General features: G+C 42.0%; 2 protein-coding genes across 2 annotated transcripts; both read right to left on the bottom strand.

The window, feature by feature from the left end:
• Positions 1 to 4,160: 4,160 nt before the first annotated feature.
• LOC137284902 (uncharacterized) lies at positions 4,161 to 10,148 on the bottom strand. The gene is made up of 5 exons (XM_067816944.1): positions 10,067 to 10,148; positions 8,520 to 8,633; positions 6,187 to 6,295; positions 5,801 to 5,918; positions 4,161 to 5,279 (listed from the first exon to the last, which is right to left on the bottom strand). The coding sequence occupies exons 1-5, from the start codon at positions 10,142 to 10,144 to the stop codon at positions 4,865 to 4,867; spliced, it is 834 nt and encodes a 277-aa protein (XP_067673045.1). The 5' UTR covers positions 10,145 to 10,148; the 3' UTR covers positions 4,161 to 4,864.
• A 2,415-nt stretch (positions 10,149 to 12,563) lies between these two features.
• Positions 12,564 to 38,946, bottom strand: LOC137284896 (NACHT and WD repeat domain-containing protein 2-like). The gene is made up of 23 exons (XM_067816930.1): positions 38,824 to 38,946; positions 37,996 to 38,207; positions 37,549 to 37,688; positions 34,927 to 35,032; positions 34,150 to 34,362; positions 31,825 to 32,155; positions 31,241 to 31,393; positions 30,597 to 30,746; positions 26,595 to 26,811; positions 26,021 to 26,177; positions 25,752 to 25,920; positions 24,764 to 25,123; positions 23,994 to 24,254; positions 23,494 to 23,628; positions 22,722 to 22,848; positions 21,945 to 22,065; positions 18,425 to 18,593; positions 17,435 to 17,547; positions 16,341 to 16,578; positions 15,870 to 16,034; positions 15,602 to 15,765; positions 14,653 to 14,812; positions 12,564 to 13,725 (listed from the first exon to the last, which is right to left on the bottom strand). Exons 1-23 carry the CDS (start codon positions 38,927 to 38,929, stop codon positions 13,589 to 13,591), a joined length of 4,104 nt encoding a protein of 1,367 aa, XP_067673031.1. The 5' UTR covers positions 38,930 to 38,946; the 3' UTR covers positions 12,564 to 13,588.
• Positions 38,947 to 54,647: the final 15,701 nt, after the last annotated feature.

Below are 54,647 nucleotides of genomic sequence, written 5' to 3'. Positions count from 1 at the left end.
TCTAAAGGTGCTTACACTAACGACATAAGCTCATTTCAACATACATGATCAAATGTGCTTCATTCGACACATTATGGATGCCCAAGTCGACATACTAAAAATTCTTCAACCAATCCGCCAAAGGTGCTTCCATAACAAACTGAAGTTGCTACAATCAACCGTTTGAGTCCAAAGGTTAGAGTGCAATTCCTTGCGTGATGACCATGTCTTGTTTCTTTGCATGCTGAACCTTGCCTGACGTGTTACCAATTCATTCAGCACTGCTGCAAGCTCCCCGTACACGACCTTAAGTTAAGTGATTACATTGTGCGTGGGTTAATTGTATGTAATGATAATTAGGCAGATTGATAATCAATGTCACAAATTATTCAAATTGTGACAACCATGCATGCAGGTCTGCAAGTTGAGCAAACACCGTTCGCTGCTGACAGATGGTAATGGCGATAGTCAGTTTGTGAATGGTCTTTGCCAATAGCTCTTCAGGCTATCAACCACTGGAAATAGTTTTATATTGTGAAGCAATATTCAGTGATCCGCCCCTTCCTGGGTAAGAATTGGTCTGAGCTCCCCATGTTTGCCGCGAGAGGCGACTAACGACATCGGGTGGTCAGACTCGCTGACTTGACTGACACTTGTCATCGTATCGCAGTTGCGTAGACCAAACCTCATCACGTTGATCACTGGATTTTCTGGTCCGGACCCTGCTGTTTACAGACAGTCGCGATAGAGCTGGAATATTGCCGTTGCCGCGTTAAATGACAAATAACAAATAAATATCAAATAAAAACATTCCCTTCTCATAACCTATTCTACATGTCCGTTGATTGGACAATCAGGTAGAAGGAGAAACTATAACCTATGCATTCCTTACCATAATCGTCTGGGCTCGTGGATAGAGCGTATGTTCATTTCGCTATAGGCAGGTGTTCGATTCCCCAGAGCTAAACACTAATGTTAAGCCCTTTAAAGTAGACACGTTTGCCCTGAGGGTGTACATTCAATTTAATGGAACCGGTCGAAATGATAAAATGATCAGCTAGAGAAACGCTGGCTTGAAACAGATTTAAATATCAAACAATATATCTATTTCGTACTTAAGAGACTTCACTCCTGTAGTACGAATACAGTGGACAATTGATCAGTTAGCAGAATTTTTTAGAATGTATTTTTTCTGTATGTAGTAGCGTAATCGGTATACATATATAAATTTTCTAAATGCACTTTGCTGGAATTGGTTAAAAGGGATCTGCAATTGTAGATGTCAGGGTGTACATAGTAATAGCTCTTAATATACGCATTTCTCAGCATATAATAGGCTGGAGGTATACAAAGAAAGTGATACTCCTCATCAAGTATATTCCGATTGCACATTTTACATATCCTATATTCTTTTATTAAGCCTAAATACCTACCAGATTCTATTATCAAATCATGAGATGAACAGCGGATTTGCGCAAGGCTTATTCTGAATTTTCTTACTTTTAGCACAGACAGGTACTGTTCTTTGTGGATAGATTGTTTAATCATTTTATAGTAAAACGTTTGCAAGATAGAGATAAGCTATCATTCCAGTATTTGCGTACATATCTTTAATTAAGTCTTTGTTTAACAGACAGCAGGAATAACGAGTGAGACGTCGTTGATTCCAAGTTATTCTTCTCAAAAGTGCAGTTAATGGCTCATATGAACCTGTTCTAATCAAATCAGAGCTACAGGTTCAATTCTAAGATGTTCTTTTCTGGAATCAAATGCTGTCATGTCTGAGCTCAAGCAGATCTATTCCAGTGTGGAATCAAATCTGAGATAGTGGTTCTGCCGGACTGATTAAAGCCTGAGATACTTATTCAAGTCAGAGCTAACCTATTCTACTTTGGAATTAATGTTTGAGATATAAGCTCAAGACGACCTACTCTTCCCTGGAATCTAGTCTGAAGTAATGGTTCTGATGTAAGTTCAAGACGACTTTGGAATCCAGTGTATTGATTCAGGTCTGGGATACTACAGACCTATTTTACTGTCTAAGCTTCTGGATCAAGTAGGACCTACAGCATGCCTGTTCTTCTCTACAATCAAGTCTGAGCTACTGATTTAAGTCCAAGCTACTCCGTCCAAGACATTTCAGAAATCAACATCTGAATCTCCCTGGTATCTGCTCTGTGGTATCAGACAAATGTTCCGGAAGTCGCAGTACACCAGATTGTAGTACACCAGTAAGAGCGAATATCAGTGATGCAGCGGCAATAATGTTAAGGTAAGTTTACTATTTTCACCGATCCATTGAAATAATAGTCACCGCTATGTTGTCTTTTACGCCCAGTGGAATGTGTTTGAAATATAACTGAGACTCCATAATCTTAGGGGTGAAGTTAACACGTGCATGGTAGTACATATCAACAGAATATCACAAATAATTACACCTAAAACATTTCTCTCCTGTGCGGATAAATATAATTGAGGACTTTCGTACAGCAACAGTGGCGACAGACTCACTCAGCTATTCCATTTTTTTGCAGCTCACACTTTCCAGTTGCATATTTTGCTCCCAAATGATTGGAGAGGGAGTATATTGGAGAGGGAGACCACCCTCTGACAGAGTCAACGGGCAGGGAGATATATTAATGTCCAATCGGACGAGATTTCTTGTCTACATAGTCACTTAATAACTCATACAGTGATGAATAAACAGTCACTCGCCCATTTGGACAACCCTGATGCAGGAATTGTCCAAATAAATATCCGGACAGAGATGAAAGATTACTTACACGTGCATTGCAGCCATAATTCACATGAAAAGTAGGAATATCCACGATTAACTGTGACTGAGAATGATGATGATGATTCGTCAGATCTGCATCACTTCTCTACTCAAATAAAATCAGAGGGGCTAATCTTGTAACGTAAAAGTAGATTTATTCGAAAGTGAAATGAAAAAATTGAATAAGCCAGGAGTTTTTTTTAAAAAAGTGTTAAAATTAAACGAAAAATGATACTTACTTTCTGAAGGCGGAGAAGGATATGCCCAACAGGTTAAAGCGTATATTACAGTGCTAAGTATATTTCAGTAATTTCAGTCGCAGCTGTTTTGAAAGCAGCCATTCTCGCCGTCATCAACAAGTGGTTACTACCGCTGTGACTGATTACAGGGTAATAATTAATAATAGTCCTTACTACTAATTACCACATCTTGCTGCTTATGTGTCAAGCTTAAAGAGGCATGCCGAACATACCAGCCTAATTCTGTATATTACAATACTGCGTTTTCACTGCGGGAGGTGAAATAATCAGCCTCGTTACGACTGTGTATAATACGTGCAATAACGCCTTGAATATACATACGTATAGTCTATGATATAGATTACAGTCGGGGTTTCGTGGTCATGTTAGGTGCAAGGTGTAAAGGTGAAAGGTGCACGGTTGACCCAAGGAGAGTTGTCACCATTGGGCACCCCAGGAACCTGTCATCATGACTTCGAATCACTGTTTGCACGGATTATGGTTTTAGGTCTGTCAGCACTATATTAGCTAATCTATCACTAAAGTGATGCCAGTGATGAGAACAGCATCCCATTTCCCCCTCAGACTGAAGCCGATACACCGGAATAATACTATTCATAGCAGCGTTAAACTCGCTCACTCACTCACTCAATCACACAGTCTCATTTAATTGAAAGATAAAATGGCTGTTTTAGCAAAAAAAATCGAATAGGAATTTACATGAAAGAAGAGACCAACACAAAGATGAAATAACGAAAATTAAGGCTAGATTTCAGAGGTGGGTATTGACGGTACGAACATTCAGGCACTGACACTACATATGTATTAGAGTGACATGACCGCTGCCTGTTTTTTTATGCTAAGATCCATTAAATCGCCATATTATTCTGGACATAGTACTTTCCCGAAGAGCCATCTCTTATCATGCAGAACTCACACAAATGTGTGAATATTGTTAGTATACGTATTTCAAGTATGTCGTGCACACTAGACATGATGGCATGGATTCCTTGATATCGTGCTGTAAGTTTGTCATACATAGATCTCTTTCAGTGTTGTACTTTGCGATATTTGACGAGAGAGAGGGGGAGAGAGAGGGAGAGGGAGAGAGAGAGTGTTAATATAGACAATCAAGGTTATGTTTTCCTGCAGTTAAAAGGGAACCGTTTCTTGTAAAATAAGCTTTATTTTCTGTCAATAGAATCAAATTAATCAAATTATCAAACCACAATTAATAAAGGCAACAGCATACACATAAAAGCAACAATATGTGAAAAAGTACAAATATATCCATCATTTTCATGACTGTTTGCTTGTTTGACACAGCACTCCTCAATATTCCAGCTATACGGCTGCTGTCTGTTATAATCACATCTGGAACAGACAGTCCAGTGATACAATTAGTCTTCAGCAGCTCATACGTATTACAAGAGGTCACTAAAGGGTCAGGCCCGCTGACTTGGTCGACACATGTCATCGTATCCCAACTACGTGGATTGATGTTCACGCTGTTGATTGTCTGGCCCAGACTCGATAGTTCACTCACCAAGCAATTTTTTTTTTCGTGTAAGCCCGACAGCTTGCAAAATTTTATATTCAGATAGTGTTGTGGACTTGTCCAACCATTAAAGCATCAATCATGTGTACGCCCGGGCTTTTTTCCAAATAATGTTCGTGTCGCCCCTGATTTGCTGAGTTAGGTGTTGAACAACAAACATACAAATGTCTCAGCGAAACGATATTCACCTCTTATTACGACAAGTGTAGGTCCTGCAAACATAGATGAATGTTTATGATATTGGGGAACTTCAGAGCAGTTGAATAGTTTCTACACAGTTTTAACTATTTATTGTTGTTACGTTAAGCTGTCTCAGGAATGTTCATTTGGAGTGAATGAAACAATCAAATATTTACAATGAGATGCAAAACCCAGACTTTTCATCAGTGCTTGCGACGCGAAATTTGGGTCTTCTACTTTCGCAGCGGCTATCGGTGAAGTCATCAGCATCTTTTTGGCCAAATGACTGACAACAAATCGACCTAAACCGCGTCGCCGGAAGTTGACATCAACATACAACATGCCGATCATGTGATGAGGCTGGACAAGTGCGTGCGCTACTTTCTGTTGGCTGTCTGATGTGCGCACGCATACACTCGGCAGACTGGTTTCCACTAGTCTCTGTACGAAGGCGGATACCCCAGGATCTTTGTACTCCCAAGTGGCACATACGGATGCGACGTCAGTACGTGTCACTTGACCCACGGCCATGTTGTCTGGGACAGACCTGCAAACGCACAGACATGATTTGATTTTGTAAAGAACAGGCATGGTCCATTGAAGGTTTTTTCTTTTTTGCTTTTATTTTCATTTTTTATTATATTTTTGATTTTTTATTATTCCGTTCACCCACCCTTCTCATACAGTATCATCTTTGTGATAGTTTTAGTAAGCGTCTTTTTACCGTTCAGCCTTTCATAGAATCTGTGAAATCTTAATTTCGGAGATTAACGCTGAATTCACTTTAATTTTGTTTGATTTCGGGTGATTTTTTAGTCGCTCATAGAAATATTCCAGCAACGTCACGGATGGAACGCAGAAATGAGCTTCAAATGTTGACAGAATGTACACATTTGGAAAATCGAACCCCACTTTTCGGTGTCGCGAGCTATCCCACCGCCCTCAGAAAGGGAAAGCGAAACGGACGGAGGAAAGACAAAAACACAAGTTGAGGAACAGCATATCTTTCTGGTGAATCCGTGCCTTGCGTACGTCCATAGTACCGTTCTCCGCTATACGAGCACATACACATTAATCAGGCTTCCCTCGTCGACAGTGTTCACGTTACCGGCTTCGTCGGTAGTGATGACACCTCTCTCCCCAGCGGCCAAATGGTGAAGGGAGGGCAAAAGATGCGGAGGTAAGTCTACAAGAGGATTATGGAGAGGAGTCAGTAGCCTGTAACACCTCTGTCAGCAATATTTCACCAGTTTCACGGTATGAGAACACATGTTAGCTTCACATTTTAAATAGTGAAAGACATTTTGTAAACAACAACACACGTTTCAGAAACATCCAAACATATCACTTTTACGACATGACTGATTTTTTTCTATTAAAACATATACTAAGCATACACTTTAAAAAATCAAAACGCGTGACCTTCACCCTCAGACCCCGCCGAGGTCACTAACCGAAGGTCATCGCCTGCTTCCTATCCAGAACGCCCGGATGTTGGAGAAGCCTGGAAACAACTTCCGCTTCCTGTCCGTAGATAACGTGAAATCTCCCGCTGAAAGAATCCTGGAAGCAATTTAACAGTTTGAGCGTAACACACTGATCTCGTCATAAATGTTCATGGTGCAGAGGGTAATTACTTTCGTTTTGTTTTGTTTTGACGTACAAATATTTTGCACGTGGGGTTGTATCAGGCAAAGCTTCAGTAGGACAGACGGGAGTCACTTGAAACACGTTTTACTTAACTTTTTTTGTAAATCGATAGTAGTCGACTGCTCACAAAGTTAATCAGTGCTAACTAGTACATTGGCATCTTGGCATTAAACTGTCATTTAAAGTTTACTATCACGGTTGCCAGTGTCGCAAATGACACCTAGAATGGGGCAATTGTATTTTTACACAGGTGGATGGGGCAATTGCAACAAAGAAGGTTCAGATGTAGACTTTCTGTTTATGTTCGAAACTGAATAGAAATAAAATGTGGAAAGATGTTATCTTGATCAATTGAGGTGGAAATGAATTAACATCAAACCTTTATCACCATCGACATTGAAAATGTTTTATATATTTTGTTTGTTTGTTTGTTTGTTTGTTTGTTTTTTAATCCTTGTATTGGTATGACCAAAATGAAATACAAGGACTGACACCAAAACCTTTCAACCCAGGGCCAATACCATAACATAACTGTTCTACTATGATAACACTAGTAAGGAACTAACACAAAAAATCCATGATAACTTGCTTCATTATCACAACACGAAAGGGAAATCACATGGAGGTAATTGATAAAACACCGTTACACCACCTCAAGTATACACTTGAAAAGTTTATTTCATAATAAGCAACATTTACTGCATTGGGAACTTTTTATTACTTTTTGTTAAAAAAAATTATTTACCTATGTGACAAACGATGTTTTCGTTAACTGTATCTTGCCATGAGCGAACAAATGAGGATGGCCTGGATGTGTACCGCAAAAAAGCGAAGGGAAATAAGTTTACTCATCTACTCAAGGCTTTTAGAGTAATCGCCATAGTTACCATTACCCGGTACTACAACTGACCCGGTCACCCCTACAAGTCATACCCTACACATCGGCCCTTCAACAGTGCTCAAGCTTAGATCTTGGACTACTACATCGGGTTTAAGAAAGTACACACCCATGTTTCATTGGGGATAAACAGAGTATACACCAATGTTTCATCGGGGCAAAAGAAAGTATATATCCATGTTTGAAAAAAATGAAAAAGATATGAAACAAAAATGAAACGAATATTCGATGGAAGCGTTTCAGTCATAGTCAATGGCATACTTTCTTTTGCCTGATTATTATTTTTATTATTAACGTAACAATGTTTTTTCCATAGCATTTCATTGAATATGTATTGTAAATTTGATAATAGGATATTGTATCGTTTTCAGATTACAGCATCCTCGTCCATTTGTTTATTAATGACAAGCACCCTCGTCTATTTGTTTATTGATGACAAGCACCCTCGTCTATTTGTTTATTGATGACAAGCACCCTCGTCTATTTGTTTATTGATGACAAGCACCCTCGTCTATTTGTTTATAGATGACAAGCACCCTCGTCTATTTGTTTATAGATGACAAGCACCCTCGTCTATTTGTTTATAGATGACAAGCACCCTCGTCTATTTGTTTATTGATGACAAGCATCTTCGTCTATTTGTTAATTGGTGACAAGCACCCTCGTCTATTTGTTTATTGATGACAAGCACCCTCGTCTATTTGTTTATTGATGACAAGCATCTTCGTCCATTTGTTTACCGATGACAACTATCTTCGTCTATGTGTTTATTGATGACAAGCATCCTCGTCCATTTGTTCATTGATGACAAGAATCCGCGTCTATTTGTTTATTGATGACAACTATCTTCGTCTATGTGTTTATTGATGACAAGTATTCTCGTCTATTTGTTTATTGATGACAGGTATCCTCGTCCATTTGTTTATTAATGAAAAGTATTCTCGTCTGTGTGTTTATTGATGACAAGCATCCTCGTCTATTTGTTGCGTAACGCCGCACTCGACAATATCCCAGCTATATGACCGTAAATAATCGAGTCTGTACCAGATAATCCAGTGGTCAACAGCATGGGCATCAGCCTGTGCAACTGGGATGCGGTGACGTCAACGAGCCTGACCACCAGATTCCGTTAGTCGCCTCTTACGACAAACATGGGTTGCTGAAGATAAATGTTATACCTTTACATGTACAATACTTGGTTATAGTCATCAGAAAGAACCTCGTAGATACAAAACCAACCATTAGGTCGGGCATGGGCGTGGCTACCACCGCTGTAACCCCCGGCCATTGGTCAACCCAGAAGGAGTAGCATGGCCAATCACCGCTCGCAGAAGTCTTCAGCTGACCATATATCTATAAACAAAATAGTAAATGGGAATATTCCAATACAGATACAAGGCAACAGTGTACCAATAAGGACGCTGGGGTCTTACTGATAACCGTAATTTGTTTCCGAAAATAGTTTCGCTTCTGTGCACGGCTTCCTATAGGATATGTGATACAGTGAGATGCAAAAGAAAGTACCCACCCGTGTTTGATTGAAGCGTACACACGAAGAAACTAGAAATGGTAGGGTATTTGAAAGGGATCACACCGGAGACCTAAGCACAGTACCCTACATGATATTTATCTTACATCACACATAAATGTCGTTTTCTGATTGGCTAAGCGCTCTTCCATTATTCTCAAAGTACAAGCCCAATTACAAGCGAGGTGCACTGCAATGTACTCCGCTGCCAATGGCAACTCATTCAGTACTTCTTGGTAGTACTACTTCATCTTGAATAACATTGAATCACCCATGATGCACGGAAATTATCGGGGTTTTTTTTGCGAATGCAAATCAATGGGAGAGAGACACCTCTAAATCTGATTTTCTTACGTCGTTTGCAAAATCTAGCGATGGCTACGAAAACATTTGCCTTGCGTGCCAAGAAATATATGTTGACAAAATGTTCAAATGCAGGCCCTGGGAATATTAAGAAGATGAATAACATCGCCGCGACTTTACTCAGACAACACCTGCGTCGAAAACAACAAGATGCAAGATTCCAGTCGTTTGATTCATGCAGCTGGGTTGAAGTGTACGACCTCATAACCCATGCACCAAACAGATCAATATGAACATTGAGGTGTTCGGTAAAATATATACGTTGTTCTCTGACCAGTCAGGGCCTATGGGTAAATCCCATCAACCCAGGCCCCCTTCGTGACCAGTGAACAGCTTAAGAAGTCGCCCGTGACATTGCTGAAATACATGTATTCCTGAACGCGACGAAGTCTATAACCATACTCAGTCATTCACATTCCCTTGTTTTAAAGCCTGGGTCTCAAAACGTAATTAACTGAGGGTGCCCAAAAACTCATGATCACGTGGATCGAGGAAATGATTGCTTTGACAGAGACTGCTCCTTGTTCGGCTTTCTGAGAAAGCACATCGTATGCTTGGAGGCCGTAAATGCCTAGAAAATAACGCCCAAGCAATGAATGGTTATGAGCCGGGTTTAACTCTAATCGGTAGCTAGAATGTTCTACTCCGTCTGTTGGTATCTCTGATTTGTAGGTCACGAGTACCTTCAGTGATATCTGTCAGCGATAGGTGCATACCTGAGCACACCTTGTATCACCTGGTGACCCACTTCAAGTTATGGAGATCGACTGTGTGGGTGTTTACAGCTAACGGGACCTGCACTCCACTGTATGCACTTGGCATTGTGGTTGACAACATCGTCTCCTTACACTGACATCCACACATTATACGTCACTATGTAGGTCTGTATACTCACAGTCACACTGTCTGGGAGCTTGGACTCCAGGATTAACAGCAATTCCTGCCATTTGTCACCCGTCACAAGGACAGCCATCTTGAAAGGGAATTATGGGATGTTAAAATTCCATGGGTGGGGTGTCTTAAAATATAGTCAGTAGAGTCTCCGCTTGTTCGAAAAGAACATGTCTTGAAACGGATACGGCACCAAACATTACAGGCAGATGTAAACCGTAGAGCTAGCTATAGGTTCGTATTGGACATTGATCTTTGACCCAGCTCGTGCGAACCTGTGAAGATTCGGACTATCATTGTCGTAAGAAACGACTAACGGGGTCGGGTAGTCGGACTACTGACTTGGTTAACACATGCCATCGTATCTCAGATGCTTAGATAGACGCTCATGCTACTGGTCGCTGAGGTGTCTGGTCCAGAGTCGCTAATTTGCAGCTGGAATATTGCTCGGGGAAATGTTAAACACACAAAAACACGCATAAGAAGCTTATGTGAACATGTCAACTACAGCTTTTTAAGGACATATTGCGGCTGAAACACTATTTCGCACATGTGCCAGATTAGAACCTTAACACTGTTACGCCTTTCGCATGGTACTGTAAATGTTCAGATATTATCATGGCTTGATATTATCATGGTTTGTACATTATCATTTATTGTCATGGCATGTTACAGGTATTGTACATTATCATATATTGTCATGGCATGGTACAGGTATTGTACATTATCATATATTGTCATGGCATGTTACATGTGTTGTACATTATCATATATTGTCATGGCATGGTACAGGTGTTGTACATTATCAGGTATTGTACATTATCATATATTGTCATGGCATGTTACATGTATTGTACATTATCATATATGTTCATGACATGGTACAGGTATTGTACATCATAATATATTGTCATGACATGGTACAGGTATTGTACATTATCATATATTGTCATGGCATGTTACATGTGTTGTACATTATCATATATTGTCATGGCGTGGTACAGGTATTGTACATTATCATATATTGTCATGGCATGGTACAGGTATTGTATATTATAATATATTGTCATGGCATGTTACATGTATTGTACATTATCATATATTGTCATGGCATGGTACAGGTATTGTACATTATCATATATTGTCATGGCATGGTACAGGTATTGTACATTGTCATATATTGTCATGGCATGGTGCAGGTATTGTACATTATAATATATTGTCATGGCATGGTACAGGTATTGTACATTATCATATATTGTCATGGCATGTTACAGGTATTGTACATTATCATATATTGTCATGGCATGGTACAGGTGTTGTACATTATCAGGTATTGTACATTATCATATATTGTTATGGCATGGTACAGGTATTGTACATTATCATATATTTTCATAGCATGGTACAGGTATTGTACATCATTATATACTGTCATGGTGTAAGACAGGTATTGTACATTATCCCATACTGTCATGACGTAAGTCAGGTACTGTATGTTTACATATATTGTTATGTCATGTTACAGGTGAGTGAGTGAGTTTTGTTTCACGCCGCACTCAGCAATATTCCTGCTATATGGCAGCGCTCTGTAAATAATCGAGTCTGGCCCAGACAATCCAGTGATCGACAGCATGATCATCGATCTGTGTAACTGAGATTCGATGACATGTGTCAACCAAGTCAGCATGCCTGACCACCCGATCCCGTTAGTCGTCTCTTACGACAAGCAAAGTCGCCTTTTATGGCAAGCATGGTTTGATGAAGGCCTATTCTACCCGGACCTTCAAGAGTCGTCATGTTACAGGTACTGTTCATTATCACATATTGTCGTGTTACATGTATTGTACATTATCACATATTGTCGTGTTACATGTATTGTACATTATCACATATTGTCGTGTTACATGTATTGTACATTATCACATATTGTCGTGTTACATGTATTGTACATTATCACATATTGTCATGCTACAGCTACTGGCATGGCTCGTTACATCAACCCATGCTGTTACGTAAGGAATACCAGCTGTGCATATATCACACATATGGACAAGTACGGAATACCTATTATGTGTATATCATAGATATTGCCAAGTATGAATAACATTTTTGTAAAACTGCGAACACCAGCCCATCAAAATATCACACACATTGTCAATTAACGAATGCCAGATACACATATATCAAAACACTCATTACCAAACATGTCATCAAGTAAGGAATATCACATTATCAAGAAAGGAATACCATCTAAACACATGTATCATACATGTTGCCAAATGCATGTGTGTGAGTGAGTTTGCAATATTCCAGCAAAGTCGAGGGGGGTGGATACCAGAAATGGGCTGCACACATTGTACCATATGGGGAACTGAACCCGTGTCCTCAGCATGAGGAGGAAACGATTAAATCACTTGGCTACCCCACTGACCCGCCAAGAGCGTGTATCACACACATGATCTGGTAATAAATAACATACTGTCAACAAACAAATATCATAAAAGTATATATCAAATATATTGTCATGTAAAGAACATCAACTATTGTGTATCATACTGTCAGCAGATAGTAAAATAATGTATAGATCACAGATATCCCCAAGAAGGCATGTCAACTAGGTATCTTCACACAAGTGACAAGTATCAACTATACCTACCGATTAAAGATATATCACACATATTTACTTCACAAATACCAACTAAACATGTAACACATTTACAAGCGACAAATATCAACTGTACACAAATTTACAAATACCAACTAAACATGTCACACATTTACAAGCGACAAATATCAACTGTACACAAATTTACAAATACCAACTAAACATGTCACACATTTACAAGCGACAAATATCAACTGTACACAAATTTACAAATACCAACTAAACATGTCACACATTTACAAGCGACAAATATCAACTGTACACAAATTTACAAATACCAACTACACACATTACAAGCATGCACGTATCATGCGTATTTCAAACAGACATATTCCAACTAGGCTACACGCATTATCACAGTACATGTTATCACGTTGCTTTAATAGTTCTTCAATAAATGCATGAAAACTTAAATATTGCAGCCATGAAAATAACATGTCCTAGTCCAGAAGTATTATGCATTATCACATGTCATACATGCATTTAAATATCACAGATGGTACACCATATCAAACAGTATTCGTGTCCATATCTCTATATTATGCAGCATAAACTATGTTATATGCACCAACTTACAGCACCATGGGTTAAAGATCGTCAGCACGAGTCAGTAATATGTGATGCACTGCTGAGGAAAGAGTGTAGACAAAGGCAAGACGCGGATACTGCATGATGATGTGTTCGATATGTATTTGCGTTTACCGTGTTTCGGGGAATTGTAACGTTTTGTACGGTTTTGCTGAAATCAAATTTTGGAGAGCATTTTTTTCTTTCAGTTGTCAGTTTACATTCGACCAATATTAAACCTTGGTGCTAAAGCATTGCTGTGAACAAAGATGGCGTCCAGAATGTCCAACATCAGAACCAGTCTTCATCAAAATCTGCGTCGTCTTCGTCTATCACGTCATCTTCTGTTTCGTCCACGTCGGTGTCGGGGTCGCCTGGGTCGTCCCTGCTGTCCTGAGCCGTTTCCAGGTGTGCCACAACGACAGGCACTGAAACATAGATACAGACACGACATCAGCATTGTCATAATCAGTGCTGTGTCCACAAAATAATACATTAACACTGCCACCTGTGACGATCCGGTGTTAGAACTGGAACTCAACAACCAACGCTTGTCGTAAGAGGCGGATCCGGGAGGTTGACATGGCTAACACATGTCATTGTATCCCATCGATACTCATGCTGTTGATCGCAGGATTGTCTAGTCAAAAATCGATTGTTTACACGTCAGACAGCAGCTGTAGTGTTACACAACAGACAAAAACAATAAATATATGCTGCACAAATGTATTACGTAGAGAAACGATGGGAACTTAGTGACTCCGGAATCAAGGAATCCAGAATGGACGGATATGTCTGATTCCGGAGTAAACAGATAGACACGGTCGTCAAACGTGTTGCAGTGTGCACAGAGAGGCATTCTTTAGACGTGAAAACCTTAGGATCAGAGTTGGAATCTTGGACTCTCTCTGGTTATATTATGTCATCGTACTAGGTGACAGACCATGTAGAAATGACCAGGACTGACTTGCACGAAGCGATCTTAACGCTACAATGATTGTAACTCCCATTCTTCAACATAGGCGTAAGATAGTCTTAGCCCAGGAGTCGAGATAATCATTATTTAAGACCAAAATGTCCCATCACAGATACTGCTGAATAAGAAGGGACGCCTTGTATCCTATCCTTTTTCGTTATGGAACACTGGGACCACCTACTGAAAGAAGAACCATATTTCCCATGACAGATAAGCACAGACACTCTAAAGCTTACCTTTGTTGCTATAGATACTTATGATCGAAAAGATGAAGGTGTCCTCATCGTTGTCGTAGCTCCATTGGACGACAAAAGACAGATCAAATACTTGTAAATATGAATGAACGAATGGTAAGAGACAATGCTGAATATACCCTTACCTTTGTCTCCATAAATGCTTGTGAAGGCAGAGAGTGGCTTGTATCCCTTTTGTCGCCTCTGGGCGTTCGAGTCCCTCAGCGTCCATACCACGGGCTCTGGGTAGTTGGGGAAGTAGCCGACGCAATGATGGCCGTCACTGGTGAGGAAAAGCTCAGCCAACTGTGGAATATCATATGGTAAGGTTATCAATGGTGGTTGTTACTGACTGAGTTACGGGAATCGACTGGGCGACATGCACCGCAACTTGCAAGCACACCTGCAGAAAACCTAAGATTGTGGGTAGAGTAACTACCTACGTAGCCACGACAAGAGAACTGATTAGGGTTTGGGCCAAATAAAGTGCCGTGGATGGAGAACCGTTGCGACCAAGAACACATTTGTCAATAATGAGGAAATGGGATGTTTAACGTCGCACCCACTATTATTCCAGCTGTATGGCGACAGTCTGTTACAATACGTAGCCTGGACTAGACAATACAGTGATCAACAGCATGAGCATCGATCTACGAAATTGGGATGCAATGTGGTGAGCGAGTCTGACCACCCGATCCCGCTAGTCGCCTCATACGATAAACATGGAACTTTGAAAACCAATTCTTCACGGGTTCATTTTGCACAGCTTTCAGCAACATGTCTGCAACACGCCTGTAAAGGGAGGATAAAACTGGGCTCTTACACAGGACCCGATGTTCAGTTTGGGACATGGGACTTCGACGTTTAGAGCGGACGGTCTTGCTACTGGATCAGCTGGGTGCACCAAGGGCTGATCATGTGATCACCCAGCAGGAACACTGTGGAAACTGATGGCGTACACATCTGATCGCAACGGAAGTAGATGATAAAGGTGCTCAAAACCTGGGTGTTTACAGATTTGCAGAAACACATACTGTAAATTAACCAAGGATCCAGAATCAGGAATCCTGCAACTAAACTAATACAAAAACTCACATTAAAGTCCGGTGTGAAAGTGGCTACGCTCTGGAATGTCTTCCGGTCGAGCAGTCTGAACGTCCGGTCTTCCACCCACGTGCCGCGTGTCAAAACGTACGGGCCAGCTTCCGGTATACACATCCGGGCACTTGCATGGCCTGGCAAGGTCATGGTCATATTACCTGAAGTGACAATAAGTTAAAAAAAATAGTATCTTGGCGAAAAGTAACAAACACGTGATTCATTAAATGCATCACGATTACCTACAATATATACTTGTATATACCTGAAACGGTGTCATACACCCTCATGCGACCGTCGTTGAGGTTGGCGAGTAATGACGTAGGCGGCAGGAAAACGAAACTGTCCACGCTGGTGTCGTAGTAAATGTCGCCGGTGTCCACGAACATCTCATACGTATCTTTATCAGTAAGTTCATGCTCCATCACACCTGGAGATGGATGAATGGATATTGTTTTATGCCTCATCAGCAAATTTTAAAGGCTGGTTAAAAAGGTCACTTAATGTCAGTGAGTGAGTTGGAGAATGTTTCTTGTTCTAACACCGCATACAGCAATAATGAAATATAAAACGTGAATATCAGAGGCGGAAATAGGGTATATTTCAGTGTTAATCATTGTGTTAGTCACAAATAATATACAAGCAATTTTACTGGAATTGTGTAATTAATACAAACTTTCTTGTATCAATTTCCCGAACAGAATAATATCCCAAGCTCCCGTCACCCATTCCTTACGTTTGCTGATGTTCCAGACGTAGATGCTGCTGTGTGCCAAGTCATCTTCTGTCATCATCTCTCCGTTAAAGATGAAGAACCGACCATCCTCTGTAACGCACGCACCATCCGTGTATGTCTCACTGAAGTTCAAGGTCACGGGGTCGAACTTGTACCGGAACCTTTGTGTGTTGAGGTCGAAGACTAGGTAGGTCCCTTCCTCTGTTTCAGCGACGAGAGTTGTGCCGGATTTGTTCGCCTTAACAGGGGAAACAGGTACTTAGAAAAACGACGTCAGATGTAAGATATCTACAATACATGTAATATTTGGGACTACACCTTATCAGAAAAGTACATATTTTTGTCCTTTTGTTGGGCTGAGTCTCATCCCGGAGTCAGGTATGAAATCGCTACCACACAAAATCAGCGATCTAACCCACCCAAGAACCGCGACTTCAACTCGTCTCAGTCGTGGATGCCGAGTGGGTCAGATGGCTGACCATATCTCGTTTTTGGGATCGGTACACTCGCCTCATATGAGCTCATGATCACCCAAGAGGACTTACGTCGACATGAACCGGAATGCGTCCGTCTGGTCGACGGATTCGGTGACGGCAAATATATGGGAAGCCATATCATGAACACGGAGATCTAACTAGCTGGTGCTCCAGGAGATTTTTTTACTTCAAATCGACACATCGACCCAAACCTTCAACGTCAAATTCGAACAATTATCAGCTGGGATGGCTAATGATTAAACATGACAACTCCACACATATACGGCCACAGTTACCTAACGTCATGATTCACACGACAGTATATTTTAAGGCCTTGCAGAGGTCGGGATCTGAACCTGGCACGTGTATGTCAGTGGTAACATGCCAGACACTTGAACAACTGTCCAAAGAGTTGCAGGAAGAATGGAGCACTGCAGAGGGCAGAATTCATGAAGATTTTCAGTGTACATGCAAGTTGTAAAGCACACACGGTGGCGCAACTGGATTGTCCTGTTTTGCATTTGGATTGTATTTGAGCGTAGACCTATAAATATCTGTATACAATACACGGTACATATTTTATCTACTTTTACAGTAGATACAGGTAGTCTCACGCACCAGAACACATATAAGCCGCTGTTCTTCCTCGGACTTGATCACGTGACAAACTTTCCCCGTGGCTGTCTTATACACTTTGATATTGCGGCGCCCCCTGGTGACAGACACGACCTCTGGAAGAAAAGCATTTATGTAGAGAAGTAATGAGAAGAGAGGAGCTATCATTCAACTTCTATAACATTACACAGTTGGTATCTCACATGTAAAGGAATCATACTACAGTGGAATCTGTATTTTACGGACTGGACTAGAACTGGACCGCCCCATATGTCCGGATTGTAAAGCAGCCCGGATAGGACAACTTGGTCCGTTCCGTAGAAACTGCCACAATCAGTTACCTAGCTTTGTTGAGGACAACATGAAAACTCCTCGTTTATAATCAATATATTGTATACACTTTTCATTGGATATCTGATTCTCAAAGTCTATACCTTGACTACAGGATGTTTCATTGGTGACCTTCGTAATCGAAAACAAATGCAATTTGCAGAGTCTAAGCTTCTCCCGTGGGAGACACAGTAGAAACAACAGAACAGCCAACAGTCCGGCTGGTCTATTTGTGTTCTTGGTTTTTTAACACCGCACTGAGCAATGTTCCAGGTATATGACAGCGGTTTGTAAATAATCGATCTGCATAACTTGTATACGATGACGTGTCGAGCAAGCCTAAACTTCAGGTAGGCTTGCTAATGATCAATTCTAACCTGGTTCTTCACTGGTTTGCCTGGCCTTGTTCATGGTCCATTATAGGCAGCCGAACTTGGATTATATGAACACCCTCGGAGGTGATTCTTACAACTGTTATTCACTCACCCATTTCGTGTCCCTACCATACCAACATTTTGCACTCACAATCATCCAATTATAATGTTTCTAAACCCGTTCACACTCGGAATATATTTTCTTCATCTGTTAACACCCATACTATGTCCGTTCCCATCCTCTCTGCACCTACACTCTCCCACTGATTCCCCTCACTGTGGAACATACCCTTCCTTTGCTTCACCACACAGAAGTCTCTGTACGACCCGAGCGGAAGTTGCCCTTGAAATGTTACAGTGACAGCCATCTTGGAAAAGTCGACGATTTTCAGCTTTCGGCCGACTCTCACCATCACTCGGTGGTTGTCAATGACAACTAAGTCTTTAATATCCGCATTCTGAAGATGACACCAATGTACATGAAACACATGGCAACTTGCACCATACAGACTAAAGTAAATACTAATATATTATGCTTAAATTCTGTAATACTGAAGTCCTTGTTAGATGTGACACGATAACGCATGCACCATTGGGCTACCCTACTTGTATACACAAGATAGAGACGGTTTTTCGGAATGTGTTTAATAATAATCTAATAATGTAATAATGTCTAAATCCCTGTATATGTGTGTGACATCTTTGGGCGTGACCTTGCCAGACACACTTGGCATTATGGGACATCAGGCTAGCGCCAATTATCTATCTATCTATTTAGTTAACTAGCTATCAATTTCTCACAAACAATACAGACACAGTCGATTGTAACAAAAAAGGGATCCAAACAGAGAAGTCAGCCAGTTATATCTAAATACACATGCAGTTAACATGAAATTCACGTGCTGACTCAAGTGCTTTTGATGCTAAAGTTCTGTCATGGTACAAGCGACAGAGGATATAAAAAAGTGAAATGAAGTACTCTCATTGCTTTCTTATCAACGCATCAATAAGTGCACAGTGCTGAAATTGAACTTTTTTGGACATGCCGACATGCGTAGGCGTTCTGAAAATACCAGATGGCAGATTACTGGTATGCATGAAACTGGTTCGTCCTGTCGCAGCACTGGGTCCAGATTGAGTATCAGTCACACTGTCATAAGTCGCCTTGTAAGGAAACACGCGGCCATTGGTTACGTCAAGCATCGTCCATGATCAGGAAGGCCGAGAAGGCCCCATCCCGTGATGACCGTGCCCTAGTTCGCCTAGTGAGACGCAGGCCCATGACCATTGCCAAAGATATCAGAGAACAATGGACAGTGCTTGTTCGTCTCTCAACCAGCACAATCCGAAGGAGGCTCAGGTCTCGCTGGACTCCGTGCACGTCGTCCAATCAGACGTCCCTTACTCACTGACAGACACAAAGCTCAACGTTTGGCGTGGTGTAATCAACGGCAAAACCACAATCTGAGGACATGGCGCAGGATCCATTGGTCTGATGAAAGCCGGTTTCTTCTTCGTGTTACTGAATGCCGTTGGCGAGTTTGGAGAAGGAGTGATGAGGCTTATCAACAGCGGATGATCCATGCCGCTGAACCCTTTGGCGGTGCCTCTGAAATGGTGTTGGGGTGTATCTCCTGTGACTGTAAGCTGAATCATATCACCATTCAAGGGGCACTCAATGGTCAGAGACATCAACAGCAAGTACTGGAAGCTGCTGGTGTCAGGCATTTTGATAACCACCCGTCGCCAGTCGGTCAGTATTTATGGACGATACTGCTAGGCCACATCGTTCCAGAGCATACTTGCAGAACAACGCAGTTGACAGATTACCTTGGCCTACGAGAAGCCGTGATCTCAAGCAAATTGAGCATTTATGGGACCATCTGGGGCGTCAAGTTCAAGTAAGGGATCCACCTGTTCAAAATCTACAGGAATTACCCCAGGTTCTTCATGACGAATGGCAGAGGATTCCAATGGCGCGCATTCAGCGTTTGGTTTCCAGCATGAGGAGGGTTGCAGCAGTCATCCGTGCGAGGGGAGGAAACGCGAGGGGAGGATACACCAAATACTAATTTCACCGTTACTGCTGGCTTAGGATTGAACAGTGAACGTTTTTTTTTGAGAATTTTATGTACGTTGGACCAGAGGCATTGTCTGTGTGACCATAGTTTTGGACATGATTATTGATAACGTTTTCAGTGCTACAATATGACCGTCAATAAATTACAGCTGAAAGTAGCAGCAGTGTTGGTAGTTGATGGATTGACACTTTAGATGTTTCAGTTAACGAAATTATAACCATGTGTTTGGTTTCCATATCATGCATGACCAGTGTGTTGTGTTAAACACAACCTTATAGCATGAAATAGGGTGGTGCTTAATTAATGCTCATGCGTATATATACTGTAACAAAAATTCAAGTCTGACCTTGGTACAGAGATAATCAAGCTCTCGGCCATCACAGTGATTCCAGCCAAATACCAGCCTTATACTGCATTTCATTCAGGTGAAATACCTTTGTGCAGTCTGCTTCCAAGCTACAGTATCAAGTATAACAGTAATTTCCAACGCAAGTAACGTCAGTCATGTTTACAGTCGCCATGTTGGATATTCTGACGTCACGTTTGTGTATCTTGTGACTCTAGGTCACCTATGAATAGACCTGTCAAGTTTGGCATCAGTGCGGCAAATTTCAGTTTCACAAGCAAGGCACGGTCCAGGGCAACGTCACAGCTAAGTTCTCATTTTATTGTATAACGTTTAATCAGCAAGGATATTATTAACAATGTCTGCTTTAATTTCCCAATAAAATCGTGTATCGCAGGTAAAAGAATAACCTATTTGATTTGAGAGGGTGTAGAAAGAAAGCGGAATATTTAGCGATTACGGAAAGGTTAATATGCTTTTGTTTGAATTGAACAGGTAGTATTTCTTCTCCGAGAGGCGATGATTTTCGTAAGCAGGTTTTGGGCGTACAAATGCAAATGTTGTCTTTTCCCGAGTTCCAAGCAATGCTACCCGATACATAGTGCACCAATTTGATGGCTTTGATTTATTCGAAAGGGAATTTATCAGGCTTTATTTCAGTAAGAATCGCGGCTGTATATTCCAAAATTTCCCACCCAGAATTCGCCCATAATCGAGAGTTGGGTGTTTGACAACCTTGTGCGCGTTACATCCCTTTCCTTCTTAATATGAATATGGATATCAGTGTGCGCTCGTTGGACCCAGGACGTATTATTTTCAACAATACAAGCCCCTGTGGTCCAGATGACAGTTGACAGATGACAGTCGAGACCGTGTATTTTCAGTTTGGTGCTTTATAAATAAACTCGCTATTGGAACTTTATCTACTTGTTGTGTGGTCCTTCTGCATTTTGCCAGTTTCGACATTCACTGTCTGTTAGGTCCTTGTGATATATTTTCACTAAACTATCTGTTAGGTCCTTGTGATATATTTTCACTAAACTCCGTTTCCGAACGCTTGTTATTATTTTGTCGCATTTTGTGACTGGTGGCAGCATCCATTTTTTTTTGTAGTTTGCCTACTAGTATTTTTTCGACTAGTCTTTGGTCGTTCCTTTACAATACTCACACTCACGCACGCGCTTACACATACATGTGAATACAGATCTTCCTCTAAGTGGAATAACATTGAACGTAACAGTACATGTCTTTTCACTCCACCTTGTTGACCAATCACATTCATCTCAGTCGTCTTCTTACTCCAATTTGAGATAAGATTGTACCGGAAGTTAATAATCACTGTCGTTGTCTATACATGAATGACCGGGCGTTTAACTACTCACCACCTGCATCTGCCGGACATTCGTGCACGTCACCAGGTCGTACACGTTTAGGAAGCGATGGGAGACGTCGTATGACCCGACTAGAACGACGTAACGGGGGTTGTCAAGGACGGCGAAGCGGCTGAAGTCAAAAAGGTTGAAAAGGAAACAGGCACATTCTGTCATAACTCTGCTGTGACATCACGCCAAAGGCCTTGTTTCGATAGACCCAAATAGGTACAATACGTGAAGCCCGTTTCTGGTGTCTGAGTACACACACACGCACGCACGCACGCACACGTGCGCACGCACACACACACACACACGACATTGCAGGAATATTAATATTGATAAACGTGGCCTATGACTATCCTCACTCACTCACAGTTAGTGAATTCGGCATACGAACCTTTTGTTAATGGTTGATGTATATTTCAATCATATTTACTGTTTTGCCCGTCACTTTACAGGATTACAGAATTTGTTTCTAGTCTGATTCTAGAGTTGGTGCTTGTCCTAAACATTTATGTCGTTATGTGACATTGCGGGTCAACATGCCCCGATATGAAGGCTGGATGCTCGTAATCTCAATCTCGTGTCTAGTTCACAACCTTAGGTTCACGCGAAAAATTATTTTACACCGAAACGCCGCTCTCTGCAATTAACAAGGCCTTTGCTTCACTTTTGACTCACCAACTTCTAGAATGTCCATCAAGCAACACATGAATAGGTGTGATTACGTGTTCAGACTTGTGATTTAGCTGTCAGTTTCAGACATGTTGTGCAGAGAGACGTTACCTGATAGTGAATCCATCATGGTGGGCGTCGGTGGTCGCCTCCCGACTGATATCCCACACTTTCACCACATGGTCCTCCCCTGTCGTCACCACCAGCTCCATGTCCACAGTCGCCACGTCGTGGTAACCTGGGACACACAAAGGCATTAGTCATTTCGTGAAAGACCCATGGAGACCCAGTTAAGAATTAGTCTTTACCAACCCATGTTTGTAGTAAAAGGAGACTAAGGGGATTAGTTGTCAGGTTCGTTGACTGGGTTGACCGATGTTATATATCTTGAGTGTTGCAGAGTGCAGCGTTCAACAACAAGAAGAAGTTTTCTGGGGAGGCCACCTGCTCTACAGATACAGAAATACTTTCAATGAACACACTGGAACTTCTATTCTTTAATATTGAGTTGTGGGATCTAAAACGATATGTAAATATAACCTCAAATCTGTTACATGAACATCCATTTTTTGTTATTTCAAGAATTCAAAATATACCTGTGATTAAACTACACCTGAAGTTGTTAAACCAGGTGCGGTATGTACAAAACATGAACGTAATCAAATAGTGAAGATACGGGCAAGGTCTTAAGCCCTGCTTGTCGTAAGAGGCGACTAAAGGGATCGTGCGGTCAGGCTCGCTAACTTGGTCGACGTATGTCCTCATATACCAGATGATGTTCATGCTGTTGATAATTGAATTGTCTGGCCATGATTTGCATACGCATAGCTTGAATATTGCTGTATGCGGTGTTAAACTGTGAGACGAAAGGTTGACTACCTACAGGTGTGGTGTCCGAGGATGGCGTGTCTCTCCTCTGATGGCACGTCCCAGGCCACGATGTTGTTGAAGCTGGCAAAGTAGACGTAGCGGCAATCTGGAGTCACGTGGAACTTCTCCAGGACGTCACGCTGTGATCCTGAAATATCACGGGTGATCAGTATATAGGATGCGTGACAGACTTTAGAGTCAGTGGATGTTGTGACGTGGTTGGGGATTCCCGATTGCGTGGGTCAATCCTCTTGATGTTCATCACCGGATTATCTGGTACAGACACGGCAATATACATGCCGCTGCTATATGGCTGAAATATCGCTGAGTGCGGCTTTAAACAATTAAAAAAACCTATTGGTTCCTCTTAATAACATATCCGCGGCCACTTTTGAAAGGATAGGGTTGTCAAGGTCAAGGACGTCGATTATTGTTGAACCGCCAACCATGGACTTTTGGTAATGACATATATCACAGGACTGTCTGGTCCAGACTCTTTTGACCTTGACCTACCCTTAAGGACGCGTATTTCGTCCAAGGTGGCGCTGTCTAACAAATGAAGATCGTTGCTGAACATGTTGGATACAACAATGGTGCGGCCGTCGTCGATGAGGGCAAGAGCATCAACAGTCGTCATCTCTTCTCGTGACTCTCCGCTGTCGTTGTCGCGAGCGGAAAACACGTCCTTCAGGATGGTGAAGGTCGAAGTTTGGACGTTGAATACAAACAGGTGATGTTGTTCTGTATCCGTTGTGACCAGGTAGTTACCGCTCCCTGCCATCGGAATTAATTGTTAACAGAGATTGTGATTGTGTTTTATGATATTCAAAAATGGCAAGGAAGCTGGTTAACATGAAAGAGCAAATGATGAAAATTTAAGGAAAGTTTTTAATTTGTCCGTAATTATATTCTGTGTTACCCATTCCGACGCGAAATATTAAAGCATTTTTTTTTCGTTGACGTTTATTCATACAAAAAGATGTTCAGGTAGATCTTTCTAAATTTATTGGATAAATGTAACTAAAAGACTAAATCTACATTGTATATTGATATAAAACTATTACATTGTAGTCCGAAATTCAAAATCTCATTAAACAATGCTACCCAGTCAGTGAAAAACAGGTCCGATGTTGTTTTTCCCCCCATCGCTCTCTTGCTGGTTAAGGCTGGATACCAGAAACACATTACAAACTATGGATTGCCTTACTTATGACCCATTTCTGACATGCCAGTTTGAGAATAGGCCCTGAGATAACATCGGATGCTGTACGCCTCATGCCTACCCGCACTGGGTCCCACATCTCCTATAGTGATATCTCCTCGTGTATACGGGCACTGCACTTCCTGTGTCAGCTGACCATCATTGGCGCGGTACAACTGTACCGTGCTGAGGGTGAAGACGGCCACAGTTGTCTCCCCTGGTCCTGCGCAGCAAAACTGTGGCTTCAAGTCAACTTGTATGGCGTACTTCCGGTTTCCGGTACTGATTTCATATGCCTGTATTGCTCCATCTGGGTTAACAAGAGCCACACGGTCGTTTAAACACAGCCTGATGGTGTCGGGGTCCTCACCCACGTTGTCGATGGAACGATACAGTTTACCTCCATACACATCCCAGACCTTCAATGTCTTGTCTCTTGAACCTGGTTTTAAAAACGTGAGAAGCTTCAAACAGATGATTAAGTGGTGTGATGTTACCAACGTATTCCTAGTCACACACGCTTTCTGATTGGCTTGTCGCTGAGTAGGGGTGACTACTGAGGGGTGAAACAACTATTGCGGTAGCGATAGTCTTTTGCAAAACACTATTGCGATAGTCATTTTGCGACTAACTATTGCACTACTATTTTTTCTCCTTGAATTGTCCCATCTGAAGTAATTTCTCAATTGAATGTATAGTTATTTGAAATACATGTAAGTTAAGTAGTTTCAGTCTCTTGTAATAACCAACAAATTGAAACCCAGTTCGGTCAAACAGTTAAGACATGAACTCAGTGAAGCTGCAAATCTGCGCTCAAACATCACGTATTTTGCATTGCGCATTTATCAACGGAAGTCAGTTACTAAACTATCAATAGTCACACATACCATCAATGCAGCAATGTTTTTTGTTTCTACAATCGATTACTATCACCGGAGACTCGACCATTGCAATCTATCGACAGTTGAATGCATCGTCACAGCCCTAGTAGTGGACACTGATCTACAGGGTACCGCCGGTTTGATCGTAGGTTAGTGGGGTGAGTGAGTGAGAATCGAGAATCGACTTACATGTGAGAGCATATTCCCCGTCACACGTGATAGCAAGGCCTGTTATATCTTCTTTATGACCGGCAAGGCAGTGCACGAGCTGACCTCCCGGTCGGGTCAGGATTAGCTGGTTCGCTACCAGGTATCCAGCTAGAGAGTCGTCACACTGTTGTAGGAAGGGACGTAATTCCTGCGAAGACAATACGAGAACAAACGTTTGGGTTTTGACTAAGAAATTCTGTCCTTGAACATTAGTCATAAGAATTTCATCCTGACAGTTAGCAACTTACCGTCTCGTCTTTGATTCTGCCACGCAGCTGTGATGGAAGTTCATACGGGTACTTGATGAGCGCCCCCTGAGAGAGCTGAAGTGCGTCACCTATCGTTGAAATGGCGCTGTCCTCACTGAACATGTTCCTGGCGTCCTGGAAGTCCTCGAGAACTTGTCTTGGGAGGAGAAAATATTTCAAACGTTGAAACGAAAGCTCACAGACACTTAGTGATTCTTTCGTTCTGTTTTTATATAATTGTAAGCGCCACTACATATTGTTAGATAAATTCAATTCACTGTGTCACGGGCCAAAAATATTCAAGAGGTTGTTTGCACGACTCTTACGAAGTATTTTGGTAATATCAGCATGGATAACCCCGAAAATTGGCCTCAGATGTCGCCTGAAAACTTCCTAAAAGACATAAATCATATGCAGCCAGTTTCAGTTAATCCGCATTACATATTCGTTTATTATTTTTCGTCAAGGCTGAACACATAAGAAACATGTTTCAATTTGGTTTGGTTTGGATGTAGGATAGTGAAGTCACGAGTAGCTAGCCCTCTTCTGGGTCTCGATGGTATGTGTCTCTCACCTGAGTCCTGTTGCCACTAGTTTGGCCTGCAGGAAGTTGAAGTTACAGAGACACTCTTCTTTAAGCAGCGCTAGCTGTCCAGCACGGAGTCGGTGAAAGGGTAGGTTGTTCAAGAGACGCAGGTTGTAAGAGTCACCGAATCTGAGCTGTTGCGCTGTCACGTGACGATCAGCCTTTCGTTCAGTTCCTTGCTTGTCTGTGTACGGCTTCTGTACGCCTGCACGGATGATTATACAGACAAGGCACATAAAGAAACTGTGCATACAAAAGATTTAACTCTAAATTTATCAAACCTGTGTAGACACGTGCACATAAGGATTTAAACTCAGGGATTAGTGACATGTATCCAACCTGCATACACGTGCCACGTTCAAGGTTTCGTCCTTGAGACGTGCAAAACGTCTTTGCACGTGCATTCCGCGAAAGAGAAACAGAGCAAATGAATGCCACACAGTACTGTCACTTCGGAAAGCCCTTGCGATCGTTCAAAAAATTAAAGGTCACATGCAACGTAAAACACAACTTTGCAGATTCTGGTACCTTTGGGTATGCATTTACCGAAACAAATCATAAAAAATGCCAATTCAACCTATAAAGTTGAAAAAAACGCGATGAAAAAAAAGCCCGCGAAATCGGAGTTCAAACGTTTCACTAAATTCCCCCCAGCGCTGGGGGGGAAACTGGTTTCAACAGCTGTGCTGCGCTGCGCCAGTGACGCATGCGCAGTGAATAGATTCGCGGAGCTCGAAACAGTACGCATGCCTAGCGTCTGAGGTTGTGAGCAGTAGTCTAATCTTGGTTGTGTACACAAACAAGTAAATAATCTACTCGTTACGTAAAAAAACTTGTTGATTGTGGTAAGCAGTCTCTGTCACAGAGAAAGCTCAGTGTCTGATTTATTCACACCTATATGTCTGCCTGCCTGTCTGCTAAAGACAACATGCAATACACAGCTTCAATCATTGACCACGTGCAATTTGAACTTAACACCTATCAGACTATACGACATAAAGAAAATAAGTTGATTTATGACGCGTGCACCCGAGTCCCGTGTCTGCCACATTATGTAATTAGGCACGTGTGATACACATGACAGGTTTTTATGTCTGTGGGTTGCAAACATACTACATTCATTTTTTTCGGATGACTGGATCTGACGGAAACTGGTGCAAACTCTTGTCAGTTTCAAGTCCTGCTTTGTACTTGGACGAATGACAGATTCCAGGCACGCAGTAATTGACCATCTCTACTGACATGATTTTTAATTGGATCGAGCGCAAATTCAGAGAACATGTATTTTCCAAACCCAACATCACTCTGTACATTCTTCATGGACAACGACTTCTTTTAGTGTATATGATTTTGTTTGACAACAGTATATGAATCCACACTGAAACGACGCATCAAGTACACAAAAAGAAGTTGTTATCCATACAGAATCTTACTGTCTTGGGACTCGCCATACTTCTAAAATGCCCATCAAACAGATCATCTTTCTGTACACACAATGAACCCTCAGCATATCAGCAATGAAACAGCCAATCGGAAACCGTCGTTACACTTGAGTGCATATCCACCCGGTATGACTGGGTTCGGTCTCCCGCAGGCTTCGAGGAAGTAAGCTCAAGTACAAAATATTGCACTTTTGAATCGCGATCGTACGCTTATAATTTTGTTTATTTGTTTTTTTAAAAGCAGCAGTGTATATTATATGTCATGAACAAGTGATAAATATCTTTTAATCATGTTTGATTTTTTGGTTGCATGTGACCTTTAAACTGCTATTGAGACGCATAGCATGCCAAGGCTAACGTCTGAACAACGTCATCAGGTCATTGGGATGGTCCGTGGTGGAATGTCTCAACGACAACTGGCGGCACATTTCCAATGCCACCGGAACACCATTTCTACCAGAACACAAATGACGTCATCAATCAGCTACATTCAGGACGCCCATGTGTAACCACGCCAATACATGACAGACGGATAAGGGTGACTACAGGTTTCAGACTGCAGTGATGACTGGGCGGACCATCACAGGACTTCGCCGTATTCACTCCAACACGGTTCGACAACGTTTAGGTCATCACGGGATCAGACCACGACGTCCCGCCATATGACCTGTCCTGACACAACGTCATTGACAAGCTCGTCGAATGTGTTGCCGAAATCATGTCCGCAGACCCTTGTTTTGGTGGAGAAAGGTTGTTTTTACAGAGGAGTCCAGGTTAACATTTCCATAATGATGGACGACAATGTACCTGTAAGGCGCGTGGGAGAATGTTAAGCACAGGCCTTGAGAAGGAATCGCTTTGATGGTGGTTCATTGATGATTTGGGGTGGAATAACAGCACGCCAAAGAACTCCTTTGGTGATTGTTCTGGGCAACTTAACTGGTGCTGTCTACAGGGATCAGATGCTTTGACCTGTGGCAATTCCTTTTCTGCAACGCCATGGCCCTGGGTTAACATTCCAACAGCCCTGACACGGCAAGGTTTGCTATGGATTTTTTGCAACACCACAACGTTGACTCACTGCCTTGGCCTGCACATTTACCAGATGTCTCCCCGATAACGCATGTTAGGGACGAGATGGAACAACTTCTACACCATCTTCTTCACCCGCCAGATAATGTCCTTGACCTTGCAACAGAACTTGAGAGAATCTAGCGTGGCATCCCACAAGCCTTCCTTGGACGTTTGAAACGCTCGATACGTCTTGGATGCACGGCTGTTCTCAATGTCGATGGTGGAGATACCCGTTATTGAGCTTGTGACATGGTCATTTGACCCATTACCCGCTAGTGGACTCGTGACGTCATTGTGGTTGACTTTTCAACTGAAATTCTTCCGACTTGATATGGTCTCATGATCCCTCCATTAAAATCTATATGTATCTTTGACACTGTTGTACTATTCAATTGGGATAATATTTTGACAATACACAGTCCTTCGCCCATAATAGGTTTGCACCAACGAAATAAAGATAATACTGGTATTTTATTTTTGACCAATCAGAGAGCAGCCCGTCTTTTGTGCTAGCCTATTGAGGATGAAGGACAAACATGGTGGACTCGATTACTCGATACTGCTAATTTCCCAGTAAAATAGTGTATTGCAGGTAAAATGACTAACCTATTTCATCTGAGAGGGTGTAGAAAGAAAACGGAATATCTAGCGATTACGAAGAGGTTATGTCTTTTCGTCGATCGGGTGTTTTTAAGTGAAATAGGTAGTATTTCTTCTCCGAGATGCGAAGATTTTCGTAGACAGGTTTTTGGCGTACAAATGAAAAAGTTGTCATTTCCCGAGTTCCAAGCAAAGTTACTCTTTACATAGTGCACCGATTTTGATAATTTTGGATTTATTCGAAAGGGAGTTTATCTGGCTTATTTCAGTAAGAATCGCGGCTGCATATTCCACAATTACCCACCCAGAATTCGCCCACAATCGAGTGTGGGGTGTTTGACAACTTTAGGCGCGTTACATCCCTTTCCTTCTTTATATGTATATGGATGTCAGATTACGCTTGTTGGACCCAGGACGTATTATTTTCAGCAATGCAAGCCCCTGTGGATACAATGACATGTGTCAACCAAGTCATCGAGTTTGATCGGTTGATCTAGATAGTCGCCTCTCAAGACAAGCATAGGTTGCTGAAGGTGAATTCTAATCTGGGTCTTCATGGATCGGGTTGTAAACTATCGAGCAGATAAACTATCAATGCAAGGGATCTATGCCGTGACCAACCAACCTTTGGCTACCACATTACGTGTCCGCTGCTACAGATTATCAAGACGATGCAAACAAATACCTTTGTCAATGCCGTCAATGTTTCAGTGGTGGGTCGAATGCGTTTTCTCGTCAGGAGAAAGGTTGGATTTCCAAAGTGAGAATGTACAGTGTTTGAATACCACTTCTTGTGTTCTCTAGCCGTGACATTGCAAGAGTATTACTGAAAGCGGCATTACACTCTCCAGGATACCCACTCGCTTACACTTACCATGAGCCCAAACGCCGGAGAAGAAGTCGCCAAGAGCCGCGTGCATCTTCCGTTGGTCACTGTCGTCGCTGCAGTAGCGTTCGTAGGCAGCTTCGATAAACTGTCGGTGGTACCAGAAGAATACCCTTACCCCATCGGCTCCTTTGTCCACTGTACAACAAAATAGACATGTTCCTAGATGGTCCATTATATGACGCTTGTTGAAGACCCGTAGTAATGATGCTTAAACAGATCCAGACGCTTGACTCACGATTTAGTTAACGAAACGCCGTTTTGCCATTTTGAGATAAACAAGCGCTTAAGGATAATGGGCATGGGGACCGAAAGCATCTTAGTTGGAAAGTTTACATCTTCCTTTCCAAGAATGTCTGGATGTTGATCCAGCTCAGCAGAGCCCACCACCTTCTGAAAATCTACGATTGACTGGAGTTGTGATATTTGTATATTCCAAACTTTTTTTTGCAGAGGATAATTTATTGATTTATGCATCACCTAGCGGTGGTGAAACTATGGTGGTAAGAAAGGTTAATGTCATTCTTCTGCTGAGACAGATAGACCGCCAGTCACACACGACCACTGAAGCAGCTTGTGGATATTGAAACAAAGATGTCAGATTTATTGATGAACATGACAAACACACTCACCTAGATACTGGTTGAATTCTGTCTTCAACCTGACTAGCAATAGTGGTGGTAGTCGTCGTATGGGAGGCGTCCAGTACATGTAAACGTCGTTCAGGACGTCGTCGTCACAAGAGAGGATGTCCTCCAGCTCTGTCTCGGTCAAACCACGTCTACCTTAGGACGGAGTAGAGTGCAACGGGTTGGTGATTTTTTTCCCAGAAAATACTGGGAGAAATGACTTTACAAAACAAAACAAAACAAAACAAAACAAAAAGACCCAACGAAACCAAATGCATCATCAGTGAGTGAGTGTAGCTAGTTTCATGCAATATCACTGTTGAGGACATCAGAAATTAAACAAGGTTTCAAGCGTGATGAGAGAACACTTTAACCACTATGCTGACCAATGACTGACGTGCTTGACACACCGTACCCCATTTGCATAGGCCGACGCTCATGATGTCGACCACTGGGTTGTCTAGTAGATTAGTCGGTAAATTATTTACAGACCACCGCCCCGATATAGCTGGAATATTTCTGAGTGCGACGTATAAACATTAACAAACAAAAACAAACAGTGCTAGTCTGTGATGACGGTCACTTACTAATAGTCAGGTACCCCAGGGCTCTTGACACGAACATTCTTCCGTGAGCTCTCTCCAGCTTTAGGAAGAGGGTCTTGATACACCCTCTCACTGTTGTCTCTAGCACCGTCTCGTCCACGGGAGTGAAAGACCGCCATCTCCGCGCCACGTCAAACGCAAGTTTCAGGAAGAGAGGCAATGGGCACTGCTGGAACGCTGCGTTGATGACCCCCCTCTGGCCTTTGGTCAGTTTCCTCCCGGCTGTCTCCAGCCACTTGTCCAGGATACCTGTCGCTTCCCCATCAGGTAGCTTGGGCACTTGTACGAAGTGACCTCTAGATGTCACCATTCCCTGTAGTGAGTGAACACAGTAGTCAATTAAGGTGAAAGAAGAGGAACCTTCGGGCCTCTGCAGGCGTCCAGTTTTACAAAATGTGAGTAAAACGCATGACTACCCGACGTTTTCATACACTTCGATTTTTATTTCTGTCATCAAACGCATATATGGACACATTTTCTATTACAGGATTTTTCGGGGAGAACACAAAGTGTTTCGTCGCTTTACTCTACGCTAGGTTCACACTGTCGTGTCGTTAAGAATGCCACGGCAGACCATTCGTTGATTCTCGTGGAACTTCTCTGAAATTTCAAGTTTGAATGTGAGGTGATGCGAGTCGGTACGTTCCGATACAATTTGTTGCGCTTGGATGCGATACTGTCACGATCTGATCTCCCGTTCAAGTACGATCACATACGTTGTGATAGGACTTCCTATCGACTCCACGCGATTGACACGATTATCGCGGTCGGTGTCCCCGATTTGGGACGATGTGGTACGTTCATGTACGTTCCGACAGGTTCATCACGAACCACTGCGATTGTGGTTGCGATGTTTCTCACGATCACGATCGAGGTGATCACGATTTGAGCCACGATTGGACAACGACGGGTACGTACACAGCCAGAGAGACCATGCACTTCACTGTTTCTTGAACTCCTACAGAGTGAACATTACCGATCATAACGAATTGGAACCTGGATTAGATATGTTGCGCTTTGTCACGATTCAATACGATCTGACGCGACGACTGCGATCAACACGGTTGTCTCGGCTGACCTGAAGATCTGATAAGATATGATAGGATCACCACGGTTACTGCAAGATTAAGACCACGATTTCAATTGTGGCAAGAATCGTGATATTGTGAACATAGCATACGCCAGATCAAAAGAATCTCCACAGCGACAATGCATCCAAGAATGTGCTCTTCCAGGACGACGTATAGAATTTCACGAAGGCGCAGACATCAATAATGCCTATTATTCAAAGAACCTGTCGTGTGTGTGGCAGTGATGTAATATCTGGGTTTGAACCCCTGACACATCATGAAATTAATTACTAAGTCATTACTGTCTCAATTGTATTTTTAGGAATGTCATTATGTTGTGGTTGAGGTCATTTTAATATATGTTATAAAATGTAAATAAAAATATATATATACAGAAAATGGGTCAGTAGAGCAGGTATTATAATCAAATTTATAGTGGAATATTATTGCATCTTTAGCTGTAACTGTATTATAACTTTTTATTGTTAATAACATTTGATTTTGAATAAGCTTTAGCATTGGCGTTATAAACTTAGTTACTGTTTAAATGCATGTTAAATGTTTATTGCATAGTTTTCTGCACATTACTGGTCCCAAGGGTGATTTGTGACTGAATGAATTGTTGTGCTGTTTGTGTACTGCAGACAGTAGCGTGTATGCCATATGGTCATGGAAGGCAAGGGCGTCGCCATGTGCTCGCTAGGCCGTGTACCATATAGACGTGAGTGCATGCTTGTGTATCAATTTCGGTACATGATACTAGGCTGTGTTACTTTTCTTTTATACTTTGTATGTATTGCGAGACTATATATCATGTAATATTTTAAATGGGCATTTGTATCTTAAGGCATTTGTATCTCAAGAAATGAAATGAAGTACATTGTAACCTAAATCTGCATGATCTGCATGAATCTGTAATGACTGTTCTAAGTTGATCTTGAACTTAAATGTGATATGTTGAAATGTAAGAATTCCCTAAATGTTCCAGGGCATTGAATACTAGCGACTTACGTTGGATCACCAGAACTAGAATAAAAGGCTTGAACCCCATATAGCCTCCATCGTCATTTCCCGGCGAGTAGAGAGTTGACCTTAGCGTTGTTTGAAAACACTTTTGTTTATAGAAACATGTGCCATAACTCATAAATCACAAATCAACCGTGAAATGCGCGTCACAAAATTAAAAATCATTTCACTGTGGTGAATAAGACGATGCGTACAGTGAACGCATGCCTACCTGAATCCTCTGCAGACATTCGTGCTGACTTTCCGGCAGTGTGGACACGACCAGCTTCACGTGCGGCGGCAGATGCGTGGGCAGCCAGGTCAGTTGCCTCCCACTGTCCGAGTTGTCTAGTTGGTCAAGGGAGTCCAAGAGCACCAACAGGGGTTTACTCTCATGTGCCAGCTGCAGAGCTTGGTAGAACACCCCGCTCAGCTCCTTCAGGTCCTACAGTGAGTGAGTGAGTATGTTTAACGACGATATAACCAATAACTGAGCTTGCTGGTCAGAATGTCTTCATACTGAAACCCAGACTGCTCACAACGAGATACATGGAAGCTATATTTAAGTCTCTACGCTGTATTCATTCAAGAAAAATAATTATGCACATAATGGTCAGGGGCAGAAGGGTAGCCCAACAGTTGCAGTTAGAAGCAGTTCGATTCCCCACATGAATACAATACAGGAAGCACATATCTGATGGTCCTTGTCGTCGTGTTGCTGGAATATTGCTAAAACCACAGCAGGACTTACTTGCTTTATTTTGTATAAAAAGAACAACTGAAGTGGCCCAGAAAAGAAAGCACACGCTTAATCCTGTATGAATGTGAACGTTTCGGCAACATGATCACAAAGACTGTAATTTCCAAGTTCCGATCAAAACATACTTCAAAACATTCTACATATCCGCCAAACAACAAGTAATCAAGTGTATGCTTTCTTTTGTACGTCAGTATATTGTTTTGTTAACGAGGTAACTCGCGATGAGGTGTTTATTTATGTAACACTTACTGACGGCAGGTCGTGCACCTCATGCCCATATACAGTCCACACTTGGGACGTGACACTCTTCAGAAGGCTGCACACGGAGGTACTCTCTGGCGTGGTGCCAATGAACCTGAAATGAAATAGAATAGAAAGCGAGCGGAAAAATACAATATCTTGTTAAATTTGTTAGTTCATTCATACAGCAGTTAATAAAAGGTATACGGTAAAATTCTGTGTGATTATTGATTCAATGACGACTGGATCAAGAAAAGGAAATCTAACCACATACACTCAGATATTGGTGTTAATGTAAACTGTTGATGAATAAATGGAATTTTATGCAAATAGCACAAACTGCATCTATTTTGGTAGACAATACCCACCAGCAGCTGTCATTCGTAACTACTCGTCTCTTTCCGTGATCTACAAGAAGCCATCAGGCTTGCCGGAATGACACGAGTAGTTACGAATGCAGCAGCTGTGTGTCATGTGACGGCTTTTCAAGGTCTAAACGTTTTAACTGCAGTTACATTTATTCTCAGTGTATTGGCGTGGGAGCAAGTGAATGGTGCTGCTTGTCGTTTTAGCGAGTACCCGGTCACCGATTTTCCACGGTCCATTTATATGGACACAGCTATTTTGCCCCCTACACCAAATGGACTCTATTTCTGAGGATTGTCAAAACTTCTTGTTCTGTTATAATGGCGCTTCCTTTCGTGGGCGGATGTTATATTCATGATGACTCTCACTTTTTGTCACCAAACAAATCTCTGGTGTTGACTCAGGATCCAAGACAGTCGTAAGTTAAAGTTAACATATGGCACTTAAGACTAGGAGAACTTCGAAAAAATCTTGGCCCTGTTCCGTTAAGTATCCGAGTTATGAGCACCACTTAGTGAAACGGGGCCCATTGTTGTGACGTGGGTCCCGATACAACGAAGCTTTCGTAGCGCTACGACTTGAATAAGCCTATGATAACCCACAGAGATACGACAGGTCGTAACATTACGAACGCGTTGGGGATCGAAGTCAAAACACTGGTTACAGAACAGTCGCATTTCCTGTTAGTGTGATAACCAGTCCAGAAATTTTAGACTAATCCATTTAACTTGCATCTTGCACCACTACTAAACGCTTGTATCGTGCACCACTACTAAACACTTATATCTTGCACCACTACTAAACACTTGTATCGTGCACCACTACTAAACACTTGTATCGTGCACCACTACTAAACACTTGTATCGTGCACCACTACTAAACACTTGTATCTTGCACCACTACTAAACACTTGTATCGTGCACCACTACTAAACACTTGTATCTTGCACCACAACAAAACACTTGTATCGTGCACCACTACTAAACGCTTGTGTCTTGCACCACTACTAAACACTTGTATCTTGCACCACTACTAAACGCTTGTGTCTTGCACCACTGCTAAACACTTGTATCTTGCACCACTACTAAACACCTGTATCTTGTACCACTACTAAACACTTGTATCTTGCACCACTACAAAACACTTGTATCTTGCACCACTACTAAACACTTGTATCTTGCATCACTGCTAAACACTTGTATCTTGCACCACTACTAAACACTTGTATCTTGCACCACAACAAAACACTTGTATCGTGCACCACTACTAAACGCTTGTGTCTTGCACCACTACTAAACACTTGTATCTTGCACCACTACTTAACGCTTGTGTCTTGCACCACTGCTAAACACTTGTATCTTGCACCACTACTAAACACCTGTATCTTGTACCACTACTAAACACTTGTATCTTGCACCACTACAAAACACTTGTATCTTGCACCACTACTAAACACTTGTATCTTGCATCACTGCTAAACACTTGTATCTTGCACCACTACTAAACACTTGTATCTTGCACCACTACAAAACACTTGTATCTTGTACCACTACTAAACACTTGTATCTTGCACCACTGCTAAACACATGTATCTTGCACCACTACTAAACACTTGTATCTTGCACCACTACTAAACACTTGTATCTTGCACCACTACTAAACACTTGTATCTTGCACCACTACGCTCCTTCTAATCCATGCAAACATGTCGTACAGCGTGGTCTGTCGTACAGCGACCTCTGACAAACGGAAACCTGGAAACCGTGGAAATCTCAAAACGGGGCTTTGTCGTTAGACATGTTTGGCGGTCTGGTACGGAAATGATATTATATTAACCTCATTATGCGTTACAGAACTACACTGAATAAACGCAAAAACACATAACAGGTGAGCCAGATGCATTGTGAATAATTTTACGTCCTCATCAAACAATTACAGTCTGTGATTTCTTAGTTAGGTTATGCTGCCTAAACCTCGACATGAAATATAGAAACATTGTGTTATTAAAGTTTAAAATTAAATTCATTTGTTAATACCATTTTTGTGAAACAAGGACTTTGAATTCAGTGCAACCAGAGTTGTGTACGATGTCTATTTTCACTTTCACACGAGAAACTTTAGATCGGCTAAAAAGTAGGTCATTGTCTGAATACGTTAATGAGATTCATGTTTCGGTATGCTGAAATTATAGCCTGCAGTTTCTAACAGACCCAAAGGAAAATACGGAATTATGGCGCACTCAGCTACTATGTTTCAAACCATTACCTTATAACCAGGACCCCATCATCTTGTGTCTCTGACGCCTGTTTTGCTGCCATGGCAACCACCGATGTCTTCCCGCTTCCAGACACACCATATACCGTTAGTGGGCTGTCAGAATCGCCCGTCACATACTTGTGTATCATCTGGAACATAACGTGTAACAGAATGAAATAGGGTCAGCGTACTTTTCGATGTGGTTTCATGGTTTCATCATTCAGTCCCTTAACATTCCCAACACCTGCGCCTTGCATTCCGCAAACTCCCTTCTCAAAAGAGCCTTCTTTCAGAAAGATTTTCTTAATATCGTCTACCACCACATAACCGAGCGTTCAGAAAGGTGTCACCTGTCATATCGCCTGTCTTCAGGATCACGTAGCTTCTTCAGAAAGACTTCTACCATCATGTCAGAAACCCTCAGAAAAGAACGGCGTCTACCGTCATGTAACCTACCTTCAGAATGTTCTCTCTCCCGTGGAAGGTGCTGCACTTCTGTTGACAGAAGGACACGTGTTGAACCACCTCCCGAAACAGTTCTGTGTCGGTGTCGGAAGACGCCCTGGTCTTGATGCCGTGGGTGATCATCCCCGACAGCGTCTTTTCGAAGTCTTCACACAGATGGTCAATGTAGTTCTTGTGTTCCTTTACCGTGACGGGGTCCACACCTGGTAGAAAGTACCAGGGTGTGACAGAGGTCAAGTCCATAAGTACGGGAAGGGGAATCGGCTGAGAGTGGTAAGGTGTGTCACCATTGGCAATAGGTTAAGAGCGAACAGGGGTATCGGCTGAGAGTGGTAAGGTGTGTCACCATTGGCAATAGGTTAAGAGCGAACAGGGGTATCGGCGTTCGAGACAACGATACACTGGCAGTTCGAATGGCAGTTCGAGTCTTTATCGATTTGTATACAGGTTTCTGCTTACAGGTTTCATTTTCAGTTATAGCATCGTTGATGTTTTGGAACATGTAAACGATGAACTCAGTGTCATTGGTACCAACAGTGAACACCCTTAAAAGTCAAACGCTAACATATCTTATCCTTCGGAACGCACTATAGTAAATGCAGACTGTCGAAAATGTCAGATATTTCTTTTAAAAAATGCTTGATAGATGTGATCAAATGTGTTACAATCATTTTATCAAAAATCACTAAATGACTCAGTAATTTTATGTTTCCGTCGATTTGTTAATTATTCCATTTTTTCGTAGAAACATACGATGTCCAAGTGAAGATGGCGTCTTTATGACGTCAGTGTTCAAAGACAAACATCAACCCAGTTCACCTTTATCCGACCATTGTATTGAGTAGGTCATGTGACACTTGTCTGGAATACACATTGGTAGTTTGTTGTCCCTCAGCTCCTGCAGCAGGTGCCGAGCCTCCTCCATCTGTTTGTCAGACCCACGGACATCTGCAAAACAAAAGCACCCATTTCCTAAAGAAGGAAAAGCTGTTTGTATTGTAGTTTGAAGCCACACAGAGAAAGATTCCAGCTACTCGACAGCGGTCTGTAAATATCTGAGTCTGGACCACACAAAACAGTCAACAACAGCATGAACATCGATCTACTCAATTAGGACACGCTGACTTGGTGGACAACTGTCAACCAAGTCAGCGACCCTGACCACCTGATCGCGTTAGTCACCTTCACTTCTCTTGCTGAAGATCAGTTCTAAACAGGATTTTCACTGGTTCAGTGATAAAGTAAGTATCTTTCATCCCTTCAATTCAGTATTACATGATTGGTTCAGTGAATACGGGACAACCTCGTTCCTTAAGACGTTAACATCTACACTGGTACTATTTGACAGTGCTATGGCCTAGTGGGTAGTGCGTCAGTCAGAGCAGCGAATTCCGGTTCGATCCCGGTCCGATCATGATGTTAAAACAGTGTACTTGTTGCAATTCTATGTTTAATCCAGTCTCACCTCACCTCACCATATCTCACCTTGTTTCACGTGTCATTAACAAGCATACGACATTCTAGGAAGTTGTTTATATTTGTTAATAGTTCTTAATTTCGACGGAAACAGTAGCCCATGAATGACGGGGTTTCCCTTTGTGTCATCTGTATCAGTAAATAAATCCATCACTGAATGATGTCAAAATGATTGTTCTCACCTTTATATTTATACAACATTGAAGTAGGACTGTCGACCGATCGGTCGATGTCTCGGAGGCGACGATCAAACCACGCACTTCTGCCAGCAACATTGTCGGGCGTGAACAGCGCATGCGCGATCTCTTGTTCGGTAACTGAAAGTAAAAAGAAGAGAATACCTCAAGACGTCTTAAACGGAAAAATGAAGGGGAAATATGACTCCTACAGATATTCACCTTGTACTACTTACTAACCTTAGTTCATGTTCATGAGCTTCTGAAACCAACGTCATTATTCTTGCTTGACCTTGACCAGCTTGACTTCAATACCAATATCAACGTCAATGTGTATATCCCTGACCTTGACCCCGTTACGGCCGAAATGCTAAATAATGTCAATATGCATATCTGTCGATGGGCGTTATGGATGTAATTAGGAGATACAGCTAGCCGGCCTGTTTTCATTTTGGCGGCCATTCACCTTGTTATCTAAGATTCCAGGACTGCCAATCGTCTGAAATCGTTTGAATCACGGAGGCAGGAACGGACGGGTATCTTTTCCTAGAGTCCAGCTTATGAACAGGTTAAACAAATACATATTTTGGATACTGAAACAACCTCTTCGGTTCCTAATGTATATGGAAAAAGTAATGTTGGTTACAAGACCTGAACCATTTTGTTCCATTACACGCTATTGAAAAACCACGTAACGCCTCATATCGATATCTTCAGGGTATACGTTCCGATCAAAACCTCCACTATACTGTGGATGCGTCTGATGCATAAGCTCCCCGACTGGCTTTTGATCCAGCAGAGAAGCTGAGTACCAATCATAAACTCACTTTCGCATCTCAAATCATCTAACCGATTAAACTTGAAAGTACAAATGATGCAGAGGTACTCTGAAAGAGGTAGAAGGAGTTCTTACATAAATATTTTTTTAAGTTTCGGAATTGTCAATTTTGTCTGTTTCCCCAAATCTGAGCCGCAGTGCGAACCAACTTTGGCACCTGCGACCACTATCTCTGTTGACACTGGCAAGATCGGTTGTAGACCCGTAGATGCATCCAGGTATAAAGGAGATCTATAGGATATACCCTGGAGATATCGAGGATGGTCATGCCTATATCATATGACAACTGACTCGACAGTGACGTATGGCGTCGACTGATTATTAACCCACTCCAATGAATTTGCTAACTTCTGCTCTGATCTATTGATCACGAGACTGCCGTTTCCAGTTTGTAATAGATCGGACACGTCGGTTTTAATCTGGGACATGTTCATAGTAAGAGATGAACGGTTTACTACTGAAGCAGCAGGCATGATCATAGGTCAACAGGTGGGGATTTGAGTTTCAACTGCCGGTCAAGAGATTGGAAGTGTAATGCCGATTCTCTGTTGCCGATGAATTGTCATTTTATTCTGTCACCTGTTTTATCTGCTTAAAAATTCCATTCACATCTGTGGACTCTAGTGGGTCGTCATCGAACCATTCTTAATTTTTATCGAATTCGTCTCCGGACATCTTGTTACCGAGATAAAAATTACCGATGCCCAATTCTGACGTTGATCACAACATCGTCAACATGATGTACCTGACATGACGTAACGGTGAGCGTCACGAGGCGCCAGCGTCTCTCGGGCAGCCTCCTCCAGCGCCATCTTCATCTGGCCCGACACTTCGTACCAAGCATCTTGGGCAACTTGATGCTCCCCATCTTCACAAAGGAAGTCTGGCAGGAGGGAGCTGATTGGCTGAAGCACGTATGTTGGCGGGTCAGCGTTCTCGTCTTCTAGATACCATCTGTTGAGTACAAGTATTGATGAAAAATATCAGCATATTTAGAAGATAAATCTACTCTCGTTGGTTTTTGACCGCGAAATGTCACTTGATAACCGAACGCGTATTTGTATCATCGGGGGTTTTGTCATCCTGTTACAAAGAAGTCTATTTCGGGAGTCCCTCGCCCTGATACCGCCGTTGCTAAACTCACACAGATCAAACAGTATGATGAAAACAAAAAAAAAGTCCGTAGGTATTAAACAAATGTACAAATGTATTTTGTGTAAATTTGTTGTGGCAACTTTCGTTGACCGTGACATTAAACAGAGATGTGACCTTCAACCTGTTCCCCAGACGCATATATAACTATTTGACCTTACCCTTTCTTCACATTTCTACACAATCTCCTACTATTGTCTAGAGGAGAATATCCGGCAGACAGTGAACCGTAGTGACACTAACTAACCCGTCATTATACAACATACAGATGAACGCCAAGCATGCGACTGGCTGAGTTCCAATGCGACGACAACGCAACAAGACCAGTCGTTTTGGTGTTCTTTTTGTCTACATTCTTAAGACAGACATGCCTGTAAATCATAACGAACACAATAAGGGCAGTGGCCCAATGCTGTCAACTATGGGGTCATGGTGTGGGTCAGTGCACTAATGACTCGCAAATGCTGTGCCAGAAAAAAAGTAGTTCTATAATGGTGGAGATACAACGCCTTTGTCTAATCGCCTGTATGTCAACCCGTATTTTGGCGTTGCCGAGAGTAACCAGATTATTTTTCACTGATTAAATTTACTGCCATACTTCTTAAACGCCGCGTAGTTCTTGGCTATATTTCAATAATATTACCGCTGTCTGTGTGAAAATAATGGTACCAGGACCAGCTAATCCAGTGATTCATATGGTCAGGAACAATCCCCGCCTACGTAAGTACGTACCTTGACCGTACGTCCCAATGCTCGCCCCTAAGGAGCGACATATGTTGCTGAACACTTGCTAAAACAAGATCAACCAAGAAGATTGGGGTTGGAACATGCCTTCAACAAACCGCGCATGTCACGAAAGGCGACTAATGTTTGGGATGATTCGTGGTTAACGCCGCATTCAGCAATATTCCAGCTAGCATGGTTTTCTGAATGCCAATTCTTACCCGAACCTCGACGAAATTGGATAGTTAGACTAGGTTAATGTATGTCATCGTAATCTAATCGCGTAAATAGATGCTCGTGATGCCAGTCTCTGGATTGTCTGGTCCAGACCGCCGCCATTTAACAACAAACTAACTATAAACCGATGCACTGGGCCTTACTTGCATAAGAGATCTTTGTCCTCTGGCCTCTTCACAGCCGACATGACCTGCAGGAACTCCGGGGTGCTGATCTGGGAGGGCAGGGGTCGATACCCATATTTATGGGACAGGAATGTCTGCGGTATGTGTACACATATCAATAACAGTTAACGTTAGATAGCTCCATAATCATTTTGCCTATATAGCTCATGAACTTTACAGGTATGTCAAGGTCAAGGACATGTCAGTTCCATTTTTGTTTTATTGCCCATGACATAGGTACTATTAGCCGTGACCTAGGCTCTGTTGTCCATACCACAGGTTCCATTGGTCATGTCCTAGGTTCTGTTGTCCATGCCATATGCTCTATTTGCCATGACCTAGGTTCTGTTGTCCATACCACAGGTTCCATTGGTCATGTCCTAGGTTCTATTGTCCATGCCATATGCTCTATTTGCCATGACCTAGGTTCTGTTGTCCATACCACAGGTTCCATTGGTCATGTCCTAGGTTCTATTGTCCATGCCATATGCTCTATTTGCCATGACCTAGGTTCTACTGGTCATGCCATACATACCGAAACATAAGTCTCTCTAACCTATTCAGACAATGGCCTGCTTTACAGATGATCCGAATTTTCTCGTGTGAAAGAGAAAATAGACACCATAAACAACTTTGGTTACACTGAATTCCAATTTCTCGTTTCATAAGAAAAGGTATTTATAAATTAGGTGTGTGCGTGCGTGCGTGCGTGCGTGCGCGCACACACACCACAGAGGACTGTAGGTCTCCGGCCAACTTGCATTTAAAATATTAATAGATAACTCACCACAAAGCATGGTCCAGTTGACAACTTCATACAGAGGTCAATTTCCAGGAGACAGAGTTCAGAGGTCATATGATCATCCGTTGCTTCATCCCTAACTCCCCATCTCATGTCTACCACTTGAAATTCATACCCCAGCTGCCGGCAGCGTTCCTTCAGTCGAGGGTACACACGCTCCATCAACGCGTTCCGCTCGTGCTCCGTGTCTGCAATAGAGAGAAGCATGATCAACAGCATGAGCATGACCTGGGATTCATCTTCGTGCTATTCCGGGACAACCCAAATGTCAGTTTAGAGGCTACGAAAATAGGCGAGTGGAGCGAATGAAATGGGCGATTTTTTACGAATGAGTCCATTTGAGTCTGAAACAGAAGCAAGTCGCTTGGTATTGCCATCCAGACACAACCGAGATGAAATTATGTGTTGAGTCAAAGTAAATAACTGAGTGAGAATCGTTTTAAGCAACTTTTTGCAATATTTCAGCAATATCACGGCGTTTACTGGGTTTCGTCCCATTGTGCAACTCAATGCGATAACCAGTCCAGAATTCGTAATTTTATATCATTTAAAGGGGGGTAAAGTAGGTCATTGCCTGAATGAGACTTATGTTTCAGAGATGGCTCAGTGTACACATGTGGAAAACTGAACCCTGATGTTCAGCTAACGCTTTAACCAGTAGGCTACCCCACCTCCCCGTGCTGATTTAAAACCGATCGTGGCGATGGTGGTGGAGTTTCGGGGCAAACTGGACAATGGTATTTAAGAAAATATATGGAGACTTATCAAACTGTATTATGAAGACTGAATTTACCTGTGAATGTACTGCTTGTGAAGATCCTGACTATTTTGGCGGAGAACGGGCACGCAACAGACATATCACCGTGTAGGATCCAAGAAAACTGGTCCACCTTCTGTAGTTGTTTAGTGGAGATTTGCCTGCCCCTGATTGTTGGCCTCTGGATGGTAGACATCGATGACTTCGGTCTAGAGGGCGCTGTTCGAGGTCTGTGAGATCGGTTGGGAGGGCGCCTGTCTCCAGAGAGGATAGAGGGACGTCTGCCATCGTTGCCTCGGCCAAGATGCCGGCTGGGTGCCTTCGATGGAAGTGGCGTATGTTTAGGAGACGTACGAGAATGATTCTCTGGCGTCAGTTGACAATCCTCCCCCGGGTGTAAATTTGAGTTGTGTCCGTCATTTTGTGTCTGATGGTCTCCAGTCTGGATTGCCGTACGTTTGTTGCTATCCATGACGGTGAGCCAAGTGTTGTCACTGCTGATAGCCCGCTTGTCTGTTTTGGGTTTGCTGTTAAAGTGGAATCAAATGAAAATGTGTTTTTGTCTAACCGCACATTCAGCATGATTACACAATGCCATTTAGAAGTGAGGTGAGCTGAATGGCGTTTAACGCTAATACGGTGATGTGCATGCGTGTGGCTGCTTGTACTGGTCCACACTGAAGCTGGGTTTATAATACCAGCTCACTAAGATACCATTCACAGTTAAGCATGAATACCACAGAGTGACTCAGAGCCTAGTCCTGTGCCCATTAATGCCGTGCGCTAGGCAAGGACCAGCATGAGCCATATCTTTGGTATGACACGGCCGTTGATAGCACCCGCGACGTTCCGCTTTCCGGCCGTCGCTCTAACCATTACAACACTCCCTGTCAACCCGAATACAAAGACTCGTGTCAACAACCACCCGATCCCGTTAGTCGCCACGTAGTACAAGCATGATCTGGGAAAAACAGTACACCTTATATTTACATGAAGCAACTATGCTGGAAATCGAATCCTGGTCTTCAGCGTTACGAGCAAACGCATTAACTATAGAGGTTACCCAAACGCCCCAAATGAAGGCCTGCTCATAACTGTTTGCAGTCTGTCGATGTAAACAAATTATTCTTTAGTGCAGCTATTAGCGCAAACATGAAATTGAAGATCTATATTTACAGTTAGAAAAGAAGCTCTTCAGACTATTATCAAGATAGCCCTCGGAACGTGTGCCTACAAGCACGTGTGTATACTCAAGGGCGAAAAAGGTACACGCTTGAAATGCAAACGCTGTCCAAAACAAGCTATAGATACGAGGATGCCGTCTTGGCGACACCGTAGCGTTAAGGTCCCAACTACGACGAGAATACCCGTCTCAGATACATCAGAAACGAACAAATCGTTTCGTGTTTATGAAAGTAAGCCATCACTGATGTATACTACCTTATGTGCATCAACATACACCGTCTTAATGAAGTGAGCAAGTATTGTTTTACGCCGCTTTTAGCATTGTTACAGCAATATCATGGCTTCATGCATTGTAGGGGAATCGAACCCGGTCTTCGGCGGGATGAGCGAATACTTTAACTACCAGGGTCCCGACCCACAAAGTGTTCGTAGCGCTACGTACGACATTCACAAGCCTGTAAACTATAGAGGTACGGCAGGTCGTACCGAACGCTTTGTTAATCAGAACCGTGGTTACCCCACCGCACCCTCTTAATAACGCTATACACATACACGACTTTGGCGGTAAATATAAACATCACCTAATCTGACCCTACCTAATCTACCCCTAGGTCACTCACTGACTTTGCATGTATGTCCACACCACTCTCTCCAAGTGGAGGTGGAGTTTCCCTACTTTATTCACGCAAATCTTGGCTTTTAGTATCTAAGGGACGTTCTTATCTCACGGGCGCGGTAAGGTTAGAGATATATCACACGCTTTGACGGACGAAGGCAATATTCTGTGTATAAACACACTGCATATACTTGATGTGATCCTGCAAACAGGTCAGGCTGGAAACATCGTGACTGGAGTTTAATATTGAAACGAACATAAATAATTACGCGTGTTTTAATTCTAACACCGTGTTTATGGAGTAAAGACACCCACAACGTTGAAAATTAATCTATTTGAATAATATCCTACATGACAGTGGCTGTAAACGGTTCTCGGTAATTGAGTACAGCACACAGTCGATGGGTGTGGGACATATGATTTTACTTTAGAGTGAGTATGATTTTACGCCGCTTTTCGCAGTATTCCAGCCATGACAAGTCGGGGACTCCTGACATTCACACTCTGTACCCTTGTAGGGAATCCAACCCGGTTCTTGACGCGACAGGCGAACGCTTTAACCACTAAGCTACCCATCGCTCAGTTCACTTTAGATAGGAAGACACGTACAATAATCATTAAGTGCCAGGAGAATATTTTTATAGTGTTTGTGATGTACCATGGAGCAGTTGGTCTTTCATAAGCTGGGCGAAGCTGGTGAGACCTGATTTACGCCTCTGGAACAAGCTGGATTGGATACGGCTGTTAAATATGCCACCTAATGGATACCCCAGACAGTGTTAGTGTTAGTGTTAGTTAGTTAGTACACGATAACAACGGGAAGACTAAGTGGGTGACTAACATTCAAGAATTGCTAAATACAGTAGGGTTTTGGATATGTAGTTGATAATGTTGACTTTCATACATATTTTGTGAATAATGTTACTCAAAGGCTCAAAGGTTACATACACAAGAATGGGTTGTAGCACTGTCATTGTCAAGTAAATGTTTCTGATATAGAATGTGTAAATCCCATACATACAGGGAGAATAATCTGTGTTCACCAAGTATCAAAATATTTCGAAAGGCATTGGCTCAGGTTAGGTTTCCCCACATGACTTGACAATCGAAACAGGGAGACTTCATAAAAAAGAGACAGAAAATAGAATTTGTACATTTTGTGATCTTAACTTCCTCTTCTGTTGGGAGTTACGAATTAAATTATCCCAACATATTATCATGGATATCGTGATAGGCTGAAATGTTCTTTGTTAATAAGCACTGATGACAATGTCCTTAGTTGTCAACCTTTATCTACCAGGCATTGGCTCTACAAAAACACATAATAATTTATAGATAGCATGTACTTATATTGTTACTTGATATGATATGATACTATATGACACAAGGAATGATATATATGATATGACACATGGAATGATATGACATGATATATGATATGACACATGGAATGATATGATATGACATGACATGACATATAGAATGATATGATATGATATGATGTTATGATATGATATGATATGATATGATATGATATGATATATGATATAACACATGAAATGATGTGATATACGACATGACACATGGAATGATATGATATGATATGATATGATAAAATATGATACGATATGATATGATATGATATGATTCGATACCACAAAGTATGTGTAATGTGATGTTATATCAGGTGATACATATTGATGCGATACGATGCATTAAAATGTGACTATATTATTCTTTTCTATAATATTGTGTACTAGATTCTTGTATACTATGGACCTGTTGCCTTCAGTATAAGTAAAGATTGATTGATTGCATAGAGCAGTTGGTCTTTCACACGCTGGGCGAAGCTGGTGAGACCTAATTTTCGTCTCTGGAACAAGCTTTATATTGCTGAAGTGATATACTTGGACATAGTGATGATATATGTAACAGTAATTAATGAGTGACCTAGCCTAACTGGCCACTGACTTATAACCCACCAACACCACGGGTTCTGGATGTGAGCTAAACATTCAGTCTAGAGTGCGAGTGAGCTTCGTTTTACGCTGCTTTTAAGCACAATTCCAGCAATGTTACGGAAATGGGCTTCACACATTGTACCAATGTGGAGAATCGAACCCATATCTTAGGCACTGAGAGCGAACCCTTCAACCACAAAGCTACCTCACAGACCCTCTCAGAGTGGAGCTTGTAGAGATGAATTCCTAAACATTATTCTCAACAGACCATAACTCAAATTATTCATGTATTTAAATTGAACTGAAATTAAAATAGCGTGAAGTTGACTGTTTGCTGTTGTTGTTGAGTGCTTGGAACTGAACTTACAGGTCAAACCGCAATTACATCGAGTGCAACGTGACTTCAACACACGTTGTGTTTACCCGACTGTTGTCAATTTCAAAGGCCCGTACTGATTTCGAGAGGGGACTGAAATATTGAGGTGCCTCCCCTTTCATTTAAATTATGACAGAACGTTTAGGAAAGGGAAACGGATGTAGCGTGGAAAAAACCACTTGTCTTGTTTGTTATTCATTATTTAACATCACATTCGGCATTTGAAGGTACACATGACTGATTGAATACTGAAGGTGCACATCACACATGAGGTTACACACATCAAATCTACATAGTATCTGTATGAACACATTAATCAACGGACTGCATAAAATGTGAAACATTTAGAACAAAAAAATTCACGAAAATATAAATCAAAATATATCAAATGATTCCAGCGTTCGGTCGTCATAAAGAAGACCCGCGTTCGACCCCTCACCTGGGTACCATGTGTCCCCTGCCGTGATACTGCTGAAACACAAAGTGCCGTAAAACTAAACTCACTCAAAGCCGCATGAGCTCACTGAGATTCATTTTCATTGCTCGGTTTTCAAGAGACATGTGTTCAGAGTTTGCCTGCAGTCACCATAGATATAGAATGTCCAAAACAATTATTATACGTGAGTTCTTCATGAGACATTTTTCAGAATTGCATTTTATAAGCGTTACTCATGCGTTGTTGTTGTATGTGCCTGCCGTCGAACCTACCCTGTCTGACCAGGCTTCAGTCAGTCGGGTGTTCAAACAGACTAATCCAGTTGCTTTACGATGTCACGGTCAAAGACTAGACAATGTTTTCTATGAGGGCTGTCTGGGCACTCTGAGACTCCCGCCGTTATCTGATCAGTCCTGCTGACCTGTGTCTATTGTCACTCCGTCTATTGTCACCCCGCCATGCAGTAACACAGTACGGGCGGATGGGATATTTTTCGACTAACGTGTTTGTTGGTTAACGACGCACTTAGCAATGTACCAGCTGAATGATCCCTTACAGCTTCCATTCATATAAGGTATGATTAAAAGGTGGTTAATTTACAGAACATACATGAGTGTGTGTGCAACCGCATGCACGTGCGTGCGAACGTGTGTTCTAGGCCTAAGTACCTGTTTTATAGTATAGTTCTCAGACAGGGTGCACCCCGAGATTGGACCCGCTGTGGTACCTGGGTCCCGATCCACAAAGGTTCGTAGCGCTGCGACATTCGTAAGCCTGTGATAAGCTGTAGACAGGTCGGGACGCTACGTACGCTTGGTGGACCGGAGTCCTTCTTTGCCCAAAAGGTACCCGTCCTCCCGGGCTTTGCGTCACTTCGCAGCTGTCCACCAACGATCTCTGGTGAACATATACATTTAACATAAACAATGCTCAAAGGGACGTTAAGCAACTCAGTCGGTGACTCGCATACATGGTAAACACGACGTGATATATCGTTCAAGGATAATACCAACCATTTCATTTTTCAACTGGTACCTAGTTAGACCTACCGTTGACCGTCCACCTTGACGTGCTTTGAATGAAGGGAATATCTCAAACACAGACTAGCGATAACATTCACATGAGCTTTCGGTGACAATAAATGGCTTGAATTTGTACTGCCCTGCCGAAAAGAAATAGAGAAACGAGTACACCCATATATGACGGTATCGTCGAAGTTTTCTCGACAATGATGTATTGGATTATCATAATTATGTTTTGGACCTTGCGCTTGCTACGTTTCAGACGTTAAGTTAATATTTGTAATTTTATTTGTGAAATTCAATTTAAGCGTATACCTTCTTTTGTCCGTCGGTATATACCACGTGATTTGTTTGTGGCTTGTTTAACGCTGCACCCAGCAATATTCCAGGAATATGGCAGCGGTCTGTAAATAATCGCGAGTGGACAAGACAGTCCAGTGGTCAATAGCATGAGCATCGATCTACGCAACGTGGATACGATTATATTTGTCAACCAAATCATGGAACCTGACCATCCAATTATCAGTCGTCTGTTACGACGGTCACATAAACATGTGAAGTTATTTTTTTCTGCAGGTGAGTGATAATGGGATGTTTTGGTGCTGATGAAGTGTTGTCATACCTGACCCCCAGGGTGGACGGTGTCTGATCCCCCGAACGAGGTTTCTGGGTGCTGCCACTGGAACCCATGTTGGGGACGTGTTTCGGGTACTCCGGGTAGATGTTCTTGCGTAAGATATTCCGAGTAGATATTCCTATGTAGAATATTCTGGTTAGTTATTCCGGACAAGGATATATGGAAAGTATATTCCGAGTTGGGTATCGACGGGTCGGATATTCTTGGGTAGGTTATTCCGTGTAGATATTCCCGTGTAAGGTGTTCTGGGTAGATATTCCTGGATGCTAGTTTATTCCGGGAAAGTACTCCTGAGCAGGATATTCCGAGTAAGTATTCCCGGATGCGTGATATTCGCAGATTCTCGAGTATCCCGGGTAGGAATTCCTGGTAGGATACTCACGGTAGGTATTTCTGAATAAATATGTCCTTCAGTCACTCTGTTTATATCTCGGGTGTGTATCAAACGGATATCACGGACAAACCGCCATTCCAGGACAGATGTCCTGAATGTCCAGATATTGTCACAATACCCCACAATCTTGAAATCATTGACTCAAATTTCGTATAATCATTGCGTGAGGCTGTGTTCCCATGTTCATCTCAACAGGGTCCAGATATGCCTTCGGTATTTTCTTTTCATATCAGTCAGTCATACATTATGAGGGCAGATCCACGTTCACAAAGAATGGTGACTTAGACAGACCCACATACGGCTGATTGACTATCACGCAAACCCTTGTCTCTCCATACCACTTTGTCAAATCGCCAATGGCTTACCATTGCTCAGTGACTGAGCACGAACCCACCTCTCAAACAATTGAGCGCTGCAGGCGAATTGGAACGCCCAAAACAGATCGACCGTATCATTAGTGGTAAAAGTGTATAATATTGTGTTGTGGTGATATAACGGTTCAACATAAGCTGGATAAGAGATCCTTGGCTGTAATAGAAATCGGCTTGGTTCATTACGCAGTTGAATCGACTAAATTCATATGGACTAAGCACGTGTCTAGACCTGAGTTGATGGTATGGATGTGTGGGGTTGACCGCAGGTTCACCAATTCGATTCCGTTGATATAAGGCCGTCATCTCGTTCATTGTCAAACACGAGACACGACTGAACGTTTGATATTACTCCTGAATTGTTCTCGAGATATTTGTCTCAATATCAGTCAAGCGAAGGAGATTGATAGGTCAATAAGCGAGTGACTTGTCGGAAGTGACTGAGAATAGTTGCTTATGCCCTGAACGCTGTTATTTGATCGTTGTCTGTGGGTCGGGTGGAGTCTATATGAAAAAAAAAAAGCAAAATATCATTATGAAGAATATTGACAAGGGACTCACATACCTATCAACGTTACTACTTCTTTCAAAGCATTCAAAGTGCGCGAGTGGACATTATGGCTATGGTAAAAGAAATCGGTTATATACTGAACAGCAAAAGAAACACAACTTTTCGTCAAGTTGTTAAAGAGGACGTAAATATGAACGGTTACTTTTATGAGATTTCCTTTTTTTCGGAACTTGCGTTTCTTTTGCTGTCAGTATATATTCCGGCTGTATCAGGGCGGATTGTTCATAATCGTGTCTGGACCAGACGATCCAGTGACTGTCAACGTTCGAAGCATTATTTATTTACTACGTCCACCGACCGCCAGATCTCGTTAGTAGCTTCTTATAAATACAGGTGTCTGGTGACTAATTATAAACTGGCTTGCGTTATTAGAGACACCCTCAGAGGTTGTGGAGTCTATATATACCTGTAACGGCACCGCAGGTGTGGGTTACGACTTATTTGTTCTTCACCTGTATTATTAGATATGATAAACGTGTGAAGCTACTGCGACATTCACACAGCCGACCTGTATATCCTTCTCAGCAGATGATTGGTCCGGATGATTGTATCCATGGTGGATGATGTCACAGGCGACGTTGCGTTAATTACGCTTTACACTATCAGTCAATTACACGTCTCGTGGCTAGTGTTTAGGACTGTACCGGTCGTATACAGGCGACTGGTCAATAAATACTATATCAATCAGCACGGAGATTTGTCACATTCGGGCTACTGAATTCTTCGCCCGCCTGTGTACTCGGAGACATGTTATGCACACATTCCCTTAAAGTAAAGTGGCCTATCAAATAGAAGAGGTCTACCTACTATTGACCATTTGTTAGAAATTCGAGTATCTTCTTTTGATCATTTCATAAGGATTCTGATATATGGAAGCCTGTCTTTGTCACAAATATTTGTAGTCAGTTCCGCGTATTATGAAATGACAGACGCACCATATCACAAGTAGAAAAACATAAATTCGGTTCATTATTTATTTATTTATTTATTTATTTATTTATTTATTTATTTATTTATTTATTTATTTATTTATTTAACAAACCAGTGATGCATTTACTCTCCTCTGTGGGCGCTCAGCTTCTTTTTTAACGGGGAATCCCAAAGAGATGAATGGTATTATGAATACGGGTCCAGAACGCTGTCCACAGAAATTGCAGGTACGACTCTCCGTGGTATAACATTCCTTATCGTTCCTGTTCACAGTGGGATCAAGGAGGGATGGGTTATCCTTGTGATTAAACATTCGCTCGTCACGCAGACGACTCGGGTTCGATTCCCTACATCGGTAAGGAGTGTGAAGCCCATTTCTGGTGTCCTTTCATATTGCTGGAATAATGTTAAAAGCTGTGTAAAAACACACTCGCGCACTGACGACCGCACAAAACTGAACTCAATCAGATTTGCTCTATCCCTGTAAAATACACGGGCCCTTTGTCTGCAGATTAACTTGTACATGCTTCAGAAAGTCTTAATCCCTAATTTATTAGCCATTTGTTAATAAACCAGTTTCCTGCTTTTGTCCATATAGACGTGACATTGCCCTTATCAATTATTAACTACTCCTGGCCTAGTAGGGTCGGTCACGTCGCCATTTTGTGGAGGTGACGGGTATTATAGTTTTTATACTTGACGCCCTCCCGCAGGTCAGCCAAGTCCAACTATCTACATGCTGTCTTACATCTTGACACCAGAGAGGCTTTAGGACCTTTATGACTGCACTACTCCAGCAGCACCACAGCACGACGCCCCTCTATAGGCTACAGTGTACCCATGTGGGGAATCGAACCAGAACAAGATCAGTCTTTGAGAGAGTGTGGCTTAAGCATGTTTTTCCATGCATTACTCCAACACTACCACAGCACGACGCAACAATATACATGCTGTAAGGTTGCATCGTACAATCGATGGATTGCAATTAGTGTGTCTCCGATAGGAACTGATTGATGGTAGTAACGAAAAAATATTTTAAAAAATATGCATCGATAGTATATGTGATTATCGACAGTTAAGTAACTCACTTCTGTTAACAAATGTGCAGTACAAAATACAGAATCTTTACGTGCAACTTTAGTGAGTTTATGTTGCAACTCTTTATTTGATCAGTGTTTCAAGTTTCTTGTCAGCTATTAAGCAGTGTAAAATCAAAGTTACTCTTCCCGTGGTTCAGTATAAAGCCCAAGTCACTCTTCCACTGGTGCTAAGTCAGCAGAAAATTGGCCTGAATGTATTTTCTCATCAGATGAGGAACATTTTTATCAGAACATAGTGGCAGGTCTGACAAATTTGATAAAAATAATGTCTTTGTTGACATTGTGGAAACATATGAGAGCTACATTGTTATGGTACTATGTACAGATTTGTACTTGTTTTGTTTTATGTCAGTACAGTACCCCTATACTTCTACTGAGATACGATGACATGTGTCTAGACTAGACAGCAGCCTGAACACCCGATCCCAATAGTCTTTCCTTACCAAGCACAGGGTTCTAAAGACCAAACCTGATTCTTCATGGGTCAAAAAACATTAATGATGAAATAGTATGATTTTGTGTTCAAATATATTTCACAAATTATTGAATTACTGATCTGAGAAATATTTTCAAGATGGACACTCACGATGTGGTAATAAGTACACAGAGCAGGAAAAAAATGTGAGTTTCGTAAAAATGGAATCTCATAAAGGAAGCGTTCATGTTTATGTCTTATATTAAAAAAAACTACCCCTAAAGATCTGGGGTAGAATAGGTCT

The sequence above is a fragment of the Haliotis asinina genome, chromosome 1 (genome assembly GCF_037392515.1).
Source record: "Haliotis asinina isolate JCU_RB_2024 chromosome 1, JCU_Hal_asi_v2, whole genome shotgun sequence".
NCBI lineage: Eukaryota > Metazoa > Mollusca > Gastropoda > Lepetellida > Haliotidae > Haliotis > Haliotis asinina.
The sequence above is the reverse complement of the archived record's forward strand: the minus strand, read 5'-3'. Positions and strand labels throughout refer to the sequence as shown.

Excerpts from the sequence above, each read along its gene's own strand:
- LOC137284902 (XM_067816944.1), bottom strand. The coding sequence starts at position 10,144 with ATGGCTGTCCTTGTGACGGGTGACAAATGGCAGGAATTGCTGTTAATC. Across the intron at positions 8,634-10,066 it reads AGCTCCCAGACAGTGTGACT|ATATATGGTCAGCTGAAGAC; the intron begins GTGAGTATACAG and ends TTTTGTTTATAG. Across the intron at positions 5,919-6,186 it reads GAAGCAGGCGATGACCTTCG|ACTTACCTCCGCATCTTTTG; the intron begins GTTAGTGACCTC and ends ATCCTCTTGTAG.
- LOC137284896 (XM_067816930.1), bottom strand. The coding sequence starts at position 38,929 with ATGGAGGAGGCTCGGCACCTGCTGCAGGAGCTGAGGGACAACAAACTA. Across the intron at positions 34,363-34,926 it reads AGGTGCACGACCTGCCGTCA|GACCTGAAGGAGCTGAGCGG; the intron begins GTAAGTGTTACA and ends CACTCACTGTAG. Across the intron at positions 18,594-21,944 it reads ATGTCCGGCAGATGCAGGTG|AATGCGGATATTAAAGACTT; the intron begins GTGAGTAGTTAA and ends TGTCATCTTCAG.